This window comes from Psammomys obesus, unplaced genomic scaffold (genome assembly GCF_907164565.1).
Source record: "Psammomys obesus unplaced genomic scaffold, mPsaObe1.curated_primary_1811, whole genome shotgun sequence".
NCBI classification, from domain to species: domain Eukaryota; kingdom Metazoa; phylum Chordata; class Mammalia; order Rodentia; family Muridae; genus Psammomys; species Psammomys obesus.
The window spans coordinates 472,402-544,490 of NW_026596117.1; the positions used below are offsets into that span (position 1 = coordinate 472,402).

A 72,089-nucleotide genomic window follows, 5' to 3' on the forward strand; every position below is an offset into this window, starting at 1 on the left:
TCCATGAAGGTTTCCAGGCAAAGAAAGGGAGAGTGAGGCCGGTGGAAGTCATATGAAGGAGTTGGACTCTGTGAAACTGGATTGACAGGCTGCTGTGAGCCACCTTGTGTGTGCTCAGTACTGACCCTGCCTCCTCTGTATGAGCAGTAAGCACTCTAAACCACAGAACCATCCCTCCAACTCCTTAGAATACATTTGTCATTGTTGTTTACTTAAATTAGTAAGTAGGTTTGTGGAATGGAAGCTTGGCAACATTCCCTTTTATATAAGATAGTATATATTGAAGTTAAAAAAATGGTTTCATGAAAATTTAAGGAACATAACCAGTGCGTAAATGGATAGTTGTATGGCAATCATATGTATGTACATTTTGTCCTGGCTAGTTATGTCAACTTAACACAAGCTAGAATCATGAGATAAGAAGGAGCCTCACTTGAGAAAATGTCTTCATAAGATCAAGGTATAGGCAAGTCTATAGGGCATTTGTTAATTAGTGACTGATGAGCAAAGCAGTAAACAGCATTCCATTATGCTCTCTGCATCAGATCCTGCCTCCAGATTCCTACCCCATTTGAGTTGCTGTCTGGATATCCTTTGATGATGGACTGTGATGCAGAGTATGTATACTGCAAATAAACCTTTTCCTTCCCAAGTTGCTGTTGGTCATTGTGACTTATCACAAGAATAGTAACTCCAGCCAGAACAGAAATTAGTGCCAAGATAGTGGGGTATTAATGTGGCAGATCTGACCACGCTATTTTCTGGAGGATTATGGAAGGCATTTGGAACTTTGGATGAGAAAAACATGAGTTCTGAGAGCTCAGTAGGCTATTACTTAGGAGCTTGGAAGATAAGAATATTGAAGGTAGTGCCAATCATGGAGTCTTGGCTTGTGAAGTTTCAGAAGGAAGCAAACACTCTACTGGGCCATTTGTGTAAATAATTTGTGCTTCTGGTCATGTAGAGCTGAAGAGTTGGCTGTGATTAACAATAGATCAGAACCACAAAAGTAAACTCTTTGATTTGCTGGTAAATTCTTTGGATGCTGGGGCTGAAGGTGGGGCTGAAGAAACAGCTGATTAGGAGGAGACCAACATCATTTAGGTGGCCATGGTTGTGCCTCAAGCCAGCAGCCAAACTTGGTAACATAAGAGTCACCAGATAGTATTTGCTTTTGAAAGCATGAAGGAGTCACGGAAAGCAGCTGAAGCTTGGCACTGTGAGAAGCTGCAAGAGATTATTGGTGAAGGTGCACCCTCAGTAGCAGGTCAAGACCCAGGATTGAAGGGTCATGCAGAGAAGTTGAGGCTTGGCAGCATGAAGAGGGCCTTTGAGAGGCTATTGGTGAAAATGTAGCCCTGTTGCAGCAGGAGACCCTGGCATTTTGTAGATGCCAGTAACATAATGGCCACCAAGAACAGCAGCAGTGATGGGGTGGACCTTCTAGCTTAGAAGATAAGCTGTGTGTGCTAAAGAAGGTGGACCCAAATAAATGACCCAAGCCCCCTGGAAAGCCCAGAGGATTATAGCTGAATCGCAAATATTAGACATTGAGGTTTTTGTTTTTACAGGATTGTTGGTTTTGCTTTGTTCAGATTGTGACCATGATCTGGTATTTCTCTCTTGAAGTAATCATACAACTGAGATATTTAAACTTTTTTAAAAAAGATTTTGGAGTTTTACAGTCTTTGGATTTTTTTAATACTCAAAACTTAATGAAGTATCATAGTTTCAGTAAATAATTGGTTTGTGCATGGTGTTCTAGAAGAATGCCTAAATTATCAGTAGTAGCCAACCTGTAAAACATGCAAAACCTGTACCCTATGCCACCCCAAACAAGCATCTGTGTATAAAGTAACAGTGTGTTTCTTCCTGTAAATTTTCTCTAATTTAATACACACCTCTTCCCAATTGGCCCACCTTTCCCATCATAGAACGATGGTGTTTTTGAGGTATATCATCATTGCATATTAACCCATACTCTCACCCTACCCACAATTACAACTTTTTCTCTGCTATTGCATTGCAAAGAGCTTCCAAATAGTCAAAGGAGTCCAGGGAGGAAGGGGTGGCAGTGGGGACTGGATTTTTTTTTTAAAGACACAACTTTTAAAGGGTTTGAATTTGTAGGGCTGTGAGACTTCTTTTTTAATTAGTTAGTTAATTTATTATCATTTATTCACTTTGTATCCCCACTGCAGCCTCCTCCCTCGTGTCTTCCCAGTCCACCCTCCCTTCCTCTTCTCCCCCTATACCCTTTCCCTAGTCCACTGATAAGGGAGGTCCTCTTCCCCTTCTATCTGACCCTAGCCTATCAGGTCTCATCAGAGCTGGTTGCATCATCTTCCTCTGTGGCCTGGCAAGGCTGCACCCCCCCCCCCAGGGGGAGGTGATCAAAGAGCAGCCACTGAAGCTATGGGACTTTTTAAGTTTATAAAACATTTTATGCTGTGAGGCCTTTCTTAATTGTTACCTTGAGAACAAGAAAGGAAAGGCTGTGGCCTAACAGTGATGCCTTTGTGAGTCAACTTGACAAGGAGTCAGTTGTGCTGGATAGTTTTATGTCAACTTGACACAACCTAGAGTAGTCTGAGAGGAGGGAGCTTCATTTGAGAAGATGACTCTATAAGATCAGGCTGTAGGTAAGCCTTAGGGGCATTCTCTTAGTGATTGATGCGAAAGGTCCAGCCCATTGTGGTTGGTGTCATCCATGGGCTGGTTGTCTCGAGTTCTATAAGGAAACAGGCTGAGTAAGTCATGGAGAGCAAGCCAGTAAGCACCATCCTTTCATGGCTTCTGCATCAGCTCCTGCCTCCAGTTTATGCCCTGTTTCAGTTCTGGTCTGGGCTTCCTTCAGTGATGCACTATGGTGTGGAAGTATAGGCCAAATAAGCCTTTTCTTCCACAGCTTGCTTTGGTCATGGTGTTTCATCACAGCAATAATAACCCTAAGACACGTTTGTATACTAATAACATGCACCTTTTTTTAGGGAGAGCAGAAAAATAGTTCTAAAGATTGAAAACTCTGGGGTCTGTAGACAAAATGATAAAGGACATGAAGTTGAGCCGGTTACCTGTGAGGAAAGGTCCTCCTGGGGAAAAGAAGATCACCTGGGACAGGAGGTTAAGCATCTCTTTCTGTTCAAGTCATCTTTGAATTTACACATATGAAGATAGGAAGGAACTGCATACTCTAACTCTCTGTGTGTTTTTCAACCTGCACAATTTAGAGGCGAAGCCACACTGAGTTAATACCATACTTCTTTGACAGTGTCTTAATAAAGAAAACAAACCATGAACACACCCTTCTCAAAACTGACTAATGAAGGTAGTGGATGTGATAAACTGGGTTTCAAGGAGATTATAGGTTGCGTGTTTAGGAATAAGGATCATTTGTACTTGCCTGTTCTCCAAAATAATGCAAAGTGCCAATTATGGCCTGACTGGGGATTAGCGGCTTCCTCGTCTTCATTCTGAGAGTCCACTTTGTGTGTTTAAAAACATTAATAAAACATTTCCCACTATTCTTTTTTACTTTATGCCCTTCTCAGAATCCTCTGGTCATGGAATGGGGATGGTTCTCCACCACCAGCCTTCCATCTCGGTTCTCACATGCTTTCTCTGGATGGGGCATGTACTCCTCGTCATTAAAGTCATAATACTCAGAGTTGTAGTGAGGCCAAATCACAAGATGACCCCCGACATTGGCACCCCTTCCTGTACATACTGCTTCTCCAGTTGCTGAAGCAAATAACCTATCTAGATACTGTGAGGGGACTTTACAGATATAATGAAGTCACCAGAAAATGTATTGTTTAAAATGGAAATTATACTTGGAGGCCTAATCAGATAATACATTTTTTTAAAAGACTAGACTTTATTTTGACCTCAGCTCAGCTTCAAGAAATTGAGCTCTGTCTATCACTCCAGTGAACTTGGAAATGAGACACAAATCACAATCTATGAAAGCAGCTCCACCCAGAACCTCGATCAGTCATAAGAGACTACAGTCACTTGTCAGCCCCGAAAACATACATACATATAACATTATACAGACTGAACTTCTTATGCTTGGGAATATATTTCTATATCTACACATATATGCATGCAATAATAATTAATGAAAAAAAGAGGCCAAGAGTTTAAAGGAGAGTAGGGAATGCTCTATGGGAAGGTTTGGAGGGCAGATGGGGAAGGAAAAATGTAATTAAAATATAATCTCAAAAATGAGAATAAACAACCCAAAACACATCATAGTGCTCAAACACACACACGTACATGAGCGGGAGAAGAACTTGAACAGAGGAGCCAGCTGTTCTGCATAAAGCCCTGGGTATTGCTTTGAGCAGCTAATTTTGTGGTAACTAGTTAGTCAGAGACAGAAGTTGGATACACCTGTGTTTTCTGTGCCAGCACAGGCAGAGCTGGTGGGGAAAACAATGTTTAACAAGATGGGGCTTCCATTTACAAACAGGCTGGATTCCAAACAGCTTTACTAAGTGTTGTTTTTGTTTTGTTTTGTTTTGGTTTGTTTTGGTTTGGTTTTTTTGCTAATCTGAGTGATCTTAAGCAGATGACTAACCGAGCCTGTGCAGAATGGGAAGATAATGGGGTGTTTTTTGTCCTCCTGCATTGAATGCTTATATCCATAAAAGTTGGCCTCAGCCAGCCTTTTAAAAATTATTATTAGTAGTATTAGTATTATTATTATTACTACTACGATTTATTCACTTTGTATCCTGGCTGTAGATCCCTCCCTCATCTCCTCCTGGTCTCATTCTCCCTCCCTCTTCTCCACCTATGCCCCTCCCCTAGTCCATCTCCTCCCCTACTATATGAACCTAGCCTATCAGGTCTCATCAGGACTGTCTGTATCCTCTTTCTCTGTGGCCTAATAAGGCCACCTAACCAGGAGGAGGTGATCAAAAGCAGGCAACTCAGTTCATGCCAGAGATTGTCCATGCTCCCTTTAGTAGGGAACCTCCATGGAGACTGAGCTACCCATGGGTTACATCTTAGCAGGAGGTCCAGGTCCTCTCCATGCATGATTCTTGGTTAATTCATCAGTCTCCGCAGGACCCGTGGGCCCAGCAGAAAGACACACATGGTATATACTCACTTATAAGTAGATATTAAAAACAAAATATAGGATAAATATACTAAAATCTATAGTCCTAAAGAAGTTAAACAACAAGGAGGACACTAAGGAAGATGCTTAATCCTCATTCAGAAGGGGAAACAAGATAGAAATCAGAAGTAGGAGAAGATAGGGAACAGAATAGGCACCTACTACATAAGGCCTCTGAAAGACTCTATGCACCAGGGTATTGAAGCAGGAACTGAGACTTTGGGCAGAGTTCAGGGAATCTTATAGAAGAAGGGGGAGATACAAAGACCTGGGGGGGACAGGAGCTCCACAAGGAGACCAACAGGGACTCAGCCAGCCTTAATGTGAGGGGAGGTGCCAATCTTATTACAACTTGACATGTTTGGATGCTCTCCTAGGGAGGCCTGCCCTTTTCTGAAGAAAGAGAAGAGGATAGGGAGTGAGGAATTTGGTGTGTGTGGGGGAGTGACCTGAGGAGAAAGGGGAAACTGAGGTCGGATGTAATATATGAAAAACTAAATTAAATTTAAAAGGAAATGAATAAAAAATGTTGGTCTTAAATGAAATATTTGTTCATGCAGGATTAAGTAGCAGTAGCTTTAGCTTGGCGCTTTGTGGCTTGCATTACCCAAAGCTGTACGGGGACTGTATCTCCCAAGGGTTTTCTAAAGCATATACATTTTGTTTTATTACATGTGTGTCTGTGCGGGTGTGTGAATGTGAGTGTGAGTGCAATTGCTCAAGGAGACCAGAGGTATTGGATCTCTATGGAGCTGGCATTGCAGGTAGTTGTGAGCTGCCCCGCATGGCTGCTGGGCACTGAAGTTTAGTTCTCTGCAAGAGCAGCAAGCACTCTTAACCACACAATGTCACCATCCTCTCCCAAAACACAGCACTTTAAGAGGAAGTTTTCACTCTAGTTTGTTGGTGCCCATTTCCCCCTGGATACTCAGAGCTTCTCCGTGGGCTTTGAAGATGATTGAAATCTGGGAATGATGTAATTGCAAGGCGAAGTTACAGTATATAAATGCAGGTTTATCGGAAACAGCTCTTGTTCATCATGCGGGGGGGAAGCAAAAGAGAGAGGCATGTGCAGACAAAGAAGAGAAGGGGAGGAGAGATACAAAAAGATAGAGTAGAGTGAGAGGAGGGGAGGGGGAACCAAAATGTCTAGACTATGTAGTGAAGGGAAGTCCTGCCCCTGGGCTGGAAAGTTCAGGGTAGAGGGTGGGGTGTGCCAGCCACACTGTTCAGCAGGTGGGGACCGAGTGGGAACCTGGGAGGCTAGGTCCACTTTGGTATGGTCTGAAACCCAACAGAAGATGCAACTCATATGGCACTTTAGCAGCACAGAGGAAAGCTGAACCACCCTCTTCATGTTTGTGCACCTGTGCTAGCGTCTGTAAATACAGATGCTAGCAGAGGTGATGTCTCCACAGTTGTCTTCTTCTATTCGTTCTTTTCAGGGGAAGTGATATATGATGAGGAGATGGATAGATTTGGAACCTTGTACATGTTCTTAAGTGAAACTTTTTTTTCCTTTGGGATATCTCTTGTTTGGGCACACTGATGGGATTCCATGAAGAGGAGAGTGAGTGTCCAGCTGGGGCAGAACAGTTACGTGAAGCTGACCTGAAGCCTGCCCCCCCCCTTCTCTTGGTCAGTGAACTCTTCCAAATGAGTCATAGAGAAATTCCCTCACAAATGAGTAAATATCCTGCACATATGGGTGAATAGACAAACACATAAACTACAAACACATTTAAGAATCCAAAATGTAACTAACTGATAGTCTGCCGCTTGGAATTTATGTTCTAGAAGTCAGAAGACCTTAGTTTAAGAAACCTCCCGTTTCTGTCATGTGATGGAAATCACTTGATATCTCTCAATATGGGTGTCTTCTTTCAGCGTGTAGCTAAATTATACTAAGTCTTCTTTCATTCAGAATTTAGGCACCAAGTCATTTTATTCTGTACGAGACTCCGCATCAGGTTTTTGGCGGCAAAAGATGAGCACTGTGTTACAGTTGACTGTGCAGGGACCACTCATGCAGCCATTAGAGACAATGCAACAAACGCTTCGGTTTATCAAAACTGAATGGCAGAAAAGGCAGCTTTTCATCCAAAACAGTGACAGTTTTGCACCTCGTAGTTTAATGAAATAGGAAACACACATTATTGCATGAAAAGTATCTGTGTCAGTGAATTGAACCAAAACCTATTGAAGGCTTTAGGTAAAAGAAAATTAGAAAAGCAAGTCAGCTGATACCACAAAGAAGCATCAGACAAGGGCAGAAGGCAAACCTGTCAAAAGACTGAGAGTTTGATTTCTCAACAAGTCAATGACATTCAGACTTTAGAGGAAGTATTATTGTTTTTTGACTAAAAGACACATAGAGGCCATAATTACCAAGTACTCTGTATCAACCTGTATAAAACAGGATTGTATACTGGTCTGTAAAATACAACTGTATACTCTATAGGAACAAAAAGGCTGGCCTGGCCATTAGAAGATATTAGAGCATTATTAAGGAGGGCTAAAGATGAGCAGGTGATGTTGGAAATGGTCTCTTCATAGCAGTGATTTGATGAAAGGCCATAATGTATTCATTAACATCATTTGTGTAGGGGTAAAATGAGTGAACACCAACAAAATGTCATTGATAACATTATAAGATAAAGTATTTGTTTAGACTTTTCCAATTTTCCATGTCTAAAATTTCACATTAGTTAAAAAGGTGCATAAAGGAGTATAGAAAAGAGTATATCTGGTTAGTTCGTGAGCCTGGGATAGACTGGGATGACATGAAAGAGCTCTGGAAGGGAGGAATGGGCATTTGAAAGCCTGTGTAGAATGTGGGAACCGCTGCTGGCAGCAGCTGGTTTGGCATCACAGGGCGGCATTAGAAGCAGAAACCAGGGGCAAGAACATAACTCCAAGGTCCACTCTTTCCAACAGCTCCTCACAAGACCACGATGACCTTAACCAATATCAAAAATAATGCCCTCTTGCTGTTAAGGGAAGCATGCAGCAATGTGAATTTATGCCAGCACCACCGGAAAACTTGTAACTACTCCACGTGAGAATAACCTCAGCCTTCCTTTATGCAGAGTGGCAGGATACGGCACCCTCAAGAGAGATCTGAAGTCATGGACGACGGTCGCCCTTCTTGCCGTGCTCTCCCTGGTGATGGTGGCAGTGACCATTGGACTTCTGGCTCACTACTTAGTCTCTGGTAAGGACAGTTGGGAATCTGACTTTCTCACATGGGACAGTGTGATTTGCTTATCTGTAAAGGATACTCATCCTTTAACCTGGGACTGTCTCGACTCTATTTTTTTTTTCCTTTTCTTTTTTTCCCCCACTGTTCTTTATAGTTTGGTGGTTTCTATAGTGATAAGGCTCTCTTCCTTTATCATTTGTCTATCTTCTATATTTCTGTGTGTTTCCTGATGACTATTTTTACTTATAGATAAAGGATTTCCTTAATTTATATCACAGGGCTGGTCTGGGGTGATGAATTCTTTCAGTGCTTGCTTGTTTGAGACAGGCTTTATTTTTTTCACTTTTGAAGGCAGGCTTTGCCTTTGTACCTCATATTTTCCTTTCAGTCCTATCATCTCTCTGCCTCCAAGGTTTACCTTGAGAAATCTACTATAATGGAAATCCTGTATATGCAACTTTTTTAAAATTTTTTATTAATTACACTTTATTCATTTTGTATCACCCCATAAGCCCCCCCCTCCTCCCCTGCCGATCCCACCCTCCCTCCCCTTTCTGCATGCATGCCACTCCCCAAGTCCACTGATAGGGGAGGTTCTTCTCTTCTTTCTGATCTTAGTCTATCAGTTCTTATCAAAAGTGGCTGCATTGTCCTCTACTGTGGCCTGGTAAGGCTGCTCCCCCCTCAGGGGGAAGTGATCAACGAGCAGGCCAATCAGATTATGTCAGAGGCAGTCCCTCTTCCCATTACTATGTAACCCACTTGGACACTGAACTGCCATGGGCTACACCTGTGCAGGGGTTCCAGGTCATCTCCATGAATAGTCCTTGGTTGGAGTATGATTTTCTGGGAAGTTCTCTGTGTTCAAATTATCTTGTTCTGTTGCTCTCCTTGTGGAGTTCCCGTCCCCTCCAGCTCTTACTATTTCCCACTTCTTACATAAAATTCCATTCACTCTGCCCATCAGTTGGCCATCAGGCTCAGCATCTGCTTTGACAGTCTATACTGCAGAAGCTTTCAGAGGCCCTGTGGTAGGTTTCAAGGTTGTTTCCTGTTTTCTTCTGGCTTTCAGAGGCCCTCTGTAGCAGGTTTCGAGGTTGTTTCCTATTTTCTTTTTCTTCTGATGTCCATCCTCTTTGCCTTTCAGGATGGGGATTGAACATTTTAGTTAGGGTCCTCTCTTTTGCTTAGTTCGTTTAGATGTACAGATTTTAGTGGGTTTATTCTATATTGTATGTTTATATGAGTGAGTATATACCATGCGTGTCTTTTTGCTTCTGGGACAACTCACTCAGGATGATCCTTTCCAGGTCCCACCATTTACCTGCAAATTTCATGATTTCCTTATTTTTCATTGCTGAGTAATATTCCATTGTATAGATGTACCACAGTTTCTGCCTCCATTCTTCAGTTGAGGGGCATCTGGGTTGTTTCCAGCTTCTGGCTGTTACAAATAAAGCTGCTAAAAACATGGTTGAGCAAATGTCCTTTTTGTGTACTTGCGCCTCTTTTGGGTATATGCCTAGGAGTGGTATGGCTGGATCTTGAGGAAGCGCTATTTTATTCTGTCATTTTACTACATAGGAAATAGTTATTGTACCACCCGTAAATCCAAGTGCTTTTCTGGGTGCTTATGATACAGCGTACAGTGAGGTATGAAAGTTTCTCACTTGCTGAGGTACAGTATTTCTTAGAATCTACACGTAAAAGCAAAAACAGTCATTGTCATTTGGCTGCAAGCTGTCAAACTAAGCAAGTCTTACCATTCGCTGCACATCAAGATGAAAAACTATAATACATGTGTTATCAAAACTGGTTCTTTTACTTGTGGTCATTTTTCTCTGCCCAGTAGAATTTCCAGGACAAAAAAAAAAATCCCACAAAACTCATATCTAATGAAATAATGAATTTTAAAATCACAGATAAACCATGACTCAATAGTATCACGAACTCTTAGAAAATAATGTTCTTCTAAAACAGTATTTAAAGATTTTGTTTTTGTTGCTTTTAATATATTTATATTAACACAAATAATGCATTTTAAACCCTTGCTATTGCATCTTTCTTTGCTAAGTATAAATCATTTACATTTTTGACAAATCTTTACAATTCACATGATGAGGAGTTTGGGAGGAGATGAGGGAGGGTGAGATTAGGAGGGAATGAGAGGAGGGGCTACAGCTGGGCTACAAAGTGAATAAACTGTAATTAATATAAAAATAAATTTAAAAAATGAGTAGCTCAAGCTGCCTACTTGAATGGTTTTATCTGATATCATCTCTAAGGACTTAATAACAGGTGACACCTGTTTTATGAGATAAAAATGAAATGACTTTCTACCATATTCTGAGTCTCATACTGAAACCCCAATAGTGCTTTATACCGATAACAAAAAGATCCATCTTGATTGCACAAAAGCATCTTTAACTGTTGTTAACAGGCTCTGTCTTTTTTCTCTTCATCCCTGATGGCCAGACAATGAGCTAATTGGCACCTCTGTTACAAACCGTTTTCACTTACAATCTCTGATGACCTTTCTCTTTGTGATTTCCTTCATTGTACTTGGATTTTTTACAAGTAAAAGTATGCAAGAATGCTCACTTACCTCTACTCCTGGATGTTTTACACTTTAGCGAAGCACAAGAAAGCATAGCAAGGAACATCCAAGCTCTAAAGGCTCACAGTAAGATTGAAATCTCCAAACTGACCACCTACTAGTTGACTAACAAACATCAGGATATTTAATGTTATTGTGTCTTACTTCCCTCCTTTATAAAATACTGGTGATGCTAATATCAAGAGTCTGGAATTATGATCAAATGTGACAGAACAGTATTCTGAACATAGTAAAGATTCAACAAATATCAGCTACTCTTATTAAAGTAAAACTATGTTAACTCACCATATTTTTATTAAATTCAATTGAAAAAAAAACTTGGTGATATATTTACAACTTCATTTCAGGCCCAGTAGAGTTAAGTCTTAGATCCTGAAGTCTTTCCACAAATCATGTATTTTCTACTTTTCATTATCATCACAGGCCAGAAAATGGAATATTATCAAGGGACCTTTACAATTTCAGATACTCAAGCCAATCGCAATTCAGGACAAAAGATGAATGAAAAATTGGTAAGTCAGATAAAATGTATCTTATCATAGAATCCTGCAAGTGTTTTGTGGGTCATTTATTTAATTTCCAAAAACATAATTTTCAGCAGCAGCATCTTGTAGCTTTCTACCTCCCCACCTCAGAATGGTTTATCCTATATCCACGGGATCTATAGATTGAGTTGGGGTGAGGGAATGTGCCTGTCTCATAAATGGGGCCTCTGACTCAAATATTTGCTTTAAAGATGAAGGGATATATGCTAAGGTATCTAGCCTGTTGTTTCTCCAATTTATTTGAAAGTTTTCCCTAACCAAAAAGTTTAACTACACTGGAACTAACTGTTGATTACAACATACTTCTTGAAAAACTACATTTCACAGTTTTAAAACTAGCTACCAAAAGATAACAAAGACAATCAATTTTACCTTGTAAATGTGTTACTAAAGGCAAGAAGCCCGGATTTACTATGCAATATTTATAGTCAATGCTAACAATTTTGTTAAAGCTAAAGCCCAGGATACCTTCCGAAAAGAAAATGTCTACTTGGTTTTATAGAGTTTTGTTATGAATGTCTATGAATCCTCACTCAAGAACTGCTTGGATTAACTTGTCTAAAGGAAGCACAGAAAACTGAGACACTTAAAAAGGAATAAATACTGATTATATTTCATGTCTTAGATGAAACTTTTTTTCTTTAAAACATTTTCTTTCTCCAACCCATTGACAATTTTTCCATGTCACCAATATTCCCAATATGCTCAACTACAGCATGCTTGGCAGTGATGGTATAGATCATGCTTCTAACATGTATTCTCAGTTAACATTAAGTGCTGCATTTTTTCTATCTTTAATTTTTATATCCTAACATATAATTTGTGTTTACAGACTGGCATATATTTTGGTTTTTTTTTTAAGATTTATTTATTTGTTATTTATACAGTATTCTGCCTACATGTATGCCAGAGCTCATTATAGATGGTTGTGAGCCACCACGTGGTTTCTGGGAATTGAACTCAGGACATTTGGAAGAACATCCAGTGCTCTCAATCTCTGAGTCATCTTTCCAGCCCTATTTTTGTATTCTTTTATATCCAGAGTATCTTGGGCAATGGCATTTGCAATAAATTCTTGAGGAATCCCAGAATGTGTGTGTGTGTGTGTGTGTGTGTGTGTGTCCCAATATATCCCAATTCTTCTTATCTCAAGTGACTCCATAAACTGCTTTAATACAGACCTGAGTAGTGGTAGCACATACCTATAATTTCAGCACTCAGGAGGCAGAGGCAGATGGATCTCTATGAGTTTGAGGCCAGCCTGGTCTACAGAGCAAGTTCCAGACTAGCCAAGGCTACAAAGAAAAAAAAAATAAAAAAAAAATTCTGACATATATGATATGTGTGTTACTTTAAAAAATAATTTGAATGATAAAAAAATCACATATTCAGAATCTTGAACTTATTTCACTTTGCCTACTTTCAATATTGTTGTTATTGTTCAAATACAAAACAACTAATCAACTCTACCTTTACTGAATTAAAGAAATAGGATTGCGGCTCCCTGGTCGCTCTGTAGCTGAGCAGGCTTGATGGTCTGTGTGCTGTGGTCTGAGTGCGGCTGCTGTGTGCTCTGAGGGGTTTCAGGCGAGTTCCAAAGTCGCAACAAGGTTAAATCTCGCTTTTCTCAGCGCAGACCTAACTGCCTGGGGCCTGCAGCCACTGAGGCTGAGCCCCAAGTCCTTTATCGGCAAAGGCCAGCAGTACTGTGTCTCGGAGCCCCAGATTCACGCGCGGCAGCTGCACCATCCTCCCAGGGCCCGAGTCTGCTAGACGCCATACTAGCTCCGCAGGATCGCGATCACTGACGGTACGGCCCGCCCAATACCACAGTGACAGAGAATACGCTATATACTCACCAAAACCAGACAGAAACGCCATACAAGCTAGACACACCAGGCGCTGGGCCTCCGAAGCTTGGAGAGCAAAGTAAAGAGACCCCAGGACTTCCCAGAAAGCATCTGGACTAGCAACCCAGTCTCCAGTTACAGCGGGACTTTCTAACCTGGCGGCGGAGCAGCACTGAGCTGGCGGGGCACATCAGCCCTCCAGTTTAAGACTAACCAGGGCCAAACCAGAGAACAGAAAGGCTGGTTACCCCGATTCCCACTGACGTGACCACCCTGAAATCTCCAGCTGCAGCAAGACCTCATAACCTGGCAGTGACAGCAGCACAGAACTGGCGGAGCACATCAAAGAAGCAGGGCCAAACCAGAGAGCAGACAGCCCAGATACGCCGATCTCTGCCAAGTGTCCTGCCTGTACAGCTAGTCCTCAGCATACGCTAAGGACACGGGACCTCTCTCAACTTCCTGAAGAATTCTCCAGACTCGAGAGAGAGACAGTACCAGTCTGATCGGCTGAATCCAAAAACAAACAGGGAAGGTCTCAGATAAGCCAATGGCCAGGGGTAGGCGAAAGAACATTTCCAACATAAATCAGGACATCATGACTTCACCAGCAAACCCCAAAATCGATGGATATTCCAATTCATCAGAAGCACAGGAAAATGACCTTAAAGCCATGCTTGCTCAATTATTTGAGGCTCATAAGGAGGAAATGAACAAATCTTTCAAAGAGATGGCCAGTCAATTGGAGGTAAAGAAAGAAGAAATAGACAAAACCCTTAAAGAAACACAGGCAAACATAGCCAAACAAATAGAGGCACAAGTAGAGAAGAAATTAGTGGCATACAAAAAGGAAATGAACAAAGAAATAGAGTCCATCGTAGAGAGACAGGAATCCAAATTCAAACACATAAAAGAAATGGTGCAAGGCATGAAAACAGAATTAGAATCAATAAAGAAAACACAAAGTGAGAAAACTCTTGAGCTGGAGAACTTGGAGAAAAGATCAGGAACCACAAAAGTAAGCATCACCAACAGAATACAAGAGATGGAAGAGAGAATCTCTGGAGCTGAAGACACACTTGCAGAAATTGATACTTCTCTCAAAGAAAAAGTAAAATCAGAAAAATTCCAATCACAAAATATCCAAGAAATCAAGGATGCTATGAAAAGACAAAATCTAAGAATAATAGGAATTGATGAAAAAGAAGACTCCAGGCTCCAAGGTCCAGAAAATATTTTCAAAAAAATCATAGAAGAAAATTTTCCCAACTTAAAGAAAGAGATGTCCATAAATATACAAGAGGCCTACAGAACACCAAATAGACTAGACCAGAAAAGAAACACATCACGTCACATCATAGTCAAAACACTAAATCTACAGAACAAAGAAAAGATATTAAAAGCAGCAAGGGAAAAAGGCCAAGTAACATATGAAGGTAGACCTATCAGAATCACACCAGACTTCTCATCAGAAACTATGAAAGCCAGAAGGGCCTGGGCAAGCATCATGGAGACTCTAAGAGATCACAAATGTCAACCCAGACTACTATACCCTGCAAAGCTTTCAATCAACATAGATGGAGAAAACAAAATATTCCATGACAAAACTAAATTTACGCAATATCTATACAGCAAACCAACCCTACAGAAGATACTAGAAGGAAAACTCCAATCCAACGAAAACGAATTCACCCAAGAAAACAGGGCATACAGATAATGTCCCAACAAAAATGAAAAGAAAACAAGCAATGAAACAAGGTAAGATCATCGACTCCATTACACAAGGAACTAACATGCATTGGTCAATATTATCTATCAATATTAATGGACTCAACTCACCAATAAAAAGACACAGGCTAACAGAATGGTTACGGAAACAGGACCCAACATTCTGTTGCATCCAAGAAACACACCTATGCAACAAAGATAAACACTACCTCAGAGTAAAGGGCTGGAAAAATGTTTTTCAAGCAAATGGTTCCAGAAAACAAGCTGGAGTAGCCATCCTAATATCTAATAAAATAGACTTTCAACCCAAGTTAATCAAAAAAGATAAGGAGGGCCACTATATTCTCATCAAAGGAAAAATCCAACAAGAGGACATCACAATTTTGAATATCTATGCCCCAAATACAAGAGCACCTACATTCGTAAATGAAACAATATTAAAGCTTAAATCATACATTGATCCTAATACCTTAATAGTGGGAGACTTCAACACCCCACTCTCATCAAGGGACAGATCAACCAGACAGACACCAAATAGGGAAATGAAAGCATTCACAGAATCCCTAAATCAAATGGACCTAATAGACGTCTACAGATCTTTTCACCCAAACTCAAAAGAGTACACCTTCTTTTCAGCACCGCATGGAACCTTCTCCAAAATAGACCATATAGTTGGTCACAAAGCAAGCCTCAACAGATACAAAAGGATTGAAATAATCCCTTGTATACTATCTGACCACCATGGACTAAAGCTGGACATCAACAACAACAGAAACAACAAAAAGCCGACACGCACATGGAAACTGAACAACTTACTACTCAATGACAGCTGGGTCAAGGAAGAAATAAAGAAAGAAATTAAAGACTTTCTAGAATTCAATGAAAATGAAGGCACAACAAACCCAAATTTATGGGACACATTGAAAGCAGTGCTCAGAGGAAAATTTATAGCACTAAGTGCCTACAAGAAGAAATCTGTAACATCACATACAAACAACTTAATGGCCCAACTGAAAAACCTAGAAAAAAAAGAAGCAGATACACCGAAGAGGAGCAGAAGGCTGGAAATAATCAAAGTAAGGGCAGAAATCAATCAATTAGAAACAAATAAAATTATCCAAAGAATCAATGAAACAAAAAGCTGGTTCTTTGAGAAAATCAACAAGATAGACAAACCCTTAGCCAAACTAACTAAAAAGCAGAGAGAAACCATACAAATCAGCAAAATCAGAAAGGAAAATGGGGACATAACTACAGACACTGAGGAAATCCAAACGATTATTAGGTCATACTACAAAAGCCTATATGGCACAAAATTTGAAAATCTAAATGAAATGGATAACTTTCTTGACAGATTCCATCTACCAAAATTAAGTCAAGATCAGGTAGAAAGACTGAATAGTCCTATATCTCCCAAGGAAATAGAAGCAGTCATTAACAGTCTCCCCTCCAAAAAAAGCCCTGGACCAGATGGCTTCAGCGCAGAATTCTACAAGACCTTCAAAGAAGTACTAACACCAATTCTCCACAAACTATTCCATAAAATAGAAACAGAAGGAACACTACCAAACTCATTCTATGAAGCCACAGTCACTTTGATACCTAAACCACACAAAGATCCAACAAAAAAAGAGAACTTCAGACCTATCTCTCTTATGAACATTGATGCAAAAATACTCAATAAAATACTTGCAAACCGAATCCAAGAACACATCAAAGATATCATCCACCATGACCAAGTAGGCTTCATCCCAGGAATGCAAGGGTGGTTCAACATACGGAAATCCATCAATGTAATCCACCACATAAACAAAATGAAGGAGAAAAACCACATGATCATCTCCTTAGATGCTGAAAAAGCATTTGACAAAGTCCAGCACCCATTTATGTTTAAAGTCTTGGAGAGATCAGGGATACAAGGCACATACCTAAAGATAGTAAAGGCAATATACAGCAAGCCTATAGCCAACATCAAACTCAATGGAGAGAAACTTAAATCAATCCCACTGAAATCAGGGACAAGACAAGGCTGCCCACTCTCTCCATATCTCTTTAACATTGTACTTGAAGTCCTAGCCAGAGCAATAAGACAACTAAAGGAGATCAAGGGGATACAAATCGGAAAGGAAGAGGTCAAAGTGTCACTATTTGCAGATGATATGATAGTATACATGAGCGACCCCAAAGATTCAACCAGAGAACTTCTTCAGCTGATAAACACCTTCAGCAAAGTGGCAGGATACAAAATCAACTCAAAAAAATCAGAGGCCCTCTTGTATACCAAAGACAAAAAGGCTGAGAAAGAAATTAGGGAAACAACACCCTTCACAATAGCCACTAACAACATAAAGTACCTTGGTGTGACTCTAACCAAGCAAGTGAAAGACCTATTTGAGAAAAACTTCAAGTCTTTGAAGAAAGAAATTGAAGAAGATCTCAGAAGATGGAAAGATCTCCCGTGCTCATGGATTGGTAGGATTAACATTGTGAAAATGGCCATCCTGCCAAAAGCAATCTACAGATTCAATGCAATTCCCATCAAAATACCAACTCAATTCTTTACAGACCTTGAAAAAAAGATTCTCAGCTTCATATGGAGAAACAAAAAACCCAGAATCTCCAAAACGATCCTGTACAACAACAGATCATCTGGAGGTATCTCCATTCCCGATCTCAAGCTGTACTACAGGGCAACAGTAATAAAAACTGCATGGTATTGGCATAGAAACAGAAAGGAGGATCAATGGAATCGCATAGAAGACCCAGAAATAAACCCACACACCTATGAATTCTCAATATTTGACAAAGAAGCCAAATCCATTCAATGGAAAAAAGACAGCATCTTCAACAAATGGTGCTGGACCAACTGGATGTCTACATGCAGAAAAATGAAAATAGATCCATATCTATCACCCTGCACAAAACTAAAGTCCAAGTGGATCAAGGACCTCAACATAAAACCAGATACTCTAAATCAGCTGGAAAAAAAAGTGGGAAACAGCCTAGAATTCATTGGCACAGGAGACAACTTCCTGAACAGAACACCAACAGCACAGGCTCTAAGAGCAACAATCAATAAATGGGACCTCATGAAACTGAAAAGCTTCTGTAAAGCAAAAGACACTGTCATCCAAACAAATAGACAGCCTACAGATTGGGAAAGAATCTTCACCAACCCTTTATCTGACAGAGGGCTAATATCCAGTATATATAAAGAACTAAAGAAGCAGAAAAGCAACAAACCAAGTAATCCACTTAAAAAATGGGGAACAGAGCTAAACAGAGAATTCTCGAAAGAGGAACGTCGAATGGCAGAGAAACACTTAAAGAAATGCTCATCCTCATTAGCCATTAGGGAAATGCAAATCAAAACGACCCTGAGATATCACCTTACACCCATCAGAATGGCCAAGATGAAAAACTCAAGTGATAGCACATGCTGGAGAGGTTGTGGAGAAAAGGGAACCCTCCTCCATTGCTGGTGGGAATGTAAACTGGTTCAACCACTCTGGAAGTCAATCTGGCGCTTTCTCAGACAACTAGGAGTAGTGCTACCTCAAGACCCAGCTATACCACTCCTAGGTATATACCCAAAATTTGCTCAAGTACACAACAAGGACATTTGTTCAACCATGTTCATAGCAGCTTTATTTGTAATAGCCAGAACTTGGAAACAACCCAGATGTCCGTCAACGGAGGAATGGATACAGAAACTGTGGTATTTTTACACAATGGAATACTACTCAGCAATCAAAAAGGAAGAAATCATGAAATTTGCAGGCAAGTGGTGGGATCTAGAAAAGATCATTCTGAGTGAAGTATCCCAGAAGGAGAAAGACAAACTTGGTATATACTCGCTTATATAGACCTACAAGACATGATAAACATAATGAAATCTACACACCTAAAGAAGATAATCAAGAAAGTGGACACAGGCGAAGGTGATTAATCCTCATTTAGAAAGACAAATGGGATGTGCATTGAACTTATGACAGGAGTCTATCACAAAAGGCATCTGAAAGACTCTACCTAGCAGTGTTTCAAAGCAGACACTAAGACTCATAACCAAACCCTCGGCAGAGTGCAGGGAATCATATGAAAGAAGGGAAGTTAGTATGATATGGAAAGGATAGGAGCTCCACAAGGACCAAATATATCTGGGCACAGGGTCTTTTCTGAGACTGACACTCAACCAAGGACCATCTATGGATATAACCTAGAACTTCTGCTTGGATGTGGCCTGTGGTAGCTCAGTAACCAAGTAGTTTTCCAAAGTAAGGGGAACACGGACTATTTCTAATAGGATCTCAAGGGCAGGCTGTTTGACCCCCACCCCAGGGGAGGAGCAGTCTGTTAGGCCACAGAGGAGGACTTTGCAGCCAGCCCTGAAGATACCTGTTAAAACAGGGTCAGATGAAAGGGGAGGAGGTCCTCCCCTATCAGGGGACTTGGAAAGGGGCAGGGAGGAGACCAGGGAGGGAGTGTGGGGTTGGGGAGGGAATGAGGGAGCGGGATACAGCTGGGACACAGAGTTAACAAAAGGTAACTAAAAAGAAAAATAAAATAAAAATTAAAAAATTAAAAAAAAAAAAAAAGAAATAGGATTGCAATAGGTCTTAAAGTAAATGAGCAATATACGCACTCACGGAGACTGAGCATCATGCACAGGGCCTGCATGGGTCTATACCAGGTCCTCAGCATCTCTATTGTGACTTCCAGTTTAGTACGTTGATGGGATTCCTGAACATGTGAATGAGTGGGTCTCTGATTCTTGTGCCTTCTGTTGGGTTCTTTTTCTGCTTTTTGTGTGTTTTGTGCAATTCTGGTTAGTTTTTTGCTACACCTCATTTTTTTATCTTTTTATCATTAAACACATTAAAAGAAATGAGCAAACTTTGGACATACATGCATAACAGAAACTGAGTTTGAGGTAGATTTTTCAAGGGTCAGTTATGTGTGCATTTCTAGGTATGTAAGTACATCAGGGACAGATGTCGAGTTAACATGATGACATTATTCTCAGGTGCATCTTCAGGGCCTGTCATGGGTTGTCACTATTTATTTGTGGGGCAGGTAATTTAGCCATTAAGTTATGGAACTACATATTTAATGCTCTTTATCCTCATAAATTACACACATATGCATTTCATATCAGGTCACCATCTGTTTCATGGGATTTTGTTTGTTTTTGTTTGTTTGAAATCATTCTCACAAAACTGTATTTTGTTTTGTCTGAGCATATTAACCTTTTGTGCTATAAAGCATGTTTGCTGTATTCTGTTTTCATGTAGATCGCTTTGAAAGAACTACCCATGCCGCTGATTGGGTATTGAATTTATTGCTGTTAGCTTCCCCACAATAGTTTGGATCCACAATATCTTACCTTTCTTTTTCAGTCATTGTAAGAAATGCCTTCACATTCCCCCCTTTGCTCTGTGTTGATACCTGCTCCTCCTTTTCCTGTTGTTGGTTCGCTAGGCATAATTTTACTCACAGGTAAAGGATTGTTCTTCAGAGAGCCTGAATCTGTGCACATCTGGCCAGCAGTACATATTAACTCACATGCCTGCACATCTTCCCCAAAATGGGATGTCACACTCTATTCTTGCTTTTATAACAAACATGCCATAGACCAGGTCACTCAAACAACAGATTTTCATTTCAAATAGCTCTGGAAGTTCAGAAGTTTAATATCAAGGTCTTATCAGATTTGGTATCTAATAAGGACCTTCTTCTTGGTTATACAAAACTATCCTCAGAATGTAAAGGGATAATTATTTGTTACTTTTTCCATAAATGAGACCAAATGCATGACAAGCATAACTTGAGGAAATAAATGTTTATTGTATCTCAATCTGTTATCTCAGTTAATTTGTCCCATACACTGGGACAAGGTATGGCACACAGTGCTGTTTCACAGGACAGCAGGAAAACAACAACATCAAACACCCATACAGCAATATAAGCAGGGACTGGGTACAACGTTCAAACTGCCTGTTTCCCCCAGCCAGGCCCCATTTCCTAAAAGGTCCACGGCCTCCTCAAAAAGCACCACAGCTGAACCCAAACATTGAGTGGATGGATAGATGCCATGGCACAGCCGCTCAGAAAGGAAAAAAAGGAGATTCTGTAGGAACCGGGCCTTATAGCCTTCAGTTGACTGTCACTAGTGCCTTACTTTGGGTAGCTAGGACTCAGTTGCTAAAGAACTCACATCTTCCCAAATAGTTTATCATCTAGGTAGAAAGCTTTCAAACCACGAGCCAGTTGAAGACATTTAATATTCAACCCATATCAGGAATACACAACTAGTTCATGTCATCTAATTTAAGATTATTTTTCCTTTTTTGGTGTTATCAGCTAAGCTAGTAGGTATAAACTGACAGTGTTACCTTATGTATGACTTAATTTGCACTTTTAAATTTTCTGTTGAGTACTTCATTCTTTGGAGGGTTTTTTTTTTTCCTTGTACGTCTCTGTACATATTCTCTGCCTATGTTCTTACTTTTGTTGTTTGCTTACATTTTTTAGGAGTTAAATATAATTTCTAGATTCTAAGTAGGCGCTTGTATGCATCACACTTAGCTTTTTTCTATTTTTATTGAATATGAACTGGAAATCTATGCAATCATACCAATTTTCTCAGCCTTGTAACTGTTTTGAAAGTTCTCATCCTTTTTTTTGACTTGTCAATCACAAAAACATTTTGCTGTATTTTCTTCTGCTAACATTAGAATTCTGTTTCATATTAGGTCTTTAATTCATCTAGTGAATACTTTCAAGTGACAGGGACGTTAGGTAGGGAACTGGTTTTCAAAACCAACCTAGCAGGCAATATAAACTTTTCTTTGTATGAGCATTGTGTTTATTGCTTTTCCTGGCACGCAGGTCTTTCAGAAAAGAAAATATGATCTGCCTTCTCAGATTGTTGCAACCTCTTGGGGGAGATGTGAGTAACACAGATGGAGTTGAAAAGCAGGGCATGAAATAATTAAGGATTAAATTGTATGTAAAGGACAATCAATGAAGGGGACTGGCAAAGGCAGAGGAGATCATGGAGAAGCCCTGTGGTCAGGAAAAGCTTTGTATTATCTCAGGCTTGTGTAAAGGCTGCAGGTGCTCTCCCCCTCCCCTGTGGCGTTTGCTTTAGAGGACTTCCTGGAAGGGTTCAGGCTTCATCCTGAGCCACTCCTCCTAACAGTTGCTAAATCCTAATGAGTAAAACCAGATTCGTTTCTCTCTTATATGGACACTAATTGGATCACCAGGAGAGACCGGGTTGCAGCTCCTGTTCTGCCTCATAGTTTTCGCTCCACTGATTTAAACGGAGCTGTAAAGGTAAATTGAGTTCATGGCCCGATACTGCTAAAACTTCCACAGTTCCAAGATATGCTGTGACAGATATAGCCACCCCTTCATATCCTTTAGAGAAGACTGGTGTCCTGGTGCCAGTAAAGATGTTCTTTACGTTATTATCAAGTTATCCCCCAATGAGCTCCCGATACGCTGAAAATACTATCAGCCAAAAACGGCATGAGATACACTTAACTTACCAAATGTCGAAGCTACACTAAAGACACGCAGGACACATACATTAGCCTAGAGTTGGACAAAAGAATCGCATACAAAGCCTGTTTTATAATAAACTGATGGATGGCTCAGGTCATTTCCTGGATATTCATATGCAAAAATCACAAAACACATCACATTGTAGAATATCACTGGCCAGCACTGTGAGGGCTTGCTAATCCAAGAAAAGATTAAAGTCAAAGTACAGCTTCTACCAACTGTCCAGTTTTCACATCACTGTAAAGTAAAAAAGAGAACACAATCAACAGGATATTTCACTTCTATCCAAATCTTCTGAGGATAAATAGAATCACTGGCAGGATGTTTTACTTGGAGAATATTTTCAGGAATATAAAAAAAAATACTTGAAACCATTAGGATCATTATACAAATGAAAGTTATAAACTTGTCATACTATAATGATAATAAATACATATAATATGAAACAACACCTTGAGCACCTTACGCATATTATTCTACTTAGTCTTCAATGACAGCCCTTGAGGGAGATAAAGTACAATCTCACTTTTACAGATGAGAACATGGAGGTATAGAAAACGTACTTTGCTCAAGGACTCACATTTTGCCTTTCTGGGTAAATGAGACAGTGAAGGCTTTGGAAGCAGACATTATGATCTGATGTTCACGTCCTCAGTGAACATCTACCCCCAGGACAGTGGTCCTCTGTAAGAATCATCCATGTGAGTTTACCCTTCAGGTTCCCAGAAACTTTGTTTCTGACACATTAGTCTCTGTCAGTTTTCCTGTTCACATGAGATTGCAAACAACGACAACAGTGTCCCCAGGGAATGAGGACCTACCCCCATGCCAAAGAAGTTCTAAATTTTGCCTTACTTATGCTCAGGAATACCAGAAACAGGGCCCAAAATTACCCTCAAAACATTCTTGCTATTTTTATATCTACAGATATAGAGACAAAGAACTTGGAAATAGGTAGTATTTTTTTTTAAGTTATTTTAGGAACTGCCCCAATTAGAAGTCAGAGTGAAGGAATAAGCTTTGTTGAACACCAAAGCAGAAGTGCAGCTAAGGAAAAGCAGCTGGGTCAAGGTGATAATGAAACTTGGCAACAGTGTTACAGAAAATCTGATGTTTGAAATCAGGAGAGAGACACGAGAGTCCACTGCTTGGATATGAACTATGACTGCATACCTTGAAAGAAGATATTGAATTTGGAATCTTGAAAAAAAATTAAATAAAAGAAAAGAGCAAAGACAGCATGGTGATGTAATCCAATGAGAAGTCTGAGGCCAGCCTGGGCTACATAGTGAGACCCTGTCTCAATAACGACAATTAATAATTAGCAGAATCCATAAGACATTTCATGCTGGGAGGCTGAGAATATAGACATGGAAGTGGCCTAGCACTTGCTGAAGGCTCAGACTTGCTTCTGGAACTGAGGTGGGCTAGGGTGGCGTGTACAGCTACACACCTGTTCCCTGTGAATCCTAGCAGAGAACAGGCTGTGTTGTAAATATCTCTAATATTTATCAGCATAATAGGGACGTTATTACCCTCCCCAGGTGGAAGAACTAAGCCTCTGAATTTAAAGTCTGCAGCTACTACCTGAGGATAAGTCTGAAGCCACACAGGTAACTCTGAATGTGGCCCCTTTCTAGTAAATTGTTCTCCTAGTTTGAAGAGACTCAGCTAAAGTGAGAGATAAAATTACTAAAACCTATTTCACTTCTTTCATTCATTTTTTTCTATATCAAAAAATAAATAATTTTCTTAACCAATATCCTGAAATTACTTATTTCATAAAAGTGTTCTCATCCTCATTTCTTGGCATCAGTATTTGGTAAGGAAAACAGTAATATCAAAGACAGGATGTTGCCAGACATAATTTTACATGTGTGTCTATCATAAATGATCTATTGTTTGAGAAGAGCTATGCACAAGTGTGCTTTTTGAGGAAAGATTTCTAAGAAGGGCAGCAATAAGAGGCATCTCTAAACATGATAACTGTAGACGTGTGGCCTGGTCTTCTTGCCTCCACATAACTTATAATATATTCTGATTATCAGCTCTTTATTGCAAAGGACACTGTCATCAAAACAAAACGCCTGCCTACAGATTGGGAAAGAATCTTCACTAACCCTTTATCTGACAGAGGACTAATATCCAGTATATACAAAGAACTAAAGAAGCTGAAAAGCAGCAAACCAAGTAATCCAATTTAAAAAATGGGGAACAGAGCTAAACAGAGAATTCTCGACAGAGGAATATCGAATGGCAGAGAAACACTTAAAGAAATGCTCATCCTCATTAGCCATCAGGGAAATGCAAATCAAAACGACCCTGAGATATCACCTTACACCCATCAGAATGGCCAAGATGAAAAACTCAAGGGACAACACATGCTGGAGAGGTTGCGGAGAAAGGGGAACCCTCCTCCACTGCTGGTGGGAATGTAAACTGGTACAACCACTCTGGAAATCTATCTGGCGCTTTCTAAGACAATTAGGAATAGTGCTTCCTCAAGACCCAGCTATACCACTGCTAGGTATATACCCAAAGTTTGCTCAAGTACACAAAAGGGATATTTGCTCAACCATGTTTATAGCAGCTTTATTTGTAATAGCCAGAACCTGGAAACAACCCAGATGTCCATCAACGGAGGAATGGGTACAGAAATTGTGGTATTTTTACACAATGGAATACTACTCAGCAATCAAAAAGGAGGAAATCATGAAATTTGCAGGCAAATGGTGGGATCTAGAAAGGATCATCCTGAGTGAAATATCCCAGAAGGAGAAAGACAAACATGGTATATACTCACTTATATAAACCTATATGATAAGGTAAACTTAAGATATGATAAACTTAATGAAATCTGTACACCTAAAAAAGATAATCAAGAGAGCGGACATGGGGTAAGATGATCAATCCTCGTTTAGAAAGACAGATGGGATGTGCATTGAACGTATGACAGGAGTCTACTGAGCGCATTTGAAAGACTCTAACTAGCAGTGTTTCCAAAGCAAAGACTCATGACCAAACCTTTGGCAGAGTACAGGGAATCATAAGAAAGAAGGGGAGTTAGTCTGATGAGGAAAGGATAGGAGCTCCACAAGGACCAAATATATCTGGGCACAGGGTCTTTTCTGAGACTGACATTCAACCAAGGACCATGTATGGATATAACCTAGAACCTCTGCTCAGATGTAGCCTGTGGTAGCTCAGTAACCAATTGGTTTCCCATAGTGAGGGGAACAAGGACTATTTCTAACAGGAACTCAATGACTGGCTCTTTGGCCTCCCCACCCCCCAAGGGAGGAGCAGTCTTGTTAGGCCACAGAGGAGAGCTTTGCAGCCAGTCCTGAAGATACCTGATAAAACAGGATCAGATAGATGGGGAGGAGGTCCCCCCCTATCAGTGGACTTGGAAAGGGGCACGGTGGAGATGAGGGAGGGAGGGAGGGACTGGGAGGGAATGAGGGATCGGGATACGGCTGGGATACAGAGTTAATAAAATATAACTGATAAGAAAAAAATAAAATTAAAAAAAGGAAATACAGTAACACAATGGACATGAGAAAAGAGACTGAATAAAATCTCTCTCTCTCTCTCTCTCTCTCCTTATTTAACAGATAAGCCTGGAGAGGACCTGGTGACTTTTTCCTCCCTTGCTTTGGAATTCCTGTTTTGGAATATATCTTTATTACTATATTGAATAGATGCATTTTTGACACTTTTTTTCAAAAGATAATTTGTAGAGCCTGATTTCTTAAGGCACACCAAAAGTTAGCTCTTTAGTTTTTATAATATTTAATTGTAACCTTTTAATTTAGACATATTTACTTTGACTCTCCGTCTCAGGAATATTAACCAAGTTGGGATACAGTGACCTAGAATTCAAAAGCCAGCAATGTGTGATTAGTCACAGATGTGTGTTTCCCTCAGGCATCCTACAAAGAGTCGTTGAAAGGGAGTAGTGCAATCAAAGAAACTGACAGCATCATGAAATATCACGCCCTATTTAGTGATCTCACTACCTATTGATTTAAGGTAATCAGAAAGCCACACTTCCATGTCACTCCACCCACAAACCCAGACCTCAGATGACACTGGGTTCTCCTCCTTTCTCCAGCAGGGGCAGCACCTGTGCTCACAGACAAGAGAGGCAGACCTTCTCTCAGTTCAGTGAGCCAGGAAATGCTATAGATACTACTTGGTGCTCAGGCTGGCCCTGCCCAGTCCAGGCCTGAAGAAAGGGGTTAGACCTCACTTTTCAACACCTCTTCCCCCCCTCTCCCCAGATCCAACCCGTGCCACAACATGACTGTTCCAAAAAGGACACATTTGGGAAATGGCTCAGTCAGCAAAGCACTTGCTGTGTAAGTAAGAGGATCTGTGTTCACATCCATACCATCCACTTAAAAAGCCAGGCACGGAAGCTTGTATATGTAATCCCAGCAACACTAGGGAGGCAACTACAGAAAAGTCCCTGGTTCTCACAGCCCAGGCAGTTAATATGAATTAGTGAGCTCCATGTTCAGTGAGGATTCGTGTCTCAAAGAAATAACGTGAAGGATGATTGAAGAAGACATCTCACATTGACCTCTGGCCTCTAGATGCACATGTACGTGAAGATTTTCAGTCAATGAAACAAAATTATAAGTGGATTGCAGTAAAACATACCAGGATCTACTATTTATTTTTGGCTCAGCTTACCAGACATTTTGATGAGAAGCTCTCTTGGTGGAAACCTATTTGTGTGCCAGTCCTTTGGTTAGTACTGTGAGGACATTAGCAAGCTGAGAAGCTTGCCAGCATTCGCATAATCCTGAATCTGTGGCTCACTGCTGTGTCAATTAGAACAAGTCACTTCCTCATCTAAATAATGTGGATAATATTAGCATTCACCTCTGACTGCTGCTGAGAGAAGCAAATGTGCTTGAATGTGAAGGAGTTTGAACTCAGTGCACGGCTAGCAGACAATAGCTATAATGACTCCTGTGTTTACCACATGTAGGGAGAAACTGGCCTCAATGAAACAAATTACTGGGAAAAGCTGGGAGGAGGAGGATGAGGATGAAGAAGAGGACTAGGAGGAAGATAAAGAAAGAAGAAAGAGAGAGAGAAAGGAAGGAAGGAAGGAAGGAAAGAAAGAAAGAAAGAAAGAAAGAAAGAAAGAAAGAAAGAAAGAAAAAGATTTCCTCAGTTTATTTTATTTTTTGTATAGAAGCATTTATCTCAGGCCGATGTAAAGGATACATTTTAACCTACCAGAGAACTTCCCTGATAAAAGTCTTTCTGATACAAAATTTCTTTATTTTGTTTACTTATTCTACAAAAACAATCAATGTAACTATCACTGCAAAGTACTGGGCTGAATATTACAGACTATGAAAACAAAAATCACTGCATCTTCAGGTAATTCTTTACAGTCTGATAAAATAAATAATGTACATATTTAAATAAACATACAAATATTTAGAAAGTGTAAATTGGATAAGAAAAACCAAGACAGTAGAAAGTGAGATTAGCCTGAGGATGAAGGCTCATACTAAGCGCAAAGATGATTTCCTCAGATCCCCAAGGATGACTGGGATTTAGAGAAGCAAGACTACCAGAAAGTAGAGTGACCTAGTAGATCAAAGGCTGAGTATGCAGGATAATGGAGGCCAGGGTGGCAAGCTATTGGTGTGCACAGGGCTGAACAGGCAGACTGGCAATGGACTGGAGGCTTGTTGAATGTCTGCTGATGTAGAAAAAAAAATTAAATGTAATTACACTCCTGTTCCCTGTTTTTGCTGACTTCATCCCTGTAGCAACAGTAATTTCAAGTAAGCTTTATTAAAGCTAAAGGAATCTTTTTAAAAAAATATTACATCAAAGTGGAGAAATGGCTGAGAGGTTAAGAGCACTGAACTGCTCTTTCAGAGGATGTGGGTTCAGTTCCCAGCACCCACATCTGATGGCTCCCAATTGTCTGAAATTCTGTCTCTAGGATATGTGATACCCTCTTCTGGCCTATGCCGGCCCTGCACACATGTGGTGCATATGTGTATGCTCAGGCACATAGACATACCTGTACAACTAAAATGAATGAATGTTTTTTAAATGTGTATCCCATCATGCTTTCTAGGGTGCCAGTATTATAATTAGGGTAAAACAACTGGATCTATCTTTTTTCATGGCACCCTTGTAGTCCCTTTAGTTCTCAAGAGGTCAGCTGAGGTTATGGTGGAAATATGAGCTTGTTTTAAATCTTCAATGGAAGATCTGTCTGAATTTTGCAATCTCAACCTAGAAATACCCTCATGTGAAAACATAGATTACTGTCAAAGAAGAAACCAATTAGGAAGGATCTAACAGGAAAAGGCCTTGACATGTACAAACAGCTACATCAGGAATGGTTGGGAATGAGCTGAATAGCTGGGCGTATCTGTTTGAGTTGTCAACCTCTCCCTAACTTTTTCATTAGACACCCAACTAACCTTCAATTGCCCTCTTAGCATTTAATCTCAGTGCAATTTGCGGCATTCCAGAGTCACCAAGCAGAAACTAACTACTACCATAAAAGGGTCTTTTGTTCCACATCAGGACACTCAACTCTTGATTACAAAGCTACAAATGGCCTGAAGTGACAGGTAGGATATTTAAGTCACTGACCCTATTAGATTGTGTTAATGATAATAATTTTTTATTAAACTTATACATATCTACGTTGGGAGAGGAAGAAAGTGTCCTAGAACTTGGAGTGTCATAGTACTGATAGAGTGTGTATGATGAAGAAAGCCTTAGTCTGCCAGGCAAATATAACTTTGAGATATCTACAAGGCTTGGGTCTACTATACTTCTTTTAGCAATACAATTTATGTTTATGTTTTGTTTTGTTTATTTATGTTTTTGTTTTTGTTTTGTTTATTTATTTTTATGTTTATTTTATTTATGTTCATGTTTTGTTTATGTTTTGCCAGCATGTAATTCACAGCATGAGCTCTGGTTTTAGCAGTTCCTATATATCCTTCCTCAATGTGCTGTTTATAGATATGTCACTTAAAAGACTGTGGGTCTTGCCCCACAAGACCCATCTAATTAGTGGGGCTGTCTGGAGACAAGGTTCTGGAATCATAAGGAAGAATCTTACTTCTTGATAGAAGCACATAAATAACTTAGCTTTTTCTTCTACTGCTCCCTTTTGCTCCAGTATTCAGAGGATTATCATCCACAGGTCAGAGGTCAAAATCTTAATCCAGTGTCTTTATCAAGTTACACAAAAATCAATTATGGGAGGAGCTAACTCAGAGTACCATCACAAAGTTTTTTAGTGTCTCACTGCAATGTACTTTTCTTATTCTTAATTTTCTTCTCCTTCATTTGGGTTTGCGTTTTTGTGGGGATGAAGGATGCCCCCTCCCCCATGTGCTGAGTAAAAGTATAGACTGAATGACAGAGATTATTACAACAATGTAAGTTTGGGGGGAAAATCTTGTGAAATAGTATCCTTTCTAGCAATATAGATGTCAAGCTACCAAATTTAACTTCCTTGATTTAACTATGGATGAGTGTATGCTTTGGGTGCTGTTCCAGCTAGGTTTTTTTTTTTTACACTTTATTCACTTTGTATCCTTCCCATAAGCCCCTCCCTCCTCCCCTCCTGATCCCACCCTCTCTCCTCCTTCTTCATGCATGCCCCTCCCCAAGTCCACTGATAGGGGAGGTCCTCCTCTCCTTCCTTCTGATCTTAGTCTATCAGATCACATCCAGAGTGGCTGCATTGTCATCTTCTGTGACCTGGTAAGACTGCTCTCCCCTCAGGGGGAGGTGATCAAAGAGCAGGCCTATCAGATTGTGTCGGAGGCAGTCCCTCTTCCCATTACTATGTAACCCTCTTAGACACTAAACTGCCATGGATTACATCTGTGCAGGGGTTCTAGGTTATCTCCATGCCTGGTACTTGGTTGGAGTATGGGTCCCTATGTTCAAATCTTCTGGTTCTGTTGCTCTCCTTGTGGGGTTCCTGTCCTCTCCATAACCTACTATTTCCCACTTCCTACATAAGATTCCATGCACTCTGCCCAACAGTTAGCCATAAAGTCTCAGCGTCTGCTTTGATAGTCTGCAGGGCAGAGGCTTTCAGAGGCCATCTGTGGCAGGTTCCTAGGTTGTTTCCTGTTTTCTTCTTCTTCTGATGTCCCTCCTCTTTGCCTTTCAGGATGGGGATTGAGTGTTTTAGTCAGAATCCTCTCTTGATTAGTTTCTTTAGATAGACAGATTTTAGGTTTATCCTATAAGTCTATATGAGTGAGTATATACCATGTGTGTCTTTCTGCTTCTGGGACAGCTCATGATCCTTTCCAGGTCCCACCATTTACCTGTAAATTTCATGATTTCCTTATTTTTCATTGCAGAGTAATACTCCATTGTGTAGATGTACCACAATTTCTGCATCCATTCTTCAGTTGAGGGGCATCTGGGCTGTTTCCAGCTTCTGGCTATTACAAATAAGGCTGATACAAACATGGTTGATCAAATGTCCTTATTGTGTACTTGAACCTTTTTTGGATATATGCCTAGGAGTGGTATGGCTGGATCTTGAGGAAGTGCTATTCCTAGTTGTCTGAGAAAGCACCAGATTGATTTCCAGAGTGGTTGTACAAGTTTACATTCCCACCAGCAGTGGAGAAGGGTTCCCCTTTTTCCACAACCTCTCCAGCATGTGTTGTCACTTTAGTTTTTGATCTTGGCCATTTGATGGGTATAAGGTAAAATCTCAGGGTTGTTTTGATTTGCATTTCCCTAATGGCTAATGAGGTTGAGCATTTCTTTAAGTGTTTCTCTGCCATTCGATATTCCTCTGTCGAGAATTCTCTGTTTAGCTCTGGTCCCCATTTTTTAAGTGGATTACTTGGTTTGCTGCTTTTCAGCTTCTTTAGTTCTTTATATATGCTGGATATTAGCCCTCTGTCAGATAAAGGGTTGGTGAAGATTCTTTCCCAATCTGAAGGCAGTCGCTTTGTTTTGATGACGGTGTCCTTTGATTTACAGAAGCTTTTCAGTTTCATGAGGTCCCATTTATTGATTGTTGATCTTAGAGCCTGTGCTGTTGGTGTTCTGTTCAGGAAGTTCTCTCCTGTGCCAATGAGTTCTAGGGTATTTCCCACTTTTTTTCTAGCCAATTTAATGTGTCTGGTTTTATGTTGATGTCTTTGATCCACTTGGACTTCAGTTTTTGTGCAGGGTGATAAGTATGGATCTATTTTCATTTTTCTACATGTAGACATCCAGTTGGACCAGCACCATTTGTTGAAGATGCTATCTTTTTTCCATTGTATGGTTTTGGCATCTTTGTCAAAAATCAGGTGTCCATAAGTGTGTGAGTTTTTTTCTGGGTCTTCTATTTGGTTCCATTGATCCACCATTGTGTGTGTTTCTATGCCAGTACCATGCAGTTTTTATAACTGTTGCTCTATAGAGCTAGAGTCACCCATGAGGAGGAAACCTTAGTTGAGAAAATGCCTCCAAAAGACTGTGTTGTAGGCAAGCCTGTAGAGCATCTTCTTATTTGCTGATTGATGGGGGAAGGCCCAGCATATTGTGGGTGGTAGGTATTTTAAGAAAGCAGGCTGAGCAAGAGACAGAAAGGAAGTCAGTAAGGAGCATTCCTCCATGGCTTCTGCATCTGCTCTAACTCCAGGTTTCTGCCCTAACTTCATTCGGTGATGAACAGTGCTGTGGAAATGTACCCTGAATGAACCCTTTCATCCCCAAGTTGCTTTTGGTCATTGTGTTTCATCACAGAGGCACATACCTAACTATGATGGATGTTAACAATTTATTCTTTAATTACTATCTCTGAGCTTGTGTTTAAATCTGTTACAGGTGTTATACTACACTGAATTCAAATCCATCAACTGCATATTTCAGACTGATCACTATGTCCTTTAGGAAAGAAATTGAAGTACAAGACACAGCAAATTTAAGAAGGAAGCTCTTATAATTGAGTGGAGCCTGACATGGATGCTATTCATGAAGCCTTAAGTCTCAGGTTTAAGTCTCAGCTTCCTGCCACTGGCATGGAGCCACAGAATTTTACAATGCCTCAGAATCAGTTTTCTCATCTACTGAGACAGGAATCAAAATACCCTTAGTCCACAGAGTAATTGTAAGGGCTAAAATAATGAAAATCCTGGCTCCTATGAATTCATAATAGCCACAAGGAAGCCATAACTTGATCCACTATTCCTGAAAAATCTTTCCTTCATTTGTATGTCTTTTCCTTTTAAAAACAAGAGTTGCAAAAAATAAAAATAAAAAACAAAACAACAACAAGAGTTGCATTTCCTGATCTTGCCTTTAGTATTTAGGACCTTGGTTTGTTTGGTTGTGTATTTGTTTTGTTGTGTGTTTATTTGTTTGTGTGTTTGTTTGGTTGGATTTCTTGTTTTTTCCACATTTAGTTCATCTGGTTTCTCCACACAGAAGCTACAGTGCCTACATTCAGGTGACACTCCGCCACCAAGTGGTTGCTAGAGGGTACTGAAGTCAAACACATCTGATGGAATACAGCCTCATGATTCAGCAGCCTTGAAAGTGCATGTTGCTGACAAAAATGCCATTCTTCTTCCTTAGTGGTGTACAACAAGGAATATCACTTTTACTTGACTTATTTACATTAACTTAGTTATGTTAGCTTACTTCTACTTGACTTACTTATATTTATTTGACTCACTTACATTAACTTACTTTCTGATTAGAGTCTTAGAATGAATTTAAAAATCTGTTTCTCTATAATCCCAAATACCTCCTATACTTGACAAACAAAGACCTACAAATCAAGTGAATACTTACTAAATATATTATTAATGAGTGGAAATACAGTTTTGCATTTTTATTATCTACTTTTGTGTGGAAAAAAGTCTGTATACTATTTTCCTTAAACATGACTATTTTGCTTCTGTGTTTTTTACATTTTTACAGAATTAATCTGAAATGTACAAATCCTAGATTTGTTAAAAAATGAGAAGTTATTTTGTTTTTAATTTTTGAAATTCTGCAGAAACAGGAACTCTTACCATAGTTTGAAGGGGAGGAGGGAATTATCTAGAAGGTGTGTATGTATATTGTAAAACTGTGTTTGTCGCTTTTTTTTTTACAGTGAAAAAGTTTTACATTTATGGGAAGTTCCAAATTTCTTTTCCTCACTTTTCTTCAAGCATTTTGCAACAAAAATGCAATTGGATATAAAACAAAAATATGTGACATTCATTTAAAAAACTACAGTACAGTGCTGGCACAGTATACGAACACACCCCGATAAAAAGTCCACACCTTAAGTGCCACTCCCCTATACATTGTGGGGAAGGGTTATATTCTTTAACATACATTTTCAGAGGAACAAATTATTGAATTACTGAGAAGAAATCTGTAACTTAAATCACCATATTGCTATTGTGAAAATTCTGTTTCTTTAATGTTTAATCTGGAGTATAGTCTTATAAAATATCCCACTAACACATTGTTTTTCTCTTATAATGACAGGTAGATGAAATATTTATGGATTCAACCTTGAACAAGCCCTACATCAAGAACTATACAGTGTATGTATATTTGGGCAAGGGTGTAGTTGCAAACCTAAAGGGACAAAGGGAAAGGATACAGGGACCCTCATGTAACTTGTGTCCCTGCACCTTTTACTAGAGCTCTTCACAAATACTGTCTCTAGAATAGTCTTAAGGTACAGGGCTGAACCCATCCTGAAAATTGGAAAGCTAAGCTGGGAGGGGAAAATAGTGATATACTGATGTTCCCCCGGAGACAGTTACTCAAGCCTTACCCACTGACTGTGAGGCCTGGAATCCACCTTAATCCACAGCATGGGTAAACCCAGGCCATGTCTTTGCATGCACCAAGTCCATACTTCTGACAGATATGGCGTTGCAAAAACATCAAGAAGGCAAAGTTTACTACAAAATGGGATTATCAGTTTTACCTATAGCAAAGCCGTAGTGACAGGCAACATGCCCAAACCAAAATACGATAGTGTTGTAATAGTTGTTCCCTTTTGTTTGGGTAGGGAGGGAAGACTCATATCAGTTGCTGAAATTACTCACAGGTTTCAACTTTGTTATTTTAAAAAGTCACACAGTAAGATGGGCACAAAACCAGTCATTTGTATGATTCATTTCAAAGAGAAAAAAGATACTCAAACAAAAATGTAATTATGAAACCCACTACTTTGTATACTTAGTATACTACTACTAATAATAATAACCTTGATGAAAGCAGCTAAAATATTTAGCGGAGTTTCTCTAAAGAGATTAGTGGCAATCTTTTTATTTTTATTTTTTCACCAGTAGACAGATGCATTATTGAAATTACTAAAGATTTTTTTTGTTGTTGTTGTTGTTTTTTTGCATATGATAGCCCAAAATCCTTGAAGAGTTTTGAAAGATCTGTTTTTATTTTATGCTAGGTAGTGATTTTGTCTGCGTGTAAATATGTTCATCACTCCTGTGCCCTTGCGGACCAGGAGAGAACAATGGTTGGCTGTGAGCCATCATGTGGATGCTGGAAACTGTACTCAGGTCCTATGCAAGAGCAGCAAGTGCTCTTAACCACCGGGTCATCTCTCCAGCCCCTACATGAGGTTATTAGAATAGCTTAGATAACTTAGAAGATAAGTAGCATATAAATGCTGGAACTTTGTGCATTTTATACAGCTATCTTCATATTCTAATTTTTTGTGGCATTTTGGCAACATCACCATGGTCTGAGAACATCCTCTGGGTCTGTAGTCAATGTTTATTGTGTTATTTTTGTGTAAATTCTACTCAGCAAACTGTTTTAATTCCTTTTATTTAAGATGAAAAAGATACTTGGGTCCCCATTTGTCAATTTAACATAAATCTCTAATTATGTTAGTATCTCTTATACTTCCTTATTCTAGATCCGAAATAGAACAGGAGACTTGTCGTGCCTCAGAATTTATGTAATTTCCTTATTTTTAGCCAAAAATCTCAAGTAGACTAGATTCATAACTTTTTTTGTTAGAACTTGTGGTTTTGTGGTATGAAAATAGGGGACATGAAAGATCATTAGGTATCATTTCCAAAACACCTTTAACGAACCACATAGTCATATTGCCATACATACAAAAATGAGTTGGTACTTACAGAAAATTTCTAGCATTTTTTGTTCGAACATTTAAGCAGATTAACTGGTACATAAACAAAACCTCAATTCTTACTCTCCTCCCCAACTCCACAAGGGAACGCCTTCAATGGTTTGATGTCACCATAGTGAGTGACTGTGGAGATTCACTCGTACAGGCGGTGGGAGGTAGCTCTGTTTCTGTGAAACAAGTCAAAAAAGTGGGTGTGATCATCCAAAGGAGAAAGAGAGACCACACGGACTCTCATCAGATATTTTATGTGGAAGAGGAAATAGATGCTTAAGATATATTGAAACTGTTAGCTCTAAGCTTTGCGTAATGGAAAATTAAAGGAGACATTGAAGTTCTGTGTAAATGAATTTTAAAGTAGAGCTGAACGAGGAACATTCTTTTTAGCAAAGCAAACTTTCCACAACTTAATGACTGCCCTGGGGTTGGTGACCCACTTCTCATCGGTGCTGTACAGGAGATTCAGATACCAGATATGTGATTCATTCCCCAAGAGGACATGAGGTTTCTTTCAGCCCTGAGAGGACTTCATGTTCTTATTGTATTTCTAAGGAGCTGTTCTGTGTAGAGTGCATTTTGATCCCGTCAGTTCGGCCCTTCCCACTTACAATTTCTCCTGTGTGCCCCCACATTCCCTTTTAAGTTTGTGTGCTCCTTTTCTGCTGTCATCACATATGTGTATATATGGCTCTAACACACACACACATATTTATAGATATCCCACTGAGTTCAGTTAGCATTACCCATATGCACGTAGATATAGGACTGACCTCTGGCACACAGGCAACCTATGAAGAAACTTATCCCTGAAGAAAACTGACTCCCTCAGCAGCTGATAACTGCCTGTAGCTCCATAACTCAGGTCTTATGAGCTCTTCTCCCACCAATACTGGAATATTGGCTGGTAGGGTCTCATAGAGGACTTACGCAATAGCTGATGAGAGTTCTTGTGTATAACACCTGTCGTGACCAGAAGACAGTGTTTTGCAGCTGCCCTCCTGATTCTCTGGCTCTTAAAATTTTCCACCTACCCTTCTGTGATGTTCCCTGAGGTTTGGGTATAAGGGTTGTTCTCCATTTTGTAACAGGCACCTCACAGCTGGCCACTTACTTTCTACATTTTTTGACCAGCTGAGGAAAGAGAACTCTACTGACCACAAAAGACTAAGAGTGCCAAAACTTTTTTTAATGACTTTTTGTGTCCGAGTCTTACCCAAATATGTCTTCAAGTTATTGGGGCGGGGGTGCACTCAAACTATTTTTAAAAGGCTAGAAGACGAAGCGTCAAAGAGTAGTCTGTGGAGGAGTGTGAAATGGGAGAAGATTGCCTGGCCCTTGACATTTCAGCAACCGAGGCATGAATTAGGAAGTTGCAAGAAAGACAGTGAGACAAAACCAGATGCGTACTTTGAATGTGAACTTTGCTCTTTTGTTCCCTAGTCCAGAAGAAGATGATGTGAAAGCGGACATTGTTACAGTGTTCCAGACTCCCTCTGCTGAGCAAAGGACCATGGGAGAAAAGAAGATCCACAGCATCTTAAATCAGAAGACAAGGAACACAAGAGCCTTGCCAGCTGATGTCTCTGTAGTTCAAGTTAGTGGTAAGTAGGGTGATTCCCACATGATACAAATGCTTGGTAGAGTCACAAACTCACTTGTCGTTCCTACTCCGAATAATAGTAAGACATAAGGAGGGGAAAATATTCAACCTGAAGATGAGACATTTCAAGTTTTCATTATTCTCTGACGAAAACATGTCTGACAATAGCCACCAAGTGGTTTTCCTGGAAGTAACTGATTGCGCTCATCTCTCAATAAAAACGACTTTGCCACAAACAGGGTTAATCCAACACAGCCACTGCCTCCATGATTCAGCAAGCAAAAAGGTTAAGCAAGAACTGATTCTTGGGTGGGACCTTCTAAAAACACAAACTCATCTGCCGCTTTCAAAAAATATAGGCCGTTCCTGTACTTGATAATGTTAGGAAGCTTTTATTCTTTTTCTTCCTATGAGTATTTGGAAAAAAATAAAAAAAAACTGCCTTTAGAGCCACTGGAGTATCTGGTAAATAATACCTTGTATATCAGTGGGAAAAAGAAGTCACTGTAACTTATATTTTTATAAGTTCTCTGTTTCCTTTACTCATTACACCATCATCACCTCTCTGAACTGAAGAGAGTCTGTCTTCATCAAGGTCCTTCTCTACACTTCGTATGCAGTAGCTAATTTAGTTTAAGTATATATATATATATGTATATGTGTGTGTGTAATGTGTGTGTGTGTGTGTGTGTGTGTGTGTGTGTATATATAATAGAATTTCCCATATATATGAAGTAGGGAAATTCTATTATATTGGTGTAATTTTTTAAAAAAAAACATAATAATTAAAAGAAGCCAAGATTCAAATGTCTAATTTATTGATGGGCATAATGAAAAAGGGTTTCTGTGCTTAAACAAAAGTGGAAACCCTGGAAATTCATGCTTCTGTTAGCATGCGTGAGACCCTGAGGAGTCCAGGCGGCCAGAAATCTACATATCCTCACACAGTATGTGCTATCACAACATCTGCTTCCAGCAGACAGGTACAGATTATCCCACGGACACCAGATTTATGAGAGTAAGGACAAGTGATTTGTAGTAGAAATAAAACAGGGTGCCCTGCCCTTGGAAGGGTCAAGCTGACTCCTTAAGAGGAAACCACATTAGGAAATTGGAGACCAAGGTAATGGATGAGCAGATGCTTGCTCATATGACACGAAATCAGTTACTAAGAGCACAAAGCTATGGACCCCTCCCAACTGGAAGGAAGGAGCCTGCCAAATGTGTGATCCATTTTCTTTAAGTGTTGCAGTTGTGAAATAATGGCCATTGTGATAAGTTATGTGACGGGCTGTCTATAATTTCAAAGAGTGAGTTAAATTTCAGGAACTCAGACACCTGCAGTATCCGGAGATGAGGGTTGAAATGGCCCCTGGCAGCCAGGCCTTCCTGTTTGGCATGGGCTCAGCTTTTGAGTTTCATGTACTTTAATGATTGTACTATATTTAAGAAGAGGATGTTCCTGTGGAAAACCCGGTTTGAGTTACCTAATTGTGAAGTCTCTTTGTTGCTGCACTGTACAAGTAATTGCCCATATGTGTGTGTATATTTTTTAATCTGTAAAAGTGAAATGACAATGTTTGGTCTTCTTTTTTATTTTATTTATTTATGCTTTTAATTTAATTTATATATTTATTTATTACAATTTATTCACTTTGTATCCCTGCTGCAGCCCCCTCCCTTGTCTCTTCTCAGTCCTACCCACTCTCCCTCTTCTCTCCCTATGCCCTTTCCCTAGTCCCTAGTCCTCCTCCCCTTCTATCTGACCCTAGCTTATCAGGTCTCATCAAGGCTGGCTGCATCTTCTTCCTCTGTGGCCTGGCAAGGCTGCACTCCCCAAGGGGAGGTGATCAAAGAGCCTGCCACTAAGTTGATGTCATAGACAGCCCCTATACCCCTTACTAGGGAACCCACTTGGGAACTGAGCAGCCAATGGGCTTCCATTAACAGGAGGTCCATGTCCTCTCCATGCATGGTCCTTAGTTGGAGTATAGGTCTCTTCAGGGCCCCCTGGGCCCAGGTATTTGGGTTCTGTTGTTCTCCCTGGGGAGTTCATGTCCAGATCTTTCTATCTCCCTCTTCTTCCATAAGGATTCCAGCACTCTGCCCAAAGTTTGGCTATGAGTCTCAATGGGGTACAGAGCTAAACAGAGAATTCTCAACAGAGGAATATGTTTGTTCTTCTTGACAACACAAAAATATGAGGAAAATACATAGGAAATCAGAAAACGTAATATGGCACCTGAAAACTATTGCTTCAGATTATGTTAAATTGGATGCCCTTTGGAAATTGATTGACTGGTGGGAGAAAAAGCTAGAACTATGAAGCCTCAGAATATTTTTTTTCTGATTTTTTTATTATTATTATTATTATTTTCTTTTTAGTTACATTTTGTTAACTCTGTGTCCCAGCTGTATCCCGCTCCCTCATTCCCTCCCCAACCCCACACTCCCTCCCTGGTCTCCTCCCTGCCCCTTTCCAAGTCCACTGATAGGGGAGGACCTCCTCCCCTTTCATCTGACCCTGTTTTATCAGGTATCTTCAGGGCTGGCTGCAAAGTCCTCCTCTGTGGCCTAACAGACTGCTCCTCCCCGGGGGGGTGGGGGGGGGGTCAAACAGCCTGCCCTTGAAATCCTGTTAGAAATAGTCCCTGTTCCCCTTACTTTGGAAAACTACTTGGTTACTGAGCTACCATGGGCCACATCCGAGCAGAAGTTCTAGGTTATATCCATAGATGGTCCTTGGTTGAGTGTCAGTCTCAGAAAAGACCCTGTGCCCAGATATGTTTGGTCCTTGTAGAGCTCCTATCCTTTCCATATCATACTAACTTCCCTTCTTTCATATGATTCCCTGCACTCTGCCGAGGGTTTGGTTATGAGTCTTAGTGTCTGCTTTGAAACACTGCTAGGTAGCCTCAGAATATTTAAATGCACAGTGTTTATGAGCAGTTAGGACCATAGGCTGCAGGCCTCATGCACAGTCTTTAGGGTAAGGGTATGTGTGTGTACCCACTCACATTTGTGTGGGTGTCTTTCTATCTCTTTCCACTTTGTTGGTTTTGTTTTTGTTTTTGTTTTTTTTTTGAGACAGGGCCTCTTACTAAATTTAGAGTATAGTGATTTGCCTAAACTAGTTTGTCAGTGAATTATAGGGATCTTACTATTTTCCATCTCCCTAGTGCTAAGGTCACAGGATCCCACGACTGCCACATCCAGATTTTAACATGCTTGCTAGAGCTCTGAACTAGTGTTCCCATGTGTGGATATCAAGCACTATTCTGACCCTCTCCTATACCCTGTTAAGGACCTTTTTTTTTTTATCTGTAAAAACATTAAGAGCTTGTCTGTCAATTCCTAGATGAATAATTCCATATTTTGTAAAACATGTTTTCCAAGTCTAGGCATGAAAAAATGTTTTCACTTAATTGAGAGTGGCCATCCCTGACCCTTTCTGGAGATGAGAAGACGTAGCATCACTCATGACTGCAATCACTGTGATAGGAGTGGGGCACACTTCCCATGGAACAGGCAATAAGTTGTTTTGCAACAGTGCTGGCCTTAGGGATACAAAGGAGTTGATTTTAGCTTTGCTTTCACACGTTAAATCTACTAAGGGCTCCACACCGCACAGTTACTTGTCAAAATAAAACAGGTTCTTGATAAAGCATGTAAGAACTTTGAGCTGAAAAGATATGGCAAAATTTAACTTATGCTCTGCCATTTTTAAATTTTTGATAGCTTTAAAATAAAATGTTTTCTGGGAAAAAAGTAACATTCTCCCCCCCCCCCAAAAAAAATATTATTAGAAATTCAATTACAGAGTCAGGCATGGAGGTACATGCCTGTAATCCCAACATTCAAGAGGCAGAGGCAGGAGAATTACCATAACTTTAAGGCCAGGCCAGTCTAAACAGTGAGTTTCAGGTCAGCCAGAGCCATGGAGCAAGATTCTGTCAAAAACAAAAACAGATGGGAGAAATACTATTTCCAATAATGATATTGCAGTGCTTGCCATGAAGTCATTCCTGGAGATGGATAATTTGCATTTTCCTGATACTGAATCAATGAAGGTCTAATCAAAGAATTCTAAGGGGTAACAGTGAGCCTATGTATCTTGCTTGCTACTCAAAAGTACCAATGAGTTAATGATAAGTTATTAGAGTAAGGAAAGAGATTTGTTCCGAAATTTAACCAAATCAAAGAAGACAGAGGCTCTGTCTTAGCTATTTGTCTATTGGCATGACAAAGCATCATGGCCAGGGCATCTATTAGAAGAAAAGGGTTTACAGGGGCTTAAAGTTTCAAAGAATAAGTCCATAACCATCATGGTGGGAAGCATGGCAACAGGCTGGCAGGCATGACACTGAAGCAGTGGCTGATAGTTCACATCCTGAAACAATAAGGAGTCAGGAAAAGAGCTAACTAGGAAGGATGCTTGTTTTGAATCCTCAAAGTCCGCCACAGTGACATACCTCTTCCACCAAGTCACACCCCCTAATCTTTCCCAAACAATTCCACTGACCTAGCATTCAAATACACAAAACTGTGAGTCCATTCTCATTCAAACCACCTCAGGCTCTTCCCAACAAATATCATCTTTTTGTTGTTGTTGTTGTTGTTGTTGTTGTTGTTGTTGTTACGAGCAACATATCTTGGGAGTTGTACAAAGGCATATCAGATAGGTGGACGTCAGGGGAGTTAGAAATTCAGGATAGTCTGCTTTTGTAGTGCACAGACTGCTGATATGCCACAGATATACTGGGTTCCATAAACTTAAATAAAAGTTGCTGATAAGAAAGTTTGGGAATTAACATCTTCTTTGTACTCTTTCCAAAGACTGATTAATGCTGCCATTGAAATCAAGACAAAAAATAAAAAATAAAAAGAATCTTTTCTCAGGAGAAAAGGGGTAGACAGCAAATGGCCACCTTTCCCCAAAATCTAAGGGAGATAAAGACAAGCAACTTTCTTCCAGAGGACAAGGAAGTAAGCACGCAGTGGAGACCAGTCTTTAACCCGTTAGTGGCATCAATCTGAGATTGATGCTTCCGTGGTAGCAAAACTAGTAAGGATCAGCTGAAAGCAAGAGGAGCCAAGAGGTTCACTTAGGCCATTCAACCCCTGACACCATTTCATTGATTTTTAAGGACAAATAAAATGTCTTCCTTCTTTCTTTTCTTTTCTTATGTAGTTTGTTTAACAACTACGTGAGATAGAAAAATTTAGTTTTTTCCATAGGCTAAGCATTAAAAATTTGAACAACTGCATCTTCACTGTGGCTAGCAGATGTCCTCAAGGATGATATTTTAAGTCATTATTTTCTTAAGTTTCTGTTTCATAAAGGTCATTGTCACCAGCTACTTAGATAGGATTTATAAAGAGTTGGCAAAATGCCACATTCTTGTTTTCATCAAAGGGAAATAGGTTGCATTCTATTTCTGAGAAACAAAACCCTGCAGTTTATTACTATCTTCTTCAGTGAGTCACTTTAATTAAAAAGCCATCAATTTTAATGCAACTTTTCACCATATTTCCCAAGTCTTACTTATAAGCAAAATTTGTAAATATTTATTGTACACAACATGCTATTTCATATGTTTGTTACATAGAGTTTATTTCTTTTGTCAGATTTCTAATTTTGTTGGGAAATGGCAGAATTTAACCCTAAAGATGATTTTTTATAATTTTCAGCTTATATTATATAATGATATTCATTAATTTTATTTTTAATTTTGTGCTTATCTTTTGAGAACAAGTTCATCTTGTGATTTCCTTTCCTCTGCTTCCTGAATGTTGAGATTACATGCATAAACCACTGTGTTCATCTAATATTTTTGTTTGTTTGCTTCTTTTTGTTTTATTTATTTATTATATATACAATATTTTGCCTGCATGTGTGCCTACAGGCCAAAAGAGGGCACCAGATCTCTTTGTAAATGGTTGTGAGCCACCATGTGATTGCTGGGAATTGAACTCAGGACCTCTAAAAGAGCAGACAGTGTTTGTAACCTCTGAGCCATCTCTCCAGCCCATAAACTTTTTTTTAAAGATTTATTTATTTACAATGTTCTGTCTGCATGTACACCTGCACACCAGAAGAGGACACCAGATCTCATTATAGATGGTTGTGAGCCACCATGTGGTTGCTGGGAATTGAACTCATGACCTCTGGAAGAGCATCCAGTGCTCTTAACCCCTGAACCATCTCTCCAGCTCTCATCTAATATTTTTTAAGCTGCAGGATTTAAGTAGTTAGGAACATGTCTGAGATGTACTTTAAACACAATTTATGTTAGAGATTTTCAAAGTCTTTTCATCCTAAACTCTTTTGAGAGAAACAAGCTTATATTAAATCTTAAGGAGACAAAAGAGACAAAAGCAAGCATGCTTTGGTTGAGATAAAATGTGAGGCCTAGGGACCCATATACTTATCCTTTCTTCTCATCCTACAGTGGAATTCAAGAGAATTTACTCTTAGAAAACCACTATTCTGCACTAATGGAAATTATTTGTGAGTTTTATTCATCCACTATTTTTGTCTAGCACAATGAGTAAGAAATTACCCCACTAATTAGATGTCGCCTCTTCTATCCAATGTATATTAGAGATCCAGTGTACTTATGAGTCTGTGTGTTCAACTGTCGAATACATGGTCAGTGGCATCTGGGAATTCCTGGTCATTGTGATTAACCAGGAAGACATCAAGTCATACTTTTATTCTGTTTCAGTCTTGAGCAATGTCCTCATCAGCAGGGAAGGTTAACTTTCCAAGTATGTAAGTCTAGTTAGCTTTTACAAACAAGTTCAATTTCCACTTCAGCAATTGTATCTTTAAATATTAGCTCATAATTTCTTACCTACATTTATATTTTCATCTGAAAGAATAGCAGGCAACAGAAGGATATGTGTTTTTCTGAATCTAAGACCAAGAAAGTTAAAAAAAAATTATGTGTTCCTGGTTTTGAGTGAGTGGGCTTACTTTCCTAATTATTTTTTTAAAAAGCGATGAAACCTGCTTTGTGATGAAGTTAAAATGATATAAGGAAATACAAGAGAAAGAAATGAACCTTTTATTTGAGACTGACTACTGAAACATACTAGCATTATCTTCACACCCAACAGTGATGTTTCTCAATTCATTAATACTCTCTGTGGCCTGAATTTTGAATGATTTTACAAATATGGTGAAGAATTTGAGTAGGGATTTATTCTTTTGATTCTGTGTCTCACAAACACCTATACTAGTTTTTACTCATTCATTCATTCATTCATTCCCTATTATCTTTTAGCATCTATTAATACAGGGTCAAAAGCATTTCCAAGTGCTGGTCCTACCACTGTGATTAAGACATGATCTTATTCAAACCAAAATTGCAAAGGAAAGGGAGGCAGAAATAAATTAGAAAATATTAATGTAGTGTAATAGAGGAAAATATACAATGCTTTAAGAGTCTATCAGAGTTAGCTAACCAGGCCTTGTTCTGTCATTAAATAATCCCAGAAATGGCGAGAACAAACTCCGTGAGTCAGGTGACTGGAAGTAAGTGACCTGGACAAGGAGACCAGGCAAGTGAAGACATCATCATTTCCTACAAAAGAAAATTGTCTGCTTGGCTGTGACAAAGACTTGGGACTCCGGGGGGGGGGGGGGCAAGAGATGTGATTAATAGTCATCAATTACTAGAATTCCCTGGAAAGATTTTTACTTTATTTGAAGTCAACAAAACTTTCACACATGTCATAAGGTCATTCAATGCCCAGCACAGCAAGCAGAGTATAAAAGTGTAAGACTGAAGCAAGGAAATGATGTGGGGCCTCTTCTGTTCTTTAGGATGTGAAAAATCTTCGTTCATGTGAGAGCAATGATAACATGATGTAAATTTCTGAAATGGCCGTGTTGGGAATATAATCAATACCAGAAAAGTGAATTGTTTTCTTTTCTGATATTTATTTGTTGGAATAAGAGCCAATCTACTAATTTTTCTTTCTTCTTTCTTTAAACAATATAATTTTAATAAGTTTTGTCTTCACAGCATCCCTGAATACGAAAGCAGCCTCTGATGTGATAGAGTACATGTTTATTCTTGTCAGCAGTGGATGTAATGTTTGTATGGAGACATGGAAACCTCCATCCTAAAAAATGAATGACTAGTCATGATGCAGTCATCCTTGCACATCTTAAAATGTAGTCACTCTAGAAAGTTAGACATCAAAGGTGTTTCCACCAAACAGGCCACTGCTTATCTGACGAGAGGGAGTTGTCGCTCTGATGAGGACTCCATGGTAACAGCACAACACTGCTGGATGACCTACGACTGCAAAGCAATGATCTTGGCAGGGGGCTCCTAGAATAACTGGATAACTGGCCATTATCTGGGGCTGATGCTGTCAATCCTTTATAGCTTAGTAAAGCTTCATAAACAACATCTATTTGCATACACAAAGGTTGGCCTAAGCAACATGTCGGCGCAGAAGGAAAAACAAAGAATGAATGGCAGAGTAGTCATGTATAAAAAGTGACAGCTGAGGTGCCTGCATTGTTCTATTCTCTGGGATACTCTGCCCCAAAAGCTGGACAGACATTTCTTATAAATGGTTTTGTGTTTTTCAGATTGTGGCAAACGAGCTATCCCATTAATTGCCAACAGAATAGTGTCTGGAAACCTTGCAGCCAAGGGTGCCTGGCCTTGGCAAGTTTCCCTTCAGCGCAGCAACTTCCATCAGTGCGGGGGCACCTTGATTGGTAACACGTGGGTCGTCACTGCAGCACACTGTTTTAGAACGTAAGTTACTCGGTCCCCGTTTTTGCTTAAAACCACGACTGCTTCCATATTCTGAGTCCCAATCAAGTAAAATCTTTCTGATCCTTTTCTAAAGTGATGTTCTCCTTGCATACTTCCTCGAAAACTTTGGTGGGAGTTAGCGGGTGCTGAACATTATCCCAGTGTCCGTTAGTTAGGTCTTCAGAGTTTTCACTAGGGAAGTTGCAACCAAGCAGACAGCATTCCAATACAACGCCATCCACTAATAAATCCAGCCTTTATTAGGTAATTCTCCGGCCTTAACATTAGTGCCTGTTTCCATCAGACACTTGGTCAGTCTTATGAGGGTGCTAGGTAATAAACTGAAGATAAAATCTTCAAGGAGGTCAGGGATTGGGTAACTGTGGCTGAATAGCTGCTCAGGTTAAACTTAAAGCACTGACATTGCTCACCAAAGTCTGCTTGTGATTTATGCTACTTCTTTAAAAAATCAGAGCCAGAATACATACTTCCTGTGAGACTTAAGCTGGTCAGATCTTACCCAGGAGAATAAATTATGAACTAGGTGACACCATTAAAGAGAACTGGACAAAATGAAATATTCTTAGAGAGTCTCAGATGACAAGTGGGCAAGCAGTACATCATGTGCCTTGCCTCAAAGTTCAGTTCAGTTGGAAGCAGCCTCCCTCCCCCATCCCCATCATTAGGGAATTCATGAGAAACAAGAAAGGTTGAACTCCTATTCCAGAGCTATTGACTCAGGAGCTATGCTTTAATAAGACCCTTTAATCGTTTGTGTGCTCATTAATATTTGGAAAACATTGTCCTACGTGATGAAATCTTATTCCGAGAAATCTCTAATGCGGATAATAGAGTTGTACTAACCGATCTGAAGAGACTTAGGAGTCAAGAAAGAACTTGCCAGCAGGCAGAGCCGCTCAAGGACGAAAGGGATGCCAAGGTGAACAAAGGGATTCCAAAGCGGAGCATGCCTCCATCTGCAGGAGGGATCAAGCACAGGCAATGAAGAGTTGACAGTGGCTTTATTGCAACAGCAGCACAATTACTAAGCTCCATGGACTACAGGCTCTTGATTAGATACTTCAGATTATATATATACATATATATATATACATATATATATATATATATATATATGTATGTATATAATTCTTAGAGGCCTCTCTTCATGTAAGCCCTGACTGGGAAGCACTTTCACTGGCAGATGTATCTAGAAGTACTCAAAAGTACAGGTTTATAAAACAAACAAACAAAACAACAAATCCCCCCAAATTTAATATTATTTCAATCTAATATTAAGGTAGTACAAGAATTCATTACATGGAAAATTGATGTATAAAAGGGATGTTCCAGCATCAAAAATATACATTTGTAAATGATACTACGTTACTTCCAGTTTTAAACATCAAAAGAATTCCAGAATCTCTTAAATGAAGCCTAAGCATTTTTTCCCTGGAAGACCCTTTGGTCCCTGCCTACTGCTATGACCAGCATCATCTTCCAATGTTCTTCCTCCCGCGTCCTAAATTGAATCTCACCTGGCCTAAGACCTTCAGACGCTTACATAGAAACATGTCTCCCTAATGATTTCATAGCTGATGACTCTCCATCAGGCATGTCTTACCCTGAATGTGCTATGCAAAGGAAGAAAAAACAACCCCAGACCTCTAGTACATTTATATTGCCCTATTTTATTTTTATTAATGATCTTTAGAACTCATGTTATTTGTCAACATTTTAACTCATTTTTATAGTTTCTCTTCTCTCAAACATAACATGCGTGTGGACTGAAAATTTATGTTTTGTTCATTTTTTTTTTATCCCTAACACCTCAACAACATTAAGCGTGTGCACGATTAATAAGTATTTGCTGAGGGAACAAGTGAATAACACTGTACATGCTTCACAGTTCTCACACTCAATGAGTACATAAGAAATTTATGTCCAATCTGCTATTTGTATATGTTTTTGTACTTAAATCATGAACAACAGACATATTTAAATAGTCAAGTGAGACTATAATTGCAGCCAACCATTGTCAGGGTGTTTTTTTTTTCCTCTTGTATTTTCTCCTGTATTAACCTCAATGTATGTTGTTGATTAATCTAAATGGAGTCGTAAATGGATACTGTGCAGCTCACATATGCTGCTAATCTTTTCCAGTAATTCTAACCCACGTCAATGGACTCTTAGTTTTGGAACAACGATAAACCCTCCTTTAATGAAAAGAGATGTCAGAAGGATTATTATGCATGAAAGGTATCACCCCCCAGCAAGAGACCATGACATTGCTCTCGTGCAGTTTTCTCCCAGAGTCACCTTTTCAGACGAAGTACGCCGAATTTGTTTGCCAGAAGCCTCTGTATCGTTCCCTCCAAATTCAACTGTCTACATCACAGGATTTGGAGCACTTTACTATAGTGGTGAGTAGCTGGTAAGGGCCGGCAGACCTCTCAGCCCTTTCACAGAGTAATTTGATCACCTGTTGTATGTTGCCAGCCCATTTCCCACAGTCTGCTGTGGTTAGTTAGAGCTCTTGTTTTACAAGTGACAGAAATCCAACGCCAAGCAGAAGCAAAGCACATTTAGTCCTTGAATTCAACAGTGCTGTGTGAGAAATCTGCCTTAAGTATAGGCAGATCGCAGAGTTTAACATTTAAATCTTTGTACCTCAGGGTCCTGGCTTCCCCAGGTTAGCTTCACCAGCTGGGCCTCTGGCTCCACCCAGTGCCAGAAGTGTCCCACAGGCAGTCCTGGAGTGCTGGATTCACTGACCAACTTAAATATTTTTATGCCAATGCAGCTGATTTTGTTGTATTATTAAAGAAGCTAATTTAATGGTAGCTAAGAACAAAACCAGTGTAGATATAAATCATCAAAACATGATTACCCTCTCTTTAATAATAGTAAAATAACTTTATCATTCATTTATAACTGTTGCTGAATGTTTTTAGCCATTCTCAAACACACTCTGGATTCTAGAGTTGCTTTGGTTACATATATAATAATTGATAAAGAATTTAACTATGGACTTATGGATATGTAAAATGGGCTTCTGAAAATAGACAAAATTCATTCAAAGCAGCTATACCAACAACAAACTTCAAGGAATAAACCTCTAATCTTGGGTTCCACCAAGGAACTAGGAAAACACTGAGACAAACCGCCAAGAACAGGCTTTGTAGGCTCTTGATTTACTTCAGACATTTTCTGCAGCTCAGTTCCATCTTAGAAATACTGAACATACATTGTATTCTTTATGCCTATAACTGACTACAGAAAATACTGCCCATTGTTTCTTAGTTCTAGCAGAGTAGCAAGGGTGATATCACACTCTGCCTGCACATTTCTCTAATGATTTCTCTCTGCAACATAATTATAAAAGGCATATCATGAATTCTCCTTGGTATAAGAAAATCCTTTTCTGGTAGTAGTTTGAGGTTGGAAGAGATACATTCCTGACAGAACATATGTTGTGAATAGAATTAAGATTAGACATTTACAGAACACTCTACCTTGAAATAGTGGGCTTCACATTAACTACAAGAACCCATGGCTTACTCTCCAAAGTCCATATCCATGTATGCAAAGTAAGCATTCGTAAATATGAAATAACTGAGATCATACACTGCATGTTCTTATGTGAACTCAAACTGGAAAACAACAGCAAAAAGATAACAGGAAAATGTCTAAATGATTAGAAATTAAGGAACACACTCAAAATTAAATGAAAGTCTTGGGAAAAATCTCTTAGAAGTACCTGGAACCAAATTAAAACTTAGTACTCAGAGTACAAAGAGTATATCTGTGCATAATAAAGGAAGAGCTCCCATCTATGAACTAAGTGCCAACTTCAAGAAAGTAATAGAGATAAGAGAAAATGAATCTAAAACATGAAGAAGAAAAGAAATAAGAAAAATGAAAAAGTAGAGGAAATGGACAAATAGACTTGAACTCTTTGCAACAAATCAATGCTCTGTAATGAAGTGTCAGTAAGCGATCCCAAAGCACTCAGGAGATAGTTAGGGATTTGAAGGTATAAATTTTGGAGATACTCCCTTGATAGTTTTATTATGTTTTACCAAGTAGTTTTCTAGAAAAGTAATTAATTTGTCAATCACCTAGAAAATATTAGTTGTCATGTCCACTAACCCTTCCCAGAAGTGGAAGTAGAAAAATTTAAATTGATAATACAGGCAGACGCTCTAATTCACATGTATGTATACATATATTACTGAATATTATATTTATATATAGATATATGCATGTATTATTAGCTCTAATTTTTGCTGGGTCAGATGTTCAGTTTATTGGGTTTTTTTTTCCAAGTCTCTCAGAAGCGCATTTTGGGCATAGACTTATCTGTGGCTCAGGGCTCCCTTCCCAGCTGTCTGCTTGAAATTGTTTCTCACAGCTGTAGCTCCTGCCTTCTCAACATCATCAGTGAAGTGTGTCCAAGCATGGAGAAATTCTAAACCTTACCTGATTTGATCAGGTCTGCCTTTGATAATCTCCCTTTTGATCATTCCAAAGTCAATCTGATTGAAGACATCAATTTATATAAAAATGTCCCAGCACTTTGTCACATAAAACTTAAGCTTAATTATAAAAATGACTTCTATCGCATTCACAAAGTCCAACACATACTGGGGGACAGAAAAATAACACAAGGGTCATGCTCGAGTTCTGCCAGCCAGGGCATCATGATCTCCCAACTTGTCCATGATTAAGAAAAAGACTGTTTCTGATATTCTGAGTTTTCCTCTGCTTCTGTATGTCATAAGGACCCTAGCTTAGACTAGATTCCTACATTTCTCTAAGACAAAGACATTGCCATGTGATGCAATTATATAAATGAAAGATCTTTGTAAATGCACAAGACTGGATAAACATATATAATTTAGGAAGTATTTTATCAAGCAAGAAACAATACCAACTAGGTATGTAAAGTTTGTGGAAACAATCTGGAATCAGTAAACCACAAAGTTCATTTTTTTTTTTAAATAAAATGTGTTACCCTGTCTGTCCTAGAAATGTTTATATAGACCAAACTGGCCTTAAACTTGCAGAGATACACCTGCCTCTGCCTCTTAAATATGGAACTGAATAGTGTGTGCCAGATTTTACTTAGGAAGTTTCTTCTCTAGGGCTCTCAGACTAGTCTTGGTCTGTATATAATGAAGATGATTAGAAAAGAACCCACTCACTTCAGTCCACCGAAGAATACTTATTGAGGATTCTGAGACTGCTTTTTTTTTTCTTTAAGGGGAATCCCAAAATGAGCTCCGAGAAGCCAGAGTTCAGCTCATAAGCAATGAGGTCTGCAAACAACAACAGGTGTACGGAAATGACATAAAGCGGGGCATGTTCTGTGCTGGGTTTCTGGAAGGAATTTACGACGCCTGCAGGGTAGGTTGGAAAAAAAAATTCAAGGTCACTCACTCAAAACCTTTTTGCCTAGCCCAAGAAATACTCTATGTTCTTTATGGTAGCACAGGGCACAGACACACAGATATCTTCAAACATGTAAACGTCATAGCACATAAGTCCTTTTAAGTGTTTTAGTAATAAACAACCTGAAACAAGCAAAGGATTTCTTTGATTCTATCAAACACAAAATTCAAATGTCTTAATAACCAGAAACACTCAGGATAAGGGGATGGTAATGTCTTCTTACACAACAGCCTCACAAATTACAGAGGCAGCAACTGTGATGCTCTAAGAATATCATGGAAAAAGTAGTTTTCCCTTCAAGAAAACATTTTTTTTTTGGAATGAGCATCAGAGAAATGATGCTTCAACATGACTAAACAATAAGTAGCCCTTCTGCAATTGCAGAAAAGGAAAAGACAAGAAAGAATAGTTAAAACTACAGAGATGTATGCATTTATGTTTATTACCAATTACTATAATTTGAAGTTGGTAATCCTAAGCAAAGCACAAGCAGCATGACAGGTGGGAGGGCAATTTAATGAGGCAAAGTTTGATTGGGTCTTACCTGTCAATATCCTACAGTTCTTCACGGTCTTCCAGAACCTGTGTGCCATGTGTGTTTTCTGATGAAGAGTATGTTTCTTTCCATATGCAATCATTTTCTTTTGACATGAGACCCTTGAACACTTCAAGGAAGGGAATCTACACAGTGAAATGATGAGACTGTTAGATTGTTTTTGGCATGCGGTGGCTAAAAGCCCTGCAAACAAGCCCACAAACTGCACAGAATGAGCTACTTCTGTTTGGGAAAAAAAAAAAAAAGCACAACATTTTATAACACATAGGCCAGGCCAGAGAAGGATCTAACCTCAGTTGCCAAGAGTGTGGAAGCTGTAATTTATGTATCCAGAGAATAGATGGATAGAAGCTCACATCAGAAACACATGAAGAACATCAGTAGAATAATTTGTATCACAGAGGATTCACTGCGATGGGAAACAAAGAAATCCAAGAAAGTCCCTACTCATAGAGAAAATCATTGGGAGGAGCGGAGGGAGAGGAAATTCTGAAAAGAAAACAAGAGTTACAAGCACCAACATCAACCTGGCTTCCTTATATCACCAAATGTTTATCTAGAATTCAATACATTTCCCTAATGTAGAGGAGAGGAGGGAGGAAGGGGGAGGGAGAGAAGGAGCCAGCAAGAGTGGGAATGAGAATTTCTCCAGCCAACATCTAGGTAAACGAGATCCAAACACAAATTAAAAAGTATCAGAATTGCTGATGAGAAATACAGAAGGGGTAAAAAGGGGTTTCACAATTTAGTTCAGATTTGAAGTTTTGATTCTGGTTGTAGCTCAGTCAAGAGTTTAATCAAATAAAGATTCAGGTTCTAGAGCTCCTTCCTGTCCCCTCCACGTCCACAAGGAGACCAACAAAGCCAACAAATTGGGGCCCAGGAGGGCCTGTAGAGTCTTGTGCATCACCAAGGACCATGCATGGAGAGGACCTAGAACCCCTGCTCAGATGTAGCTCATAGGCAGCTCAGACTCCATGTGGGTCACCTAGTAAGAGGAGTCTCTGACAGGGACTCTGTTGCCCCACTCCTTGATCACTTTCCCCAGGAGAGGGGACCTTTCAGGCCACCCAGGAAGAGGATCCAGGCAGTCCTGGTGAGACTTGACAGGCTGGGGTCAGATGGTAGGGGAGGAGGGCTCCCCCTTTCTGTGGACAAGGGCAGGTGGATGAGTGGAAAAAGGAGGGTGGGACTGGGAGGAGATGAGGGAAGGGGCTACAAATAAATCATAATAAAATAAAATAATAAAAATGAAAAAGATTCAGGTTGTAACCAGCATCAGGCACTGTGAAGCGGAACTGGGAGGGTCTCTCTTAAAGTGACGCTCAGATCATACTGCAAAACACTGTGCATGGGAGAAGCTATCTCCATTTCACAACTGCTCCCAAGGGAAAAATTAGTTTTTTTTTTTTTTTCAACAGAGTCTCACTGGGTGTACAAACCACACTCAAGGGCAGGCCCCACGCCCACAAAAAAACCTCAAATTGTTTTTTTGGGGATTTTATTTTGTCTCACGTTACTTTGGGCTATTTTTAAACTGTACCGGTCTTTTGCTTGCATATATTATGGGTTTTATTTATTCAGTATTGGTAATCTATACCTACACTAAGAATAAAATAAGTGGTTCATCAAACTTCTGTAAATGATAAACTGTTTTTGTTTTTCCTGTGTATTTTCAGGGTGATTCTGGGGGACCATTAGTTGTAAAAGACAACAAAGACACATGGTACCTCCTTGGAATTGTGAGTTGGGGAGACAATTGTGGTCAAAGGAACAAACCTGGAGTTTACACACAAGTGACTTATTACCGACGCTGGATTGCTTCAAAAACGGGCCTCTAAGGAGCCACACATGTTAAACAAAACAGTAGCCTGCACGTTATATGTACATAAGAATTCAGACTTTCATTTGGTGGCATTGGTGCAATGAAGTGAGATGAAATAACAACAGGAAGCACACATGATTTATTTCAGAATCGCTTGCGGAGTGATGGATCATTTTATCATTGAAAAATGTGGTAAAGATATTCACCTCTTTAAACCAAGTAAATTGGCCTGTACATAAGATGCATTGTGGGATTTTGAAGACAGCCTGGGAAATTTTTAGAGTGTTTTTCCTGGGTTCTCCCTCGATTGAAAAACCTGTTTGGGTTCTCAGAAATCTCAAAGTGCTCATACAATTTCCCATGACTCTTCCAGAGTTCACAAACATCTTTTTGCTCTCTTTATTTTTCTTCTAGATTTTCCTTTTTCCATCACAGGAACTAAGTCTGATACTTCTAAATGCATATCACGGAATTTTATGAAGGAAGATTATGTGTAGCCATCAACATAAAACAATGGTGGAACAGCCTTTGCCGAGGCATCTTTCTGGTTTTTCTGTGACTTTCAAAAAACACATGCAGCCATGTAAACAACACTCACAGCACATCCCTATTTCATAGATATAATTAAGAGAAATATTGATTAATTTTTATATAAAGTAGTTATTTAATCAATGTCAAATTCTTGTTGTGAAAAATTGAAAGGGGATGATAACTTTCTGAGCTGTCCTAGGATAGGTACACAAGGATTTGCAGTTTAAATGTGCACTTACATATTTTGGACGACAGGAGGCGATTTTGTCCAGCGTTATCTTAAGTCAAATACCTAAAAACAATTGAGAATTTATTAACATAAATTTTGTTTGTTTTTTTCACAGAAAAGAAATTATTATTACCTTTATTTCTACCATCAAGTTCTTTCTAAATCATGGAACCATATATACATATTTATATATACATATGTATATAAAAATATATAAGCATATATGTATTTATATGAGTATACATATATAAATTTGTAAATATGGTTTATAATATTTTGTATATGTATAATGTCTTATATATAATGATATATTATGATTCCCACATAAATTAAAAACCAAACAACCAAACAATCAAATTCATGAAAGTATCAGGAGAGTGAGGCTATGGTGCCCATAATACAATTAAATAAGGCTTTGTTGGACTCTTTCTTGGTCCATGTGATATCTGGGTTTAAAAGCCAAGGTATATAAACAGCTTGACAAAGTTATTTGCAATTTGCATCCTTAGCTGTCAAACGCTCGTGTTCCTTTTTCTTGTAAAGGTTGTTTATGGCTGCTGTATTTATTGAATCAAGAGAATATGACATTTTTCACTAAGTGCTTTCAGATCAGTTTTAAAATAGAAAATACCTATTGCCACAACTCACTTCAAAGTTTTTTCTTTATATATATATATATATATATATATATATATATATATATTCATATATATATGAATTTTGTCACATAAATTTTCTATTTTATGGTGGTGAAATATGATTTTGCTTCTAACGCTAAGATTCAGAAAGTGGTCTTAGAGTTGTAAATAATGTGCTCTAAACTGTCTGCTACAGCATTTCATTTGGGTTGAACGGGAACAAATACTGTTTTATTGTTTTAAGTCTAATAAAGTTGGTGATCTGAGCATTCCATAGACCATATCTCCGAGTCTGTGTTCAGAAGTGGCGTGCATCCTTCAAATAATGTTGAGTTACACTCTTTTTACCAAGGAATTTGAGGACATTCTCAGCTATTCAGGAAACTTGAAGCAGACTGGGTGACTTTGTCTCATAAAAATAACAAAATTCAACAGAAGACTTATACTTCTTAGGTAACTGGTTGGGGTAATAGTGAAGGGAACAGGGAATGAGGTTTGTTAACCTGGGTGTTATTGCAGTTTTGTCCTGAATTAGTCATTATAGTGAGGAGCTACCCACCTCAGAGGGTTCAGCACTCCCTCCTGCATGCCTGTAGAACCTCTCTTCCACAAATTTTGATAGCCAAATGCACCTCAACACATTAGGACATTTCCTCGAAGGGATGAACTTATGCCTGTTTTAGAAACACAAGAAACGCAAAGATAGGACATTGAGTATTCAAAAGGCACAGTGTAGTGACCAAGCTGAACAGCCTTACATACACAAAAAACTAATAGCTTAGATTAAAGTTTCCTAAAGCAACACTTACCCTTACCAAGTGCAATGGAATAGTTTTGTTATTTTTATAAAACATGTCCATAAGTATGTGGGTTTATTTGTGGGTCTTCTGTTCGGTTCCGTTGATCCACCATTCTGTTTCTATGCCAGTACCATGCAGTTTTTATAACTGTGGCTCTATAGTACAGCTTGAGATCAGGGATGGAGATACCTCCAGAAGATCTTTTATTGTAGAGGATTGTTTTAGCAATTCTGGGTTTCTTGTTATTCCATACGAAGTTGAGAATTTTTCTTTCCAGGTCTGTAAAGAATTGTGTTGGCAATTTGATGGGAATTGCATTATATCTGTAGATTGCTTTTGGTAAGATGGGCATTTTTACTATATTAATCCTGCCAAGCCATGAGCATGGGAGATCTTTCCATCTTCTCATATCTTCCTCTAATTCTTTCTTCAGAGACTTGAAATTTTTTTCATACAAGTCTTTGACTTGCTTGGTTAGGGTTACACCAAGGTACTTTATGTCATTTGTGGCTATTGTGAAGGGTGTCGTTTCTCTAATTTCTTTCTCAGAAATTTTGTCTTTTGTATACAGGAGTGCTACTGAATTTTTTGAGTTAATTTTGTATCCAGCCACTTTGCTGAAAGTATTTATCAGCTGTAGGAGTTCCCTGGTAGAGTTTTTGGGGTCACTCATATATACTATCATATCATCTGCAAATAGTGATAATTTGACTTCTTCCTTTCCCATCTGTATCCCCTTGATCTCCTTCAACTGTCTTATTGCACTAGCAAGGACTTCCAGCACTATGTTGAAGAGATATGGAGACAGTGGGCAGCCTTGTCTTGTCCCTGATTTCAGTGGGATTGCTTTAAGTTTCTCTCCGTTCAATTTGATGTTGGCTATAGACTTGCTGTATATCGTCTTTACTATGTTTAGATATGTGCCTTGTATCCCTGATCTCTCCAATACTTTAAACATAAATGGATGTTGGATTTTGTCAAATGCTTTTATGGACACCTGATTTTTGACAAAGATGCCAAAACCATACAATGGAAAAAAGATAGCATCTTCAACAAATGGTGCTGGAACAACTGGATGTCTACATGTAGAAAAATGAAAATAGATCCATACTTATCACCCTGCACAAAACTGAAGTCCAAGTGAATCAAAGACCTCAACATAAAACCAGACACATTAAATCAGCTGGAAAAAAAAGTGGGGAATACCCTAGAACTCATTGGTACAGGAGAAAACTTCCTGAAGAGAACACCAACAGCACAGGCTCTAAGAGCAACAATCAATAAATGGGACCTCATGAAATTGAAAAGCTTCTGTAAAGCAAAGGACACAGTCATCAAAACAAGGCGACTGCCTACAGTCGCTTGGGAAAGAATCATCACCAACCCTTTATCTGACAGAGGACTCATATCCAGTATATATAAAGAACTAAAGAAGCTGAAAAGCAGCAAACCAAGTAATCCACTTAAAAAATGGGGACCAGAGCTAAACAGAGAATTCTCGACAGAGGAATATCGAATGGCAGAGAAGCACTTAAAGAAATGCTCAACCTCATTAGCCATTAGGGAAATGAAAATCAAAACAACCCTGAGATTTCACCTTACACCCATCAGAATGGCCAAGATGAAAAACTCAAGTGACAACACATGCTGGAGAGGTTGTGGAGAAAGGGGAACCCTTCTCTATTGCTGGTGGGAATGTAAACTTGTACAACCACTCTGGAAATCAATCTGGTGCTTTCTCAGACAACTAGAAATAGCGCTTCCTCAAGATCCAGCCATACCACTCCTAGGCATATACCCAAAAGAGGCTCAAGTACACAAAAAGGACATTTGCTCAACCATGTTTGTAGAAGCTTTATTTGTAATAGCCAGAAGCTGGAAACAGCCCAGATGCCCCTCAACTGAATAATGGATGCAGATACTGTGGTACATCTATACAATGGAATATTACTCAGCAATGAAAAATAAGGAAATCATGAAATTTGCAGGTAAATTGTGGGACCTGGAAAGGATCATCCTGAGTGAGTTGTCCCAGAAGCAAAAAGACACACATGGTATATACTCACTCATATATACATACAACATAGAATAAACCCACTAAAATCTGTACATCTAAACATACTAAGCAAAAGAGAGGACCCTAAGTAAAATGTTCAATCCCCATCCTGAAAGGCAAAGAGGATGGACATCAGAAGAAAAAGAAAACAGGAAACAACCTAGCAACCTGCTACAGATGGCCTCTGAAAGCCAGAAGAAGAAAACAGGAAACAACCTTGGAACCTGCCACAGAGGGCCTCTGAAAGCCTCTGCCATGCAGACTGTGAAAGCAGATGCTGAGCCTGATGGCCAACTGATGGGCAGAGTGAATGGAATTTTATGTAAGAAGTGAGAAATAGTAAGAGCTGGAGGGGACAGGAACTCCACAAGGAGAGAAACAGAACAAGAAAATTTGAACACAGGGAACTTCCCAGAGACTCATACTCCAACCAAGGACTATCCGTGGAGATAACCTAGAACCCTGACAATGCAGCCACTACTGATGAGAACTGATAGACTAAGATCAGAAAGAAGGAGAGAAGGACCTCCCCTATCAGTGGACATGGGGAGGGGCATGCATGCAGAAAGGAGGGGGGGAGGGTGGGACCGGGAGGGGAGGAGGGAGGAGCTTATGGGGGGATACAAAATGAATAAAGTGTAATTAATAAAAGTTAAAAAAAAAAAACATGTCTACAACCAAACTGAGTGTATAATCGAGGTCGCCATCTGCAGACGATGAGAATAATCACTGAGATTATTTATGTGTACTTATTGTCGTGCTGCAGTTTCCCACCTTCAGTTCTTGTTAGCGTATTCCCTTAATGAATTGTTACTAAGTTCTAACATGAGTCAGTGATTTGGACCCCCTCTGTCAAAATACCATTGATATCTGCTTTGCCTGAAAAAAAAAAAAAATCAGACTAAATCAATCATCTGTGGCAATCAATAGAATTTTTCTTTTGCTGGTGCTTTGTGACTCTGTGACTCCTTCATTAACACAATTTCCTCTTTGAAGTTTTTCCTTCACGAACACAACTTCTTCTGTCACACAGTTCTTCCTCTCTGAATATAACTTCCTTCTTTTTTTATTAGTAAACTTTTTTTCTTTATTAATTACACTTTATTCATTTTGTATCCCCCTTGTGGTTCCCTCCCTCCTCCTGTCCCAATCCCTTCCTTCCTGCACCCTCTGCATGCATGCCCCTCCCCAAGTCCACTCATAGGGGAGGACTTCTTTTCCTTCCTTCTGATCCTAGTCAATTAAGTCTCATCAGGAGTGGCTGCATTGTCTTCTTCTGTGGCCTGGTACTGCTGCTTCCTCCTCAGGGGGAGGTAATTAAAGAGCAGGCCAATCAGTTCATGTCAGAGAGAGTCCCTGTTCCTATAACTTCCTTCTTTATTATACTGGTTTTTTTCTTACTGTATAAACAAAGATTAAGTTTTACCTTTGGCTGGAATATTTCTCTTACTGTCTCAGGCAAAACTGTTCACTATGCAAATCTCTTTTAATAATTTTTCTCCTTCTCCAAATCATTTCTAATCCTTCACTCTGCATTGTAGTTTTTATATAAGTGTATTAGCTCTTAAAGATTTTCATATTCTGTAAGGCTTAGGAACTGCTTTATGTTTTGTCTCAAAACTCATTATGTAGTACTCAAATGATAATCAGTATGTTTTAGATAAATGTTTAGTGAAAGAACAATTTAAGAAAGGCTATGCAAGTCAAGAAATCTGTCTCTGGTGTTACTTATGCCTCTTCCTATTATTTCCTCCACTAAACTTTGTAACCAATATGGCCCAATCTTACGTATTCTTGAATGTTCCTAAAGACACGCTGCTCTTAGCCTGTGCCAAGAACCACGAATGCAGCACCCTCTTGTACAGGACAACACCCTTTCTGAGAGCTTCTTATTTAAAAGTCGTTCTCCAAATACCCATACAGGAGTATATGTGAGCTTCATACACAGATCTAGAAGTTAGGCCAACAAGCAAATCCTCATTCTACAGAACTTTCCAACCCCTTTGTACTGTTTATTTACTCTGTCAGCATCATCTGTTCCTTCTCTTTCTCTTAACTGTCTCACAATTCTGGCACCTCCAGATGGGCATGTTTAATAGACATGATATTCTCTGAAGCCTTTCCTTGTTGATGTTTCCTGAGAGCAACAATAGAAATAACCCCGAAAGTCATTTGCAATATCTATATCTTTAGAGCTCATAGAAGCAAGGGGATATAAATTTCACAAAACAATGATACTTTATACATTTTAGTTATCCATATAAGACTGTCTTCATTTATATCAGTTATTGGCTTAATGGTAATCTTGCTTTTTGTTGTGTGTGGTATTCATGAGTATGTATATATATATTCATATGTGTATGGCCACCCATGGGTGCCCATATATGTAGAGGCCCAAGGTGGGCAGAGGGAGTCTTCCTTCATAGCTCTTCACCTCATTCGTTGAGGTAGTATCTGAACTGACTCACAGCTCACCAATACAGACTAGTCTAATGACTCAGAAACCTGCAGGAAACTCCTGTCTCTGCTTTCTGAATGCCTGGATTATAGATGAGACACCACACCTGCCTGGCATTCAGCGCAGCTCTGGAGAGCATACTATCCACACAGCATGAAGCCTGTAAACTAACTTTTTATAAGCAGTTCTGTATTGTTTCCAAAGCTCAGGAAGTCTATCTCATAAGAGAAATCACTAAATTAAGTAGAGGGGAAACAGTCAAATGTTATGTGAATCCAAAAATATAGTACTAGAACTGACCCAGAACTCATGGGTTAATAAAGGACTGGTAAGTGCTAACATTGTCATTATAAACAGGTGCATGGAATATCCATTCCGGGTCTTCAGCACGTTATCATTTAGATTTAGTAATTAAAATAAAATTTGAATATAAATTATAGTATTCTGAAACTTAGAAAGTTACAGATCTGAATATTTTAACCAATCAGGAAGAAAATCTAACACAAGCCCACTCAGAAATGATGAAAATATGAAAGCCAACAGGTTCAAGAAAGAGTGTGGAAACTCAAAACTGAGTTATCAAAGTTATAGCCAATCAGACAGATTTTAATGGAGTAACACAACAGGCCAAAGTTAGCATAAATAAAGAAACTATTTCGGGCTTATTTACTAAAAGACTCAAGATGTGTCTGGTACATTTCTGTAAGGGGAATCATCTTTCTTAACATCGTCCCCCAGCCTGCACACTGCTGAGTAGACAAAAAAAAAAAAAAAAAAAAAATAGTAGCTGGGAAATTCTTCATATTAGAGATTTCTGTCTCTACAAAACACTGATTTGTATATAGAAGTAAGAGTCTTAGTGAGTTATACATAAACACTGGCTTAGAAAGAAAAGATCAATGTTGATGGGTTGATGGTCAGCAATGAGGAGCCCTGGCATCTGACACTGGCCAGAGATTGTCAGACATTGTATTCCACACAGTCGACTCTCTGTAGGTTGGCGTATCATTGTGCCTGAACTTACTGTATATAGCCTACATATCCCTCAAATGCTGCACTTATGGTGACACTTACATGTAACCCCAGCATGTGGGATTCTAAGGGGAGAGGATGGTGAGTGGAGAACAGCCTGTGATACACAATGATGATGCTACCTCACAAAATACAAAACAAAAATAATTCCCAACAGCTACAAAGCTACCGGGAGAATACAAAATGGTCCTGCTGTTTTAGAAATAGATAATTTTTTAAACGCATTACTCATCAATCACTGTCTTTAATATTTACCCACATAACCTGAAAAATTATGTTCATACAAACATTTGCACATGGTCATTGACAGCAGATATTAATTTTCAAAACACAGGGGCAATCAGGACATCGTTCAGAAAGTGGATAAACTGGCACATCCAGACAAGCTATCAGTCTGTGAGAACAGGGGACTTTTGCTAAATGGGAAGGTACCTATGAAAAAGATATATACTATATAAGCCTAACTACCATTACTTCAGGAAGAAGTAGATTAGGAAGGTATAAAAAGAATTGACGGTTTCAAGAGGTTACTAGTAGAAGGTGAATGAATAAAGAATCGGGGCGAGGAAAATTTAAGGAAGTGAGCTATGCCCTATGGAAATATAATGGTGGCTATCCTCAATTGTATATGTGTCTGAGCCCATTAAAAACCCACACAGTGAATGAACCCTGGTGGATGTCCAGTGATAGACTTGTGTTAGTGCTGATTCTTAGACCTCAACAAATGAACCACAAAGTTTAAGATGGTGGGGGAGTTTCTTGGGGATGGAGATATATGAGTATTCAATACTTTCCATTCAGTTATGCTATGAACCTTAAAGTTCTCCTTAAAATAGTGTCTGTTTTTAATATCTATTACTTTTTTAATTTTTTTATTAATTACACTTGATTCATTTTGTATCCCCCCATAAGCCTCTCCCTCCTCCCCTGCCGATCCCACCCTCCCTCCCCTTTCTGCATGCATGCCACTCCCCAAGTCCACTGATAGGGGAGGTTCTCCTCTTCTTTCTGATCTTAGTCTATCAGTTCTCATCAAAAGTGGCTGCATTGTCCTCTACTGTGGCCTGGTAAGGCTGCTCCCCCCTCAGGGGGAAGGGATCAAAGAGCAGGGCAATCAGATTATGTCAGAGGCAGTCCCTCTTCCCATTACTATGTAACCCACTTGGACACTGAACTGCCATGGGCTACATCTGTGCAGGGGTTCCAGGTCATCTCCACGAATAGTCCTTGGTTGGAGTATGATTTTCTGGGAAGTTTTCTGTGTTCAAATTATCTTGTTCTGTTGCTCTGCTTGTGGAGTTCCCGTCCCCTCCAGCTCTTACTATTTCCCACTTCTTACATAAAATTCCATTCACTCTGCCCATCAGTTGGCCATCAGGCTCAGCATCTGCTTTGACAGTCTATACTACAGAGGGCCTCTGAAAGCCAGAAGAAAACAGGAAACAACCTTGAAACCTACCACAGAGGGCCTCGGAAAGCTTCTGCAGTATATCTATTACTTTTTAAGAAGGATTTAGAGTTGTGGTAGAAAATAAAGTAGAAAACAAATGGGGGTGGAGCATAGAGTTTTAAATCAAAAAGTATTGGAAGTAAGTATAACAAAATTAATTCATCTATAATCTAAAGAACTTTTTTACTGTAATTGTTTTTAGTAGAAAATGTAAAGGTCAGAGTTATTTTTATTAACATGCAGACATTTTTTACAAATAAATTTTAGCAGAGAGCAGAAACCAAAAGCATTTTCTCAAATAATTGAATACTAGTATCAAACAGATTAAATTCTGTAGTGGGTATGGAGAGTGGATCAATACAGAGACTCAGAATTTCATCAAAGCACACTAATGTTGTATTAATTAATATAGTCAGAGAAACAACTAGACTTCAAGAATTGGGGGGGAAGGAGTAATTTTCAGATCATCCTAATGTGCCTTTTATCTTAAAGTGTTAAAATAGATGGCATAATATGCCTTGCAAAGTCATTAGGTATATCTCCGTAATATGCCAAATACTTTGCATTGGCTCTAAGAACTAATAAAAATAACAACATAATAAAAATAACGTCTAACCGGTCTCCACTACCTTGGTTTCTGGGATTAGAAAAGTTCTCTGACCTTTTTGACCATCATCTCTGAGTAAAAACAATGAAAGAACAGAAAGGTGTCCCTGGGGAAGTCCAGACTGTGACTCACGACATGTTCCCATACAGTCATGCTCACAAACTTGAAAGGTATGTTTCACTATGGGTAAGCAAGGCATATTCTTTTATTCATCTTTGCGTAGGAACAGAGTGGCCCTACATTGCCTTCCATCGGTTACTTTAGAGCTTTAATAACGTACTTTGTGGACCAACTTCAAATTATACTACCCATTTGGTATTCTTTATTCACTTCTTGTTTAAATGCCTCTGAAAAAACAGGTTTTAAAAATTCTGTTTCAAAACAATCCAAAAATGCTGACTGGGTTTTAGAGTAAGATGAATCTTTATTTCTGTTCCAAGACTATAAACCATTCCTTAATCCCAAACAGCTATCAGTTAACAACTCTTGGAAAAAATAAAGATGTGTCCATTACTAAAGAACAACTCAAGTACACAATCTTCAGCAGTAAGTAGGGGTGTTAATTTTATGTGAGAGGGGCGTTGTAATTTTATGGTTTTACTTGGTTTCAATTGCTGCTTAAGTGCCTTAATGTGTAACTTCAGTCATCCTTTGCAGTTTTACTCTATCAAGTAGTGCTCTCTGACTTGAGCCAGAACAGTGGCAGTGAGTTTTATGTTTGTGAGACTATGGCTGCCTTCTATAGATAGAGCTATGAGTACCTGTTCACAACTTGGATGAGGATTGTGAGAGAGGGGTTATTCTTCTTGTTCTTTTCTCTACCCTTGTCTACCTTGGAACAGCCTGGTCCACTGTACTCAGTGCAATACTAAGGTGTCATTAATCTTCTCAGAATCCCCGGTGAATTATTTTCCATCAAAAACCCAAGTCAACTGGTTTCTGCTGTCTCCTTTCTTCATGTTTTCTCTCCACCCCTATGTACAGTGCATTCTAGCATTTCTGACTGCTTGCTGTTCTTTGAATGCATTGATGCTTGTGTAACTTTGAGCTTTCTGCTCCTTTCAATTAGAACAATCTTCTTAGCTATCCACTGCCTTTCCTTCAGATCCTTAAATATTTAGTCAACACCCACTTTCTCAAAAACTTTCTTGACCACCGAATCTGAAATTTTTTCTTATAAAATTTTTAGTCCACTTATATAGACCTATAAGATATAATAAACATAATGAAATCTATACACCTAAAAAAGATAATCAAGAGAGCGGACATGCGGTAAGATTATCAATCCTCGTTTTGAAAGACAGATGGGATACGCATTGAACATTGACAGGAGTTTACTGAGCGCATTGGAAAGACTCTAACTAGCAGTGTTTTCAAAGCAAAGACTCATGACCAAACCTCTGGCAGAGTACAGGGAATCATAAGAAAGAAGGGGAGTTAGACTGATGAGGAAAGGATAGGAGCTCCACAAGGACCAAATATATCTGGGCACAGGGTCTTTTCTGAGACTGACATGCAACCAAGGACCATGTATGAATGTAACCCAGAACCTCTGCTCAGATGTAGCCTGTGGTAGCTCAGTAACCAATTGGTTTCCCATAGTGAGGGGAACAAGGACTATTTCTAACAGGAACTCAATGACTGGCTCTTTGGCCTCCCCACCCCCCAAGGGAGGAGCAGTCCTGTTAGGCCACAGAGGAGAGCTTTGCAGCCAGTCCTGAAGATACCTGATAAAACAGGATCAGTTGAATGGGGAGGAGGTCCCCCCTATCAGTGGACTTGGCAAGGGGCATGGCACGGTGGAGATGAGGGAGGGAGGGAGGGACTGGGAGGGAATGAGGGATCGGGACACGGCTGGGATACAGAGTTAATAAAATGTAACTGATAAGAAAAAAATAAAATACAAAAATAAAATAAAATAAAATGAAAACTTTTTAAAAATGAAAAAAAATTTTTTTAGTCGATGTTGTAGCCCATCCCTCCTCCCCTCCCAGTCCCGCCCTCCTTGTCCCCCTTCTCTTGTTCCTCAGAAAAGGGGAGCTCCCTTTCCCATCCACCCCAGCTCATCAAGTTGCATCAGGACTAAGCATGTCCCCTTTCCCTTGTGACCTAGCAAGCAGTCCCACGAGGTGGGTGTGATCTAAAAGCTCTCAAGTGAGTCCTTGTCTGATGCAGTCCCCACTTCCCTTACTAGAGGGTGCACATGAAGGCTAAGATGCCCATCTACTACATTTTGTAAGGGGCATAGATCCAGTTTATGCATGGTCCTTGGCTGATGCTTCAGTTTCAGCAATCCCCCCGGTCCCTGGTTAGTTGACTCCGTTGGTCTTCTTGTTGAGCTCCTACCACCTCCTATCAGCTCTAGGTCCTTTTCCCTCTGTTTGCACTTTTCCACAAGACTCCCTACCCATCGACCAATGTTTGCCTGTAAGTCTCAGCATTTTGTTTTGAGGCACTGTTGGGTAGAGCCTCTCAGAGGACAACTCTGACAGGCTCTTGTCTGAAAGCTTAGCAGAGAATCTTTCATAGTGTCAGGGGTTGGCACTTTCCCATAGGGTGGGTATTTGCTTGTGCCAGGCATAGCTTGGGCATTCCCTCGGTCTCTTCTCTATCTGCTCTATCTTTATCCTTGCATATCTAGTAGGTAGGGTAAATTTTTTATCAGTTTCTGTGGGTCCGTTGGTGCTCCCCTCCCTCTATTATTAGACTAGTCTAGTTAGAGATTGTCCTTTTCAGTCTCTATGATCTCTGCTACTAGGAGTCTCTGCTTGAGTCCCCCTTATATCCTCCCAGGAGCCTTCCCTGACTTAGGTCTCCAGTTTTTCACTTGGATAACCCCAACCTCAGTTTCTCTTTTCTCTACCAGCCTTCTTCCCTCTTGTCCTTGCTCTCCTCAGGTCTGATCGCCACCCTCTTAACACTCTCAGCCTCCTCTCCTACTTTGTTCCCTCTCTTCAGCCACTACCTGTCTATTCTATCTCCCCTTCCTAGTGAGATTTATGCATCCTCCCTTGGATCCTCTTTGCTACTTATCTTCTTTGGATCTGTGCATTGTAGTATGGTTATTCTGTGCTATAGGTCTAATACCTGTTTATAAGTGAGTACCTACCATGTGTGTCTTTCTGAGTCTGGGTTACCTCACTCGAAATGAACTTTTCTAGTTCCATCCATTTGCTTGCAAATTTCAATACTTTTAGTTTTAAATAACTGAGTAGTATTCTATTGTGTAAATGTGCCACAGTTTCTTTATCTATTCTTCTCCTGAGGGACATCTGTCTGCCCATTTTTGCCATTGGGGTGCTTTGTTTTCCTTTTAAAAAATTAGTCTGTGTAGTAGGCAGAAGTCCTTCCCCAAGCCTCAAAACCATTCCTTCACTGGTATCATACTTATAAATCTGTTATATATTTGGAGAGGTATTTTGCATATATATACTTAAGGTCATTAAGTATTTATATTAATTAAGATAATTCTGAATTACCTGAATGGGTCCAAGGCAATAACATTAATACTTAAAAATAAAGAACTAAGTAGTTTTTCACCAGATTTGAGAAATGTTGTTGAAATAATTTGTTTTAGTATATAATGTACCTGGAATATATTCCTCAGGGTCTAATCAGGGAAGCCCAAACTCAATAGAAGATTTATGCAGTTAAACAACAAGTAGGCTATATCATGTCACACTAGAAATGAAAGCATAATTTGCAAGTAAAACCCTAAATTGAAGGTTTGTCATGACAAAATCATGCATATATTCTCTTATTTTTAATATCTTTTTTTAATATTTTATGTGTATAGGTATTTGGCCTGTATGTATCAACATAGGCATGACTAGCACCCATGGAGGCCAGAAGAGGACAAGTAGAGTTGCAAGCAGACAACTGTCTGCAAGTAGAGCTGCAGACAGTTGTGAGCCACCGTGTGAGTGCTCAGAACTGAACCCTGGTCCTTCGGAAGAGCAGCCAGTAGTCTTGAAGTGCTAGGCAATCTCTCAGCCCTTATTTCTTATTTTTGAAAACATTTATATAGCTATACATTGTGTGGAGGGGTGCATAAGTGTACCATAGCAGACACATGGAGGTCAGAGAGCAGCTTGTGGGAGATCTTTCTCTCATTCCAGCATATGGGTCCTAAAGATCTAATTCACATTATGGGGATTGGTGGTAAGTGTCTTTACCTGCTAATCCCACCAACTCTAAAATATACTTTTATATCATAATTTACATCATCTTTTAATAATTTTTAAGGTTTTGGCAATTTCTGAAAGTTAAAGGTTTAAACAAAGAAAGGGGTACCATGGTCAAAGGAAAGGACAGGGTGCTGATTAGGCAGAGACTAAAGATATATAAGAAGACTTATAGACACCCACTAGTTTGTAAGCTAATTTAAAAGTATAACAATGTTTTTCTTGATTATCTATATTATTATCTTTAAATACATATCCTTCCACAGAGCAAATGAGACCTCAACAAGTATTTCTAGACAGTTCATTCCCTTGGCAGGAAGGCTGAGACACCCTATTTACACTGATTCAGTTAGTTTTCTTTAAAAATGCATAATTTGAAAAAAAAAAGCAAATAAAAATAAATGCATAGTTTACGTCCTTTAAAGTGTCCAAAAACAAAAATAGCATTCTATACTAATATGTAGTCAATTTCTCACACCACTATTTCTTCTCCAGTGCATTCCTCTTTCTTGTACAGAGGTTGACATTCTTCTAGAGAGGTCATGGCAGTCCCTAGCAAGGTGTTAAGAACAGTGCCCGCCTTGGGAATTTATTACATGAGTTATCTGACCCTTAAGATACAACACTGGGAGGCGGAGCCAAGATGGCGACTAGCACACACAGTTTCCGAGCTGTGGAAGAGATAAAGTTCTGAGTTGATGAGTGGAAGAACTTCTGAAGCCAGGGAAACAGCTGAGAGACTTTCTAAACAACAGGGAACATCGCAGGAGGTGAAAACCTTGGTCGCGGGTCACCCAGGGACTTGTTTGGGGAAGGTGAGAAACGATCCTTTGATCTCTCGGCACTCCCCTCCCCCAGACCTCCCTCCTCCTTGGCACAGCGGACTCGCCTTTCTCAGCGCAGACCTAACTGCCTGGGGCCTGCAGCCACTGAGGCGGAGCCCCAAGCCCTTTATCGGCAAAGGCCAGCAGTACTGTGTCTTGTAGCCCCAGATTCGCGCTGCGGCTGCACCATCCTCCCAGGGCCCGAGTCTGCTAGACGCCATACTAGCTCCGCAGGATCACGATCACTGACTGTACGGCCCGCCCAATCCCACAGTGACAGAGAATACGCTATATACTCACCAAATCCAGACAGAAACGCCATACAAGCTAGACACACCAGGCGCTGGGCCTCCAAAGCTTGGAGAGCACAGTGAAGAGACCCCAGGACTTCCCAGAAAGCACCTGGACTAGCAACCCAGTCTCCAGTTACAGCGGGACTTTCTAACCTGGCGGCGGAGCAGCACTGAGCTGGCGGGGCACATCAGCCCTCCAGTTTAATACTAACCAGGGCCAAACCAGAGAACAGAAAGGCAGGTTACCCTGATTCCCACTGACGAGACCACCCTGAAATCTCCAGCTGCAGCAAGACCTCATAACCTGGCAGTGACAACAGCACGGAACTGGCGGAGCACATCAAAGAAGCAGGGCCAAACCAGAGAGCAGAGAGCCCAGATACCCCGTTCTCTGCCAAGTGACCTGCCTATAAGTGAGTGAACCCTTGAGAATCTGCAGCTCCACTGATCCTGGGTCCTGCTAAAACAGAAGCCAGGCATCGAACCCCCTCCCACGCATATACCCACTTTGGGAAACAGAGGGGCACTTGGAACATTGAAGTTCCTGCTCTGTGGGTCTAATTGAGGAGTTAAGGCAGTTAATGCCAGAAATCGCGCTGCGATCATCACTAGCGCCTGCGACATATACATTGCAGAGCCCCTCCCACACACTCAAGGGTTCAACATTAGCCATCACTCTGTCCCTTGAGACACACGCCCACGCCCACTTACACACACACACACACACACACACACACACATATACACGCACGCACACTTGCATTTGCCTCTGTTTGAGCCTGCGTACTTTCCTCCCACAGGTACAGCTAGTCCTCAGCACACGCTAAGGACACGGGACCTCTCTCAACTTCCTGAAGAATTCTCCAGACTCGAGAGAGAGACAGTACCAGTCTGATCGGCAGAATCCAAAAACAAACAGGGAAGGTCTCAGATAAGCCAATGGCCAGGGGTAGGCGAAAGAACACTTCCAACATAAATCAGGACATCATGACTTCACCAGCAAACCCCAAAATCGATGGATACTCCAATTCATCAGAAGCACAGGAAAATGACCTTAAAGCCATGCTTGCTCAATTATTTGAGGCTCATAAGGAGGAAATGAACAAATCTTTCAAAGAGTTGGCCAGTCAATTGGAGATAAAGAAAGAAGAAATAGACAAAACCCTTAAAGAAACACAGGCAAACATAGCCAAACAAATAGAGGCACAAGTAGAGAAAAAATTAGTGGCATACAAAAAGGAAATGAACAAAGAAATAGAGTCCATCGTAGAGAGACAGGAATCCAAATTCAAACACATGGAAGAAATGGTGCAAGGCATGAAAACAGAATTAGAATCAATAAAGAAAACACAAAATGAGAAAACTCTTGAGCTGGAGAACTTTGAGAAAAGATCAGGAACCACAAAAGTAAGCATCACCAACAGAATACAAGAGATGGAAGAGAGAATCTCTGGAGCTGAAGACACACTTGCAGAAATTGATACTTCTCTCAAAGAAAAAGTAAAATCAGAAAAATTCCAATCACAAAATATCCAAGAAATCAAGGATGCTATGAAAAGACAAAATCTAAGAATAATAGGAATTGATGAAAAAGAAGACTCTAGGCTCCAAGGTCCAGAAAATATTTTCAAGAAACTCATAGAAGAAAATTTTCCCAACTTAAAGAAAGAGATGTCCATAAATATACAAGAGGCCTACAGAACACCAAATAGACTAGACCAGAAAAGAAACACATCACGTCACATCATAGTCAAAACACTAAATCTACAGAACAAAGAAAAGATATTAAAAGCAGCAAGGGAAAAAGGCCAAGTAACATATGAGGTAGACCTATCAGAATCACACCAGACTTCTCATCAGAAACTATGAAAGCCAGAAGGGCCTGGGCAAGCATCATGGAGACTCTAAGAGATCACAAATGTCAACCCAGACTACTATACCCTGCAAAGCTTTCAATCAACATAGATGGAGAAAACAAAATATTCCATGACAAAACTAAATTTACGCAATATCTATACAGCAAACCAACCCTACAGAAGATACTAGAAGGAAAACTCCAATCCAACGAAAACGAATTCACCCAAGAAAACAGGGCATACAGATAATATCCCAACAAAAATGAAAAGAAAACAAGCAATGAAACAAGGTAAGATCATCGACTCCATTACAAAAGGAACTAACATGCATTGGTCAATATTATCTATCAATATTAATGGACTCAACTCACCAATAAAAAGACACAGGCTAACAGAATGGTTACGGAAACAAGACCCAACATTCTGTTGCATCCAAGAAACACACCTATGCAACAAAGATAAACACTACCTCAGATAAAGGGCTGGAAAAATGTTTTTCAAGCAAATGGTTCCAGAAAACAAGCTGGAGTAGCCATCCTAATATCTAATAAAATAGACTTTCATCCGAAGTTAATCAAAAAAGATAAGGAGGGCCACTATATTCTCATCAAAGGAAAAATCCAACAAGAGGACATCACAATTTTGAATATCTATGCCCCAAATACAAGAGCACCTACATTTGTAAATGAAACAATATTAAAGCTTAAATCATACATTGATCCTAATACCTTAATAGTGGGAGACTTCAACACCCCACTCTCATCAAGGGACAGATCAACCAGACAGACACCAAATAGGGAAATAAAAGCACTCACAGAATCCCTAAATCAAATGGACCTAATAGACGTCTACAGATCTTTTCACCCAAACTCAAAAGAGTACACCTTCTTTTCAGCACCGCATGGAACCTTCTCCAAAATAGACCATATAGTTGGTCACAAAGCAAGCCTCAACAGATACAAAAGGATTGAAATAATCCCTTGTATACTATCTGACCACCATGGACTAAAGCTGGACATCAACAACAACAGAAACAACAAAAAGCCGACACGCACATGGAAACTGAACAACATACTACTCAATGACAGCTGGGTCAAGGAAGAAATAAAGAAAGAAAT

At 39.5% G+C, this 72,089-nt stretch overlaps 1 protein-coding gene across 1 annotated transcript; it reads left to right on the top strand.

Annotated features, from left to right (window-relative positions):
* The first annotated feature begins 1,182 nt into the window (after positions 1-1,182).
* Positions 1,183-54,029, top strand: Tmprss11a (transmembrane serine protease 11A). The gene is made up of 12 exons (XM_055629169.1): positions 1,183-1,352; positions 8,218-8,342; positions 11,371-11,459; positions 17,371-17,403; positions 34,154-34,212; positions 36,714-36,722; positions 37,236-37,396; positions 44,131-44,166; positions 46,007-46,178; positions 48,342-48,601; positions 51,445-51,587; positions 53,868-54,029. The coding sequence occupies exons 1-12, from the start codon at positions 1,183-1,185 to the stop codon at positions 54,027-54,029; spliced, it is 1,419 nt and encodes a 472-aa protein (XP_055485144.1).
* The last annotated feature ends 18,060 nt before the right edge of the window (positions 54,030-72,089 follow it).

Excerpts from the sequence above, each read along its gene's own strand:
- Tmprss11a (XM_055629169.1), top strand. The coding sequence starts at position 1,183 with ATGAAGGAGTCACGGAAAGCAGCTGAAGCTTGGCACTGTGAGAAGCTG. Across the intron at positions 8,343-11,370 it reads GGCTCACTACTTAGTCTCTG|GCCAGAAAATGGAATATTAT; the intron begins GTAAGGACAGTT and ends TTATCATCACAG. Across the intron at positions 37,397-44,130 it reads CTCTGTAGTTCAAGTTAGTG|CAATGTCCTCATCAGCAGGG; the intron begins GTAAGTAGGGTG and ends TTCAGTCTTGAG.